Source organism: Gracilinanus agilis, chromosome 1, assembly GCF_016433145.1.
Source record: "Gracilinanus agilis isolate LMUSP501 chromosome 1, AgileGrace, whole genome shotgun sequence".
Classification (NCBI taxonomy): domain Eukaryota; kingdom Metazoa; phylum Chordata; class Mammalia; order Didelphimorphia; family Didelphidae; genus Gracilinanus; species Gracilinanus agilis.
Genome location: NC_058130.1, coordinates 196,032,804 through 196,104,892, shown reverse-complemented (window position 1 = coordinate 196,104,892; position 72,089 = coordinate 196,032,804). Strand labels below are relative to the sequence as shown.

General features: G+C 34.7%; 1 protein-coding gene and 1 non-coding gene across 2 annotated transcripts; one reads left to right on the top strand and one right to left on the bottom strand.

Moving 5' to 3' along the window:
* Window positions 1-34,338: 34,338 nt before the first annotated feature.
* Window positions 34,339-50,392, bottom strand: LOC123249485 (cytochrome P450 1A1-like). The gene is given in 9 exon segments (XM_044678527.1): window positions 34,339-34,640; window positions 37,745-37,831; window positions 39,877-39,997; window positions 40,095-40,184; window positions 40,322-40,445; window positions 41,004-41,843; window positions 42,268-42,283; window positions 45,261-45,437; window positions 50,256-50,392. Coding segments are annotated over 9 exon segments (1,893 nt in total). The 3' UTR covers window position 34,339.
* On the top strand, window positions 42,483-42,589 carry LOC123232625. Its single transcript, XR_006505155.1, has one exon. It is a non-coding gene; the product is annotated as a U6 spliceosomal RNA (small nuclear RNA).
* Window positions 50,393-72,089: the final 21,697 nt, after the last annotated feature.

Sequence of the window (72,089 nt, the reverse complement as noted above, 5' to 3'; positions counted from 1 at the left end):
GAACAAGAATTCTATGATATATATGAGAAATACATTTAAAGCCAGGAGAAGTACAAAGAGTAAAAGTAGTTGGAGCAGAATCTACTATACCTCAACTATAGTAAAAAACAAAAATAGAAGTAGTAATAATTATCTCAAATGAAGGAAACGTAAAAAAAATTGATCTTATCTAAAGAAATAAGGAAGAAAATTACATCTTGATGGAAAAAAAACCATGGATAATGAAACAATATTCATACTAAATGTATATGTACCAAAAGAGAAAGCATCCAGATTTCTAATGAAGTTATATGAGTTATAGGAGGAAATAGATAATAAAGCATTATTAGTGGGGTACCTTATCTTTCCCTGTTCATGAAGTAGATAAATACAATAAAAAAACAAGTTAATAAGGTAAATACAACTTTAGAAAAGTTTGATATCATAAACCTCTGTAGAAAACTAAATGGGATAGAAAGGAATATCATTTTTTTCTCAACACTACCTAGCACCTTCAAAAAATTAATAATTTAAAAAGGAATTAAAACCTCAAAAATCAGAAATATTAAACGAATTCTTTTCAGACCACAGTGAAATAAAAATTATATTCAACAAAAGAAAGCAGAAATGAAAACTAAATATTAATTGGAAACTAAATAATCTTATCCTAGAGAATGAATGGGTCAACAAACGAAATATAGAAATAATCAATAACTTAATTAAATAAAATGGAAATGTGGAGATAACATACCAAAATTCATGAGGATACAGGCAAAGCAGTATTTAGGGGAAAATGTATATCTTCCTCATCAAACAAAGCCAATGCAACCAAGACCAGAAGGGAAACAATGAATTGGAGTTAAATATGTAGAGAACTAACTTGAAATTATAAAAATATTAAAAATTCCTCAATTGATAAATGGCCAAAAATATGAATAGGCAATTCTCAGAGGAAGAAATGAAACTATCTATAGTCATATGAAAAAATGCTCCAAATCACTATCGATTAATACACTGTTGATGGAATTGTGAACTGATACAAAATTTCTAGAGGGTTTTATGGAACCATGCCCAAAAGGCCATGAAACTATCTATGTGTATATATATATATATATATATATATATATATATATATATATATATATATATATATGTATATATATATTTATATTTATATTGACCCAAAAGGAGAAAACTGCATATAATAAAAGAAATATTGTGTGATGAACAGCTGTAAAGGACTAAATAATTGTCAGTAAAGTGAGTTTTCAAGATATTTACCAAGGACTCATGATGAAAAATTCTATCCACAGCCAAAGAAGAAAATGTTGGAGTCTGATTTCAGATCAAACTATGCCTTCTTACATTTTGTTCCTTTCATGGAATTTTTATTGTATGTGTAATATTTGTCTTCTGTCATGGCGTGAGAAATATGGAAATATGAATTTAATGAAAGCACTGGTATAACCTATATCAGAATGTTTACTGCTTTAGGTCAGGGAGAGAGGTAGACCAACTGAATTGTAAAATGTGAGATAACAATTGTCAAATATTGTTTCTACATGTAATTGAAAAAAATTTAAAGAGAAAAAAGACAATAGATAAGTCATTTTACAGTTGATCATTACATATTGTTATTGTCTACAACATTCTCTTTCTCACTTCGTTTGGCATTACTTTATTTAAGTCTTTCCAGGTTTTTTTGTTTTGTTTTGCTTTTTTGTCATTTCTTACCACACAATAGTATTCCTTTTTTGTTTTTAGCACAATAGGGCCAATTATTTGACCTATATAAATATAAAATATTCTTGTAATTTTCAGTAGTCATTTTTATTCCTGGCAACTAAAAAAATGAACCAAATGAAAACAAAAAGTACTAAAAAACTAGGAAAATTGTTTAGTGTAGAGAAGAAAAGGACTGGATTTGAATTCAGCAGTTCATCAAGTTAACTGCCTACATAAATTTAATCATTTATGAAGCATCTACTCTATGGTAAGCACTATGCCAGGCATATAAATACAATAAATGATATAATTCCTACTCCTAAAAGCCTATATTATGTGTCTCAGTTTCTTCTACTTTAAAATGATGGGATTGGTCTAGATTACTTCTAAATTCTCTCTCAGATGTATCTAATTCTATGATCTTGTGAAATTATATTAAAGAGATATTTCAAATTTCTTGTAAGAACAATCATTTATTCATAATCTATTTTAGATGCATATTATCTATTGCAATATGCCAGTTGTTCAGCAAAGTATCCATCAGTTACTTGAAATAAATGAAGGGATTAACCACCAAGAAACATTTAAAAATGAGCAGTCAAACATTGTTTCCTATGAAGCATTCTACAAGGATAAGCCAGAAGACCATGAAAGGTATTTAAATAAATAAGAAATTTCTTATTATAGAACTTAGATTTAATTTAGATTCTTTCAGAATGAACTAGAGTATAAGCAACTCCCAAATTCAGAGTTCCAAAGTTAAGCATCCTTTGAATACTACTTTATTTGAGTTTGAACTTGAAGAATTAAGAATTATAAAATCTAAAAATGGAATCGAGAAATCATTTAACAATATTTGTACCTGAACAAAAATCTCATCTAGAATATATTTGACAAAGGATCATCAGGTCACCTCGAATGAGTATGTGTCCATTATCTCCAATTGTAGTTCATTCCATTTTGAATAGCGCTAATAAAAATGTAGATATTTTTAATTTTCCTCTTTCTAACTAAACATTGTTCCTAACTCTTCCCTCTGGGATCAAATGGAATATATTCAATCTCTCTTCTATTTGACAGCCTTTTTTACACTTGAAATTATAAATATTTTCTCCACCTCTAAGCAAGTATTCTCTTTTTTTTCATTGAGCATAATTAGTTTCCTTTTTTTTTAATTTTTTTAAACCCTTAACTTCTGTGTATTGGCTTCTAGGTGGAGGAGTGGTAAGGGTGGGCAATGGAGGTCAAGTAACTTGCCCAGAGCCACACAGCTGGGAAGTGTCTGAGGCCGGATTTGAACCTAGGACCTCCTGTCTCTAGGCCTGACTCTCAATCCACCGAGCTACCCAGCTGCCCCCTCATAATTAGTTTTTTCAAGCAATCCTCATAGATCATGATCTAGAGCTCCATCTTTATTTTAGTTAACTTCCTTTGGAAGCTATCTAGTCTAAAAATTAGATTTTAAAATACCATCTCAAGATCTGAACATAGTACTCCAGATATTGCCTGACCAGAGCAAATGATCATGGTCCTATGACCACCCAGGTTTTGAAAGGCATGCCTTTCTTCTAAACATTCGTCCAAGTCCAAATTCACCTAACTTCATTGTCATCTATCTTACATCACTACATATTTTCTACAAGTATAAAATGAACTGTCAAATATTTTCTTAACATGTAGGTAAAATTAATCTGTCATCCTTTTGTAGTTTCAGTCTAATAGCTTTTTTTAAATGGATCTAAATGCAGATTGAAACATACTATTCTTCAATTTATTTCCTTCATAAATTTTCTCTAATATAAGAGATAAATTTTCTTTTACAATATGAAAAACATGGAAATAAGGATTATATGATAGCACATATACAACCTATATCATATTACCTGATATCTTGGAGGGAGTGAAGGGGTAGGAAGGAGAAAGACAACATGGATTGCAAAATGTCAGAAAATGATTATAAAAATTGTACTGTTATGTAATCTGGAAAAAGATAAAAATTAAATTGAAAAAAGTAAATTGTCACTACCTGTTGCTGAAAGGATAATGTTTTTTTTGTGATCGTTACTTACTTTTTTAGGCCTGGAAATAAAAAATTATGACCGAAAGAAGTTCGCTGACTATCCTCTTAATAAAACATTCTATAGTCCTGCTAGGAATCATTATCAGGCTCATTGGCCTTTAGCTTAAAGAGTATTTATTGTTCAGTTGTCCAACTGAACCTCTGTGACCTCTTCTGGGGTTTTCTTGGTAAAGATACTGCAGTGGTTTGCTATTTCCTTCTCCAGTTCATTTTACAGATGAGGAACTGAGGAAAACAGGATTAAGTGAAACGGCTACATTTACTTATGTTTCCCTTTTCTGAAACCAGGGATGACATCTTGACATCTTCCAATTGTGCAGCAACTCTCCCATTCCCAGTTTTTCAGAGATGTTTGACAATGGCACTGCAATCCCATTTGCTAATAATTATTATTTCATTCCCCTGATATGTAGTCCTTCTCTGCATCATTAGGCCACTAATCATTTAGAAAGCACTTAATATGTGCCAGGTACTCTGCTAAATGCTGCAGATGTTAAAAAAAAAAAAGGGAGAGAAAAATTTTCCCTACCATGAAGAAGTCCACAATCTGATTTCTATTGATTCTGAAGGTGGACCAAGGGCTTCTATAATTCCTTCCAGATCTTAATTTGTAATTTTATGATCAATGATTATTTTATAGATTTGTGTATATAAATATATATATACATACATTTATTTATTTATTTGTTTGTTTGTTTATTTATTTATTCAATTCTCTGAATTCTAATATTCTCTTTGCTCCATGTCCGAAACAAATAAATCAATAAATAAAAATATTTTTGAACTCATGATCACTTTAAAATGAAACAATGGGTTATTTACTTAAATATTATTCTTAAAAATTAAGAAAATTGGAAGAAGGCGGCTCAGTAGATAGAGAGCAAAGTCTGGAGACAGGTAGAGTTTAAAAAAAGGAATTAAGAAAAAGAAATTCAAAGTATTTTACTTAAAACAAGGTATTACCTGATGCTACACAAATTCTATCTTTCAATATTAATGATTCTGATTTCTAGCTTTTTTTATTGTGAGCTTTTTTTTTTTTAAAAGAAATCCTGTTTTAGAAGAATTCCAAATGAAGCATAATGAAATTGAGAAAATAGCCCTGGATTGCATTAGAAATGGCAAAATCCCTGACCAGATTGTTACAGAGAGTTTTCTATCTTCCCTAACAGGTGAGAGGCATTCTCTTTTTTTCCTTAAACTGTGCTATTTGGTTTATCTCAGTGATGGGCAACGTTTTGAGCTTGGTGTGCCAAAATTCACCAAAAAAATGAGCATAACTTGGGTGGTGTGTCACTTCGAGAAAAAAATCAGAATTTCATTATATTTATAGTTTAAATGACAAAAATGTATAATTATAATATCTAACTGTATTTAATAAACCAAAAACTAATTATTTAACTTATCTGCTTAGTGACAGTTGTTTTGGCCTACAGACCTGTCAGAGAATGTCTACACTACACTACAGCAAATGTTTCTTCCTCTGCATGTGGCCACAGACTTCTCTGCATATGGCCCATAACCTGTATGCAGCCACATGAGGTCGCATGTCATTGAAAATGGCTATACATGTCAGTGCTGACACTCATGTCATAGGTTTATCATCACTGTTTTTTCTCTTGCAAACCAGTTATTGTAAACCACGTAACTTTTCTGTGGATTTAAATACTTCAAGGAACTGTATATAGTTTATATAAAAAGGGGGTATAACCACACAGAGACTTTTGTAAGGCCTCTGAAAATGAAATCATTATTTGTTGGGTTTTTGTTTTTTTTTTTTTCTGTATAAAAATACAGGCTATCTCAAAACTTTCCCTTGATACATGATCTTAGGCATGTGAAGACTCCCTCTGGTGGTGAAGATTGGAACTAATCCAAAAATTTCAATCTTATGTAATTCCCATCCAAGACATCAAAAAATTTCTCTATAGAGGAGCTACTCAATATGCTGGAGATACTCTGGTCTTAAGTTTTGAAACATGGGTGAATTTCATTAATATTATTAGAAAGGAACAGTGAATAAATATTATGCCTTAATCCAATAATAACTCACTTTTGTTAAGTTAAATCATTGGCAATATAACCTGTTTTACTATATATTATTATATAATTATGTATACTATATATAATATTATCATAATATATTATTATTTTTAAATTAAATAATTAAAATTTAGTTTAATTAAAATTTAAAACTTAAGTCAATTAAAATTAATATATTATATATATATGTATATACACAATACACACATATATTTCATGTATATTTTAGGGTATGGCCAGTAACTAGTTTTCAAAATAAGCTTTTAAAATCTAATTGAATTATTAATTAAAGAAAAACTTTTATGGCAGGAGTTTTTAACCTTGGGTCCATAAACTTTTTTTTTAATATTGTGAGTACATTTCAATATAATCCATTTTCTTTGTAATTACATATCTTTTATGTATTTAAAAACATCATTCTGAGAAGGGGTCCATGTAGGCTTCACCAGACTGCCAAAGGGATCCATGACACAAAGAAAGTTAGAAATCTTTCTTTTGTTGACATTCAAATTATAAATCCCTCAAATTTTTCTTCTGGAGCATATAGAGACATTATTACCAATGAAATGAGTGCCAAGAATCAAGTCACACAGGGCTAGTAGGCTGTTTTTTTTCCCCTGAGGCTATCTTTGTATAAATTTACCAAACTGGCATTTGGTTGACATCTTATATGTACACAGGTTTTTTGTCCGGGTTTTTTTCCATGGTATCTCTCCATTAGAAGGTGAGCTCTTTAAAGTTACAGATCATATTGTTTGTATTTCTTTGTATTCCTAGCACTTAGCATAGTACCTGGTACATAGTAAACACTTAAATGTTTGTTGGCTGACATCAAAATGATTTATCAATTCAGGTAAGTCACAGATTTAACCTTTTTATCCTCTTACTGAATTGACTGGTTAATGCTTGAATTCAACATATCAATTCAAATAGATGAGTGGCTTTGACATCTTATAATACTATCCCAGCTATAAAGCAATATGTCAAGACATTTAATTTTAAATTAATCTTTGCAATAACTTTGTAATAAATTCATTTTAATTAGCTCATGTTAAAAAAATCTCCCTGTTTGTAACTTATCTATTTTTTAAACTTAAATTTCTCCAACATGATGAATAATACCTTAATATTTTTGATATGCAAGGTGTCCCAGATTGAAAGTACACTCTGACTTTTTTGATATCTCATAGTTATTATGTCTCCTAAGGAAGTCTCACTAATTTCCAGAAAGTATTTCAGACCCTAGAAAAATCTGTTTTAATAGTTTCATCTATATTAAGTGATAAACTCAAATGAAACATTAATATTTTAATTTCTCAGTTTACTATTGTGTTCATTTGGAACAAATCTTTTAGCAACATAAATCTTAACTATTAATAAATATTTCTGCTTTATATGTTCACAGTCTACAAATCCAATTGCATCCTTAATCCTAAAGGGAATCGTGTTAATTTAGAGAAATCATTCTGTTCAGTCATTTGAAATGTTTAAGAAGAGACTATTCACAACAATAATTTACATATATTGTAGTTTAATACTTTGCTTACATGATCTCATTTGATCTTTGGAACAACCCTGTAAGTAAGGTCACATAATTATTATTATTTCCATTTTACAAATAAAGAAACTGAGAGGTAAAAGTATTTGCTCAGTGCTATAGTTAATAAATAAGTGTTGAAATTAGGAATCTAATCTTGATCTTCTCATTGTAAAACCAGTGCCATTGCCACTATAACACAGTTGACATGACTATTCATAAGCAGAATGATGATGCAATAAAGGATAGAAATGTGTAAGTCATGTCGCCTGCATTCAAAAGCCTTATAGTCTACTGAAAGATAAAAACATAGAGCAATAATAAAAATAATAAAAACAGACAATATATTACTTTGAGACTTGCACAATGCTTTAAATATGTTATATATTTGCCAGTTTTACATATAAAACTACAAAACAATTTAGTATGAACTGAGTGACACAAGTGGTATAAACAAAATTCATTGGAGTTAGTCTGTAAGTTCTTACTATTGGCAACTTGTTTCTTGTTTGTTTTTTTTAACCCTTGTACTTCGGTGTATTGTCTCATAGGTGGAAGATTGGTAAGGGTGGGCAATGGGGGTCAAGTGACTTGCCCAGGGTCACACAGCTGGGAAGTAGCTGAGGCCGGGTTTGAACCTAGGACCTCCTGTCTCTAGGTCTGACTCTCACTCCACTGAGCTACCCAGCTGCCCCGCTTGTTTCTTTTTATAATGTGAAGATAGCTTAGGTGATCTAGAAGACACCTTCCAATTCTAATATGCCATTTGGCTGTGATTTCTAGTTATAAAAATCAGTTAAGGCTGAAAAACAAAAGTGACATTCAAAATGGGATCTGAAGAATAAATGGTGACTTGCTAATTAATTTATGGAATTTGGGAACTAGTACAAAAGGGGATTTCCCTGGGTTAAATCAGGGAAAGGCTGTTTGGGAATCTATTTTCCAAGACAAACTCAGGAATTACATGAACACAATTACAAAATACTTTTCACACAAGTAAAAATAGACTTAAACAAATGGAAAAACATTAGCTGCTCATGGATATGACAAGCTAATATAATAAAAATAACAATCCTACCCAAATTAATTTACCTATTAAACAAAAAAAACATTTTTATAGAATTAGAAAAAATTATAAGAAAGTTGGGATCTTTGTGTTTATCAAACATTATCTTGCTAAGATCATTTACCCCAAGTCTATCCCATTGATCTTCTAGCTCTTAGCCAGTACCTTATTGTTTTGATAATCACTGCTTTATATTGTAGTACAGTTTAAGATCTGGTACTTCTAGGCCTCCATCTTTCACATTTTTTCATTAGTTCCTTTGATATTCTTGATATTTTGTCCTTTCAGATGAACTTTCTTAGAAGATCAATGGGATAGACTTGGGGTAAATGATCTTAGCAAGATAATGTTTGATAAACCCAAAGATCCCAACTTTTGGGTCAAGAACAAACTATTTGACAAAACTGCTTAGAAAATAGGAAAATGATAAGGGAAAAATTAGATTTAGATCAACATCTCACATCCTATACCAAGATAAATGCAAAAGGGGTAAGTGGTTTAAATATAAAAAGGGAAATTATGAGTAAATTAGATAAACATAGAATATTATACCTGTCAGATCCATGGGAAAGGAAATAATTTAAGACCTTGCAAGAGATAGAGAACATTACAAAATGTAAAATGAATAAATTTGATCATATAAAATTAAAAGTTTTTTTACAAACAAAACCAATGCAACCAAAATTAGAAGGAAAGCAAGAAACTAGGGCAGGAAATTTTTATAGCAAAAATCTCTGACAAAGGCCTAATTTTTCAAATTTGTAAGGAATTAAGTCAAATGTACAAGAAATAAAGCCATTCCCCAATTGACAAATGATAAAGGGACATGAATGGAGAGTTTTCAGATTAAGCAATCAAAACTATCAATAATCACATGAAAAAGTGTCCTAAGTCCTTCCTGAACAGAGAAATGCAAATCAAAACAACTCTGAGTTACTACCTCACACCTAGCAGTTTGGCCAATATGACAGTAAAGGAAAATAATTAATGTTGAAGGTTATGAGGCAAAATTGGGATACTAATGCATTGCTGGTGGAGTTGTGAATTGATCTAACCATTCTGGAAAGCAATTTGGAATTATGCCCAAAGGGCTTTAAGAGAATGTATGGGAGGAGGAAGGAAGAGGAGTTGGAAAAATCATGAATAATGTAACCATGGAAAAATATTCTAAATAAATAAATACACTTATTTAAAAAAGAGTATATGCCCTATGATTCAGCAATACCACTATTAGGTTGTACCCCAAAGAGATAATAAGGAAAAATGTTTATATACAAGTATTTATAGCTGTGCTTTTTATAGTGGCCAAAAATTAGAAAATAAGGGGGTATCCCTTGATTAAGAAATGGCTGAAAAAATTGAGGCACATTATGGTCATGGAATACCATTGTGCTGAAAGGGATGATGAACTGCAGGATTTCTACATGAATTGGAAGAAACTCCATGAAATGATGCAGAGTGAAATGATCAGAACTAAGAGACCATTATATACAGAAAGTGAAACATTGTGGAACAATCCAATTTAGCAATGCAATGATCCAGGTCAATCCCGACTTATGAGAAAGATGCTATCCACATTGAAAGAAAGGTCTGTGGGAGTAGAAATGCAGAAGAAAAATATATGGCTCATCACTTCCTTATATGAGTATATGATTTGGGGTTTGGGTTTTAAAAGACTACTCTATTGCAAAAATGAATAATATGAATGTAGGTATAGGAGTGGGGAAGGAAGGATGGAGGGAAAGAAAATGAAACATGGAAATATGGAAAAATATTTTTAATTTTTTAAAAGACTATTAAATAAATAAATTAATCAGGGGTATATATACCTGATTCTTTGGATACTAAGAAAGACCCTGATGGCAGCAGGTGGAAATTAGTATTTTATTCAGTCTATACAAAGAGTACAGAGACAAACAACAAGGAGTTAGGAGGAGTGAAGTCCTACAAAACATTATTATTATGTTTATGTTTATATTAGCCTGTTGCAATAGAAAATATAGAACCAAAAAAAAAACAAGAATAATAAAGCAAGTTTTCAAAAGTATGTTTCAATATGCATTCAATCTCCATTAGTTCTTTCTCTGGAGGTGGATAGCATTTTTCATCATGTCACCTCTTTTACAACTGAGTTTTCCACTTTCTTCCTCTCTATTCCCCATTCTGCTAAGGCATTCTTTTTTCTTACCTGTCTTCTTTACACATTATCCCATCATAATCAACTCACTATTGCTCCCTATTTTTGTCATTTATTTTATTTTTTATTATTTATTTTTATATACAATATAATATACACATAATTTATTATAAGTATGCATCAAATTGTAATAAATATTATTATCCAAGTGAAACATTCACACATTGGTTATATCCAAAGATCTCTATCTCTACTTTTCCCTCCCTTCTGCCTCTCCCCTCCTACCAAAGAAAGCAGGTAATATAGTAATATATATTATCATATAATGCATACAGAGAAAAATTCACAGAGGAAATATAATGAAGAATAAATAGTATTTTGATCTGCATTTTAATTACATTTGTTTCTTCTAATACAGTAGATATCCTTTTTCATTATGAGTTCCCTGAAGTTGTCCTAGATCCTTACCTTGTTGATAATAGTTGTCATTCACAGTTGATTATTATATGTTATTGCTTTTAATATGTACAACATTCTCCAGGTTCTGCAGAGGAAGGAAGTGCTTGCATTCAGCTGCTGGACAGAGGGGGAGGGCATGTGAACATTGTCTCCAGGAGCAGTGGAGAGGGAGAATGGAGCAGTCCCCTCTGGCTCACAGGGCCATGAATGACATGTCTTTGCCAACATGTTTATAAGTGTTTCCTGGTTTTTACATTGTGATCATCTTGTTTGTCCTTTTTTAGGCACAGTAGTATTCAATTACAATCATATGCCACCACAACTTGTTTTCCTTACCATCACCAAAAACAACTTCTGACCAATTGCTATTTATATGCAGGGAAGCCCAACAACCTCCAGGAGTGATAAAACCCCAGCAGACAACCAATATTATTGCTATCCTTTCCCCCAAAACCATTATCCCAACAAACAACTCCTGTAGGGAAGAAACCAATGATGTCTACTAATTGCCAGGTGTAGGGCAAAAAAAATCCCTAAGGAATCCTGAAGGAAAGAGGAGAGGCAATATGTTTGAGTCAACTTAAACTGCCATCATTGCCTTGATGGTGAATATCTCTGTGCCTATGAAATCCCACAAACTTGAATGTATTGACAAGCTTTTTGAATTATTTATTGCTCCAATTTAACAGGGGGATGGAAGAATGGGAAAGAATTGAGCACTTCATCTGCATGAGTGCTCCTTGGAATCATGAGATTAGTTCTTCTCTGGCTTACATCTTCCTCCTTCATTTTGGGCACAGTTAATGTCAGCCTCATCAGCTTCTTGCCCTTTATTCTGTTTTGTTCCCTTTGTCTCTTCTCTTGGCTCTTTACTTAGAGCAAAACTTTAGAGCAAAAAATTCAGTATACTAGATCACTCTAGGTCTTGTTCCTCACCATGCTTTCAAAAATCTTTCATTCAAGAGGAAGGAAAAGTACACTTTCTGGACAACAGTTCACTCTATCTGTCTCTCTGTCTCTTTCTTTCTCCACTCCTATCATCTCTCTCCCCTTCCCTATCACTCTCCACTCCTTTTTCATGCCCTGTCTTACTCTCTTCCTATCCCATTCTCTTTTTCTTCTGTCTCATGATATTGAGGAAGTTACAACCTCTCTAGAGAGCTCTCTAAATCTACAAATTCAGGAGATGGTATCAGTTTCAATTGGCAAAGGAAGTTTCCTAATTCTGGAATTCCCTCTACTAATGTAATCTCGGGTCCAGTCACCATTCTTATCCCATTAAGGTATACATATTACATTGTTTACTGCAACAACTATGATTTCTAATAGAAAATTAATTTCTCTAATTTTTGAAGTTCCATAGACCTTTTCAAGCCAGCTTCTGGAAAGCATTAGAATAGAGTAAAATGAATTATATTGAATCAATCCTAATAAACTAATTATCATGTGTTTTTTTCAGAATAGGAATAATATAAACAAGAAGAAATTCTCATATTCTGGATTAGAGAAGCTACAAAACAGAAGTAAAGAGGACCTAATAAGAGAAGAATTTTTAAAAATAAGTTAGTAATTTGCCTTTTAGGGGAAAAAATTTAAGGTTTCTTTCTCTATATCACAAATGAAACAAAGGCATAATAATACATAAACATTCTGAATATTCACACAAATTGCATATCTTAGTGTGAAAAGGGAATTGCACTCCCTTTGTTTTCTTTAATATAATCAGTTAGAAATTTGAAGATCCTTTAGCATTGATTGTAAGTACAGACAGAGAAAGGAAGTTGAAACCAATGAGACAGGAAATTGATCCCATGGGCACTGCCCCCTTGGGCACTGCCAAACAAATTAAGGAACTATGTTTGGTTCCTGAGATGTGACTGGGGACAACTAATGAGTTGGAGAAAAAAATCTTATAAGGTGAGACCCAGTACAAAGTGGGGGATTAGGATTTGCACTCATTCTCTGGGATTTGGATTCTGGCTCTGGTGGTTCTTGCTGAAAGGACATTTGGATTCCCATTTGGATTCTGGAGGAACTTGGATTCAGATTCTTGTGCTAACTGAAGGCTCTTGCTGAGGAAACTTTTACTTTGGACACTCTTGAAGAAGCAACTCTCATGAACTTCTGGCTGGAGATTGGACCTCTATGGGGGGAGGGGAAGGGTTAGCTGGATTTCATCTGATTGGCACTTATGGTGGTAGCTTAGGCAACCCTCTACCTTCTTCCTACATTTCCCCCTCTTTACTATCTTTACTTTGTTGTAATAAAGCTACTAAAGCTACTAACAGACTCATAATTTAATTTTAATTTAATTGTAATTGTTACAATTTGGCAACCACCATTTTTTAACCATTACATTAGCTTCTAATCAAAGTCTCAAAGGATCTTTGGAATCTGAAATGGAATCTGTTTTTATGTTTCTAATAAAATTGAATAAAATTAATTTTTAATTATAAATGTATTTTTATTTGTTAGTAATTTCTGTTCACTGATATAAAGATGGCAGGGTATTAAGATGAGTTCCAGAGAAAAAATTTTATTCAATATAAAGATAAATTTTTCCAGTCAACTTTCTCTTATTTTCACTTTAAAATGATAGAGTGGCACAAATTGAATTCAACATTTATGAAGTACATACTATATATAAAACATTCTGAGGATCATTGAAAAACATGATTAATAAAATTTTATTTATCCATGACTTTGGGATATGTTTTATGTTGACTATTAAATATGAGTATATCTGATCATTTGAGATATCAAATAGCATGATTTAGGTACATAATGATTATCTAGTTTAAGAAGTCTGAGGAAACTATCAAAATATCAATAACTCACTCTACTGACCACCTATGCAGGAACTTTCACAATATTGTATTGGAATTCTTAGTCTATAGGTAGAGTTAATAAAATTGGAGATATACATCGATCTAGTTTAAAATGCTTTCCCCATTCCAAACTTTCTCGTTACTTTTGAGAGCACATTCACCTTTCATATTACCAATGTTCTCAACCATGGTGTCATTCGTTCTTGACCCTTTGCTTGTACTTAAATCACATAAACAATGTTTCCAGGTCAAGTCATTTCAATCTCCTTATTTCTTTTATCTATGACCTCTCAATATACACAGTCACTTTTCTAGTTTAGACTCTTATAAATTCTCACCAGGTCTACTGCAATAGGATAATTTGTCTCCCTGATTCAGGTATTTCTACTCTAATCCATCCTCCACACAGTTACCAGATATTTCTAAATAATAGACCTGACTATGTCAAACCTATTCATCAAACTCCTGTGGCTCCCTATGATCTCTAGGCTCAGATATATGGAGTCCCCAAAGTCATAATATAGTTTTACCTACCCTAAATATGTATAACTCCACTACCTACTTATATGCTTGTCATGAGGATCAAATGGGATGTGTGTAAAGTACTGTCTGGCACACTGTCAGTCCTACATAAATGGTTGTTGGTTCATCCATTTGTTCCTTCCTTCCTTTTCTTTAGGCTTTAACAAATTTAAAAGCTTGGTACTGAAACATTTAGTAAGCCCTGCTTAAACTTCTTTGGCATTTAAATCTTCACAACCTTGAGCTTTGAGCTTTGCTACCTTTTTAGTATCTCACATATTGCACCCCTCCACACTCTCTGTATTCCACACAGACTGCAGTTGCTCTTCTCACTATATAACCCATTTCTTGTTCCTGGACACAGGCTGCCTCTCATTTCTAGAAAATTCTCCTGCCTCATTTTGACCTCTCAAATTCCAGATGTCTTTAAAGACTTAATTCAAGGTCACCTCCTTCAGGAGGCAATTCTTGGCCCTCCTAGTTGCTAGCATCTTGCCATCTAAGATAATTTTCACCTAAGCTATATGTATCGTGAACTGACTGTACTTTTTTTTTATATGTGCCCGCTCTTCCATTAGAGTGTAAACTCTTTAGGGTAGAGACTGTTTCTGCTTTCTCTTTGTATCCACATCATTCAGCACAGTGCTCAGCATATAGTAACTTCTTAATAAGTCCTTGTTGATTGATTGATTGATTGATGGAATAATAAGTCTTAGCTTTCCACCCCTTCAAATCAGTTTGATTTATTTAAATAATTGGGCATGGAGTTTCTATAATGTGCATGGTACCATGCTAAACTTGGGAATACAACAATGAAAAATTATTAGCTCACATTTATATAGTTCTGGTGTTTAAAAAAACAATATTTTTACAATAATGGTTATATAAATATGATTAATCTCATTTTACTTATGAGAAACTGAGACTAGGAGAGAAAATGTTCATACAACTTAAACATTAAATACAGAATGTCAAATTACCTAGACTGAAAATATATTCTTTTCATGTTTCTTTTTTTTTCCTTTTCTAATTTCCTTCTATCCGTCCTTCCTTTCCAAGGAGCATATGATGTGCACTCAAATAAGTAAGCTATAAGATAAGAAGGTGATAAAAGAAAAAAAAAGATATCTAGGCAGAAGAGAGAGTTTATTTTCAGACCGAAGATCAGGCAAATAAAGACTATAATCATAGAGTAAGAAATTCATATGCCAATACCAGTTTACTCATTACAGATTCAGATTTTATCAAAGGATTGTCATATACTTGTTTGTACCTATGTAAGAAATTGCTATTCATGTTGTCTAAATGTAGTGTGAGGGAGGCATTCATAGATATTTCTGAGATATTGCCTTCCCTTCTCCAAAAGAATATAATTCCTGTCTGAAGAAACAGACGAAAAGCCACATAGCTGGCCACTATTTATGAAGGGAGTACTGGAATAGAATTATATCAATCTTTCCATTTAAATATTGCTGGTGTAGGGGCACAATTTTGGTTCGAAATGAAAACCATCTGCCTGATTGCTAGTCCTTAGCTTACAGCTACTAATTTGATTATTTCCCACAAAATACTAGTTATAAAAAAAAACATCCCAATTAGGAGGTGATGAAGAAACCATTTCTCCAAGCAAATAGCAAAAAGAAATTAGTTAAGTTTTATATACATATATATATACATATAGATATATAGATATATCAGATTATCACAAAAAATGAAGTCTTTAGATGGAAGCAAAATAAGGTCTCAACTCATTGAAAAGGGTAGCAGGCTGGATGTCAGGGACATGTTAAGGAACTGGTTTCTCCTATATAAGGGCAGGTTCCAAAGTCTCTCTCTCTACCAGTCTGATAAGGTCCTAAAGACCTGAAAACACTTGTATCCTCTCTCAGATAATATTCCTCATCCCTAAAGATCACACACCAACTCTTCAAAGGTACTTAAAATTGCATCAACTTTCTATCCACCAGTTCAGAATCATGCATGAATAGTAACATGCACACACACACACACACACACACAAACACACACACACACACACACACACAAACACACTAAGCTGGGGTAGAAATTCATGACAACATCATAGATGTAGAGCTGGAAAGGAGCTTAGAGATAATCTAGTCCAGGCCTCCCATTTGCAAATGCGGAAAGCAAAGCCAAGAGAAATTGACCTGTAACAAGTTAAATGGGAAAAACAGGATTTGAACCTAGATCTTTTTTATCTGAAAGCCAATATTTTCCACTCTATGAGACTAGTTAAAATTAAAGCCCTCATTAAAGTGTTGATATCTGTATTTTAGGGGTAGCTATGTAGTGCAGTAGATAGAGCACTGGTGCTGGTGTCAGGAATAAGCTAAGATTAAATGTGGACTAAGACATTTACTAGCTAACTGTGTTATCCTGGGCAAGTCATTTAACCCTATTTGCCTCAGATTCTCATATGTAAAATGAGCTGGAGAAGGAAATGGTAAATCACTTCAATATCTTTGCCAAGAAAACCTCAAATTGGGTCACGAAGTATCATACATGATTGAATAACAGATTTTTATTTTTAAAAGTCATTCATGAGCCCCATAGCAGAGAAGCACTAGAAATTGACACGTGGCATAGATCTAGGTGCCCACCTTCCTTTCCCTTCCTTTCTTGCCCCAAGACCCATAAGCAGCATATGTCAACAATTCCAGTGTTTCTTGAGGCAGCAAAAAAAAAATTACCTCCCTATGTACTGGGACAGCTGGAGGATTACCTTACATCTAGAACTATTACCTAATTCCTTTATCTTCTTGGGCTTCTCTTTTGTATTTGGCTATACTTCCCTAATTTGTAATTTCATCAGATTCATTTACTTAATGTATATCTCCATGAAGGTCATCAAAAGCCCAATCAAAGATCACAATGCTATCTTATCTGGGTATTGCACATGTTTTCAGTCAACTTGAGTTTTTCTTTTCCAATTCTGTTTCTACTATAGCTGAGAAAACAGTTCTCCAGTCAGCAAACATTGACCTTCTTTCAGATTACACATCCAAAAACTTGCAATATATGTTCATATGGTTTTTTGAGGGCAAGGAGTATGTGGCATGAATGTTACAGAGCCTGCCTCAGTGAAGTCAGTTCATAAATGCATTATACTAGTAGTATGAATTAGTACTGCCCCAGGCATAGGATTTGTCAATCCTAATCTCATGCTCCATCTACCGGCAAAATGCCTGAAGTACATAAGCATTGTAGAAGACAAAGTAGTTCTGAACTGGAAAAGAAATGAGGGAGAAAAAACAGGAGATAGGCAGACAAACAGGCAGAAAGAAATACCAGAAGGAAGGAAGGAAGGAAGGAAGGAAGGAAGGGCTAGAAAGAAGGGAAGGAAGGAAAGGATAAAAAGAAGGGAAGAAAGAAGGAAAGAAAGATATATAGAAAGAAAGATAGACATAAAGAAATTTTAGGAAAGAAACCAATAAGAATAGAAAAAGAAAGACTTTTCAAAATTATAGTTTTGGGTGAATAGATAGGGAAAAGAGAGAAGAGGCCTCTTGTTTTTGTTACTCATAATTTCTAGTTCTATAAATCAATTCCCAGTAGGTGGTGATAAAGCACAATTCAGACATCTTTCTGAAAGGGCCAAGAAATTATAATTTCCTAGATTTAGATATGGGAGGGATCTTAATGATTATATAATCTAGTTTTACACAATTTTTAACACATTTTTACTCATTCAGAAAATGAGGTTCATATTAGTGAGTGAACTTTGTAAGGGCAAATAGGCCAAAGGAATCATAATTTAAATACGAATTCTATTACTAAAATCCAGCTTATTCTTCATCACCACACTTCCCTTGATTTATCAAGATTATTTTCTCTCCATTAGTAGGGCATGGAGACATAGCCTTCTCCACAGTATGTCTGGAATAGTAAACAATGTGTTGGTGTCAGAACTCAAGAAAATCTAGAATCAAATTTCATCTTTGACAAATATTAAATATATGGTTATAGGTCAGACACTTAATCTCTCCGATTTCTAGGATATTCTCTAAGAGTATAAGTTGTCAAAAAGTTACTGACGTGTACTGAGAAAAAGAATTATCTCATATGGGAGTCATCTATCCATTGTCCAGCAGAAAGTAAACTCCAAAGGATCTACTCTCCTGGAAAGGTTTTAAATCAATCAATAAACATTTTTTAAATACTTCGCTAGGCTCTGTGCTAAATGCTGGAGATACAAAAAACAGACAATCCCTGCAGTTTACAGTCTAATGGAAGATGCAAACAAATATATACAAAGCAGGCTTATATCATTGATCAATAGGAAATAACAGAATGCTCTTGAATTAAGAGAGGTTAAAGAAGGTTTATAGTAGAAGGTAAGATATTAATTGGGACTTAAAGGAAGCTAGGGAGATCCATAATAGAAGTGGAAGAGGAATAGCATTCCAGGAATGAGAGACAGAGAAAATCCTGAGATTTTAGAGATGGAGTATCTTGCTCCTGGAATGTCCAAGAGCCAGTGTCACCGGATTACAAATTTACAAAGCAAGGTATAAGGTATAGGAAGACTAGAATGACAGAATGGGGTCAGCTTATGAAGGGTTTTTAAAACCAAAAAGATCGTTTTGTATTTGGTCCTGAGGCAATAGGAAACCATTGGAGTTTATTGGTGGGTTGGTGGAATATCCTGTGTTTTAGGAAAATCACTAAAATATAGACCAAAGTACAATTTAATGGGTTGTCTAAGGAACTTCCCTAGCTAAGTGCAGAGAAGCTCATGAGCAAAAGGTTGTCCACAGGATTCAAGTCTTGCTTTTGACAGAGTTTGTCTCTATGATCCCTAAATTATAGGAATCCTACTAAACCACTCAGTGCCATCAAGAGAAGCTCTAAGATAATTGAGTTGAAAAATAGTAGCTGATCTGTCTTGTATGGAAGAATTTTCTCAAGATTATGACCAAATAAGAGATACTATGAGGCATAAAAGACTATTGTTCTATAAGAAATGAATAGGATGCTTTTAGAAAAATGTGGAATGACTTACATGAACTGAGAAGACTGACATGGAAGTAAAATGAATAGAACCAAGAGAACATTTTCGCACATTGCCTGCAATATTATATGATGATCAACTATGAATAACTTAGTTATTTCAGTAATATAACAATCTAAGACAATTCCAAAGAACTCTATGAAAAATGCCATCCACACCCAGAGAAATAACTGATGGAGTTTGTTTTGCTCTGTTTTATTTTGCAACATGAATAATATGGAAATACGTTTTGCATGACTGGACATGTATAATCTACTTCCAATTGTTTGCTATGTTGGAGGGAGAGAGGGAGAATTTGGGATTCAATTTTTTTTAAAGAATGTTAAAGGAGTCAGCTGGGTAGCTCAGTGGATTGAGAGCCAGGTCTAGAGACGGAAGGTCCTAGATTCAAATCTGACCTCAGACACTTCCCAGCTGTGTGACCCTAGGCAAGTCACTTGACCCCCATTGCCTACCCTTACCACTCTTCTGACTTGGAGCCAATACACATTATTGATGCCAAGATGGAAGGTAAGGGTTTAAAAAAAAAGAATGTTAAAAAAGTTTGCATGTAGCAGAAAAAAAAGTTAAGAATTCCTTATAGGGAAAAAGATACATGCCTGGCCTGGAGGGATGAAATTATATGTAATTTCATATTAATTTTTAAGAGATACTATGGATGGAAAATTCCAAAAAATATTTGTCATCTTTAGAATGTCTAACAATAGATAACTAATTGAGAAACATACAATTTCTGTATGATCTCCTCCTTCAGCAGAAATTCCATGGAGGGCTCAATAATAATTTTTTCTTTAAAAATCAACTGAAAAAAAAATAACTTGAAAAAAAATCAACTGAAATTGAATGAAACTAGAATTCTACTTTTTGCAATTAAAGGGCAATGTTATCTGTAAAGTGTCCATTCTCTTTGTACTGCTCTAATGGGAAGGTGCTTAAACTTCTGTAAAAATTAATAGAGAGAAATTTAGGTGGCACAGTGGATAAAACATCAGTGCCTGGAGTCAGGAAGATTCATCTTCCATAGTTCAAATCTGGCTTCAGACACTTACTAACTGTGAGACCCTAGTAAAGTCATTTAATTCTATTTAGTTAGTTTTTTATCTGTAAGATGAACAGGAGAAGGAAATGGCAAACTAGGGTCATAAAGAATCAGTCATGACTAAAAAATAACTGAACAAATAATGAAGAGAAAGCTACAATTTTTAATAAGTGAGTTACTTCTCTGGTAATGTGATGCATTGTACTACATGGCCTCCTCCAAACCTAAATTCTTTGATCATACTATAGTTCTTTCTGACTAGACAACACACTTCTAATAGAAGTAAGTGTTTAATTTGTAATTCCATTTTGTCCCTCGATAACAATTTTGTGATAAAGAATGATCAAAAGTGAATTATTTTTAAAACTCACCTAAGTATGTTAAACTGTTTGTTTAAACACCTCTGTATGTTAAAATATATTTTCTACCTTAATGCAGATTGTCTTTCTTGCTTGTATTTGTATTCCCATGTTTAACAGAGTGCTTGGAATATAGTAAATACTTAATAAATTGTCTTTCTAATTGTCACCTAATTGTTCTAACTCTCTTCTTCTCTGTGTCTCTCTGTTTCTGTCTGTCTGTCTCACCTTACACACATCTACCTTGGATTATAGATGTAGAATTGGAAGAGATCCCAAAGGCCATCTTATCCAAACCCTTCATCTTACATATAAGGAAACTGAGGCTAGTGCAGGTAAAGTGTCTTGCCCAATGTTACACAGCTAGTAAAATCTCAAGATCTGTTTATCATCTCTGATAATTTGATAAGGACAGCATAGTCGATAAGGAAGTAATGACATGGAAGATCTTTTAGCTCATGCTTCCAGCTTTGTCTCCAGGAGCATGGAGTTTATTATATATATATTTCAAGACTCATTTCACACAAAGAACCCCCCTGAAAGTTCACAGATGCTCAGAAGTTACAAATTATGTCATATCAAAACACAAAAAATCTCATTTAACTTCAGAATAGAACAAGACCAAAGCTGAATTTTGGCTGGCCCATTATCAAAAGCTAAGTCTGGGAATACTTTCTCAGGGACAAATAACCCCCACTGGAAGAGATTTTTTTCTAAATTTTGTCCATTATTGACCTTGACATGTCTAGAAACAAAGTCAGAGTCCAGGCAGCCTTTTGCTTAATTTCTATCTTTACTGTGAGAAATATTGTTAACCTCTTAACTGTTGGTTTGCTAGGAACTTAAAGCTTTTTAATAAGGAAAGGTATGGATCAGAAAAGGAGTCAAAAGAGGAGTCTCAGATTTTTATCTATTTGAGACTGTTTCTTTTATTGGCTTCCCACATATTTCCCTATTTTCTTTAAATTAAAATGATTTATTACACAGTAAAACTTTTAATAATGAAAGAAGTCATCAATTAGTTATAATCATCAGCTATAGCTGCATCTGATAGGATTTACAGATTAAACTGTTTGTTTATGGTTCTCTACAGTAAGTATCAGAGGTGGGATTTAAAACATGGTCCCAGAAACTTAGATCAATATAGGCAGACTACAGAAAAATTCAGTTTCTCTATCAGGTATTGTGCTATGAAGTGGGAAGAGGGAAGCTCATCTTTTTCTTTTTAATACCTAAAAATACAATTTTTCAAAGGCCTAATACTTAAAGGAATAAAAAAGTTACCAATAAGATACTTAAAAACCTTTGCTGGAATATATGATAATTTTAAAAATATCAAGTTCAGTATCCTTCCCTTTTCCATTGAATTAAAAGCTTCCATAGCTCCCCCCAAAAGTATTCTTCCAAAGTAAAGGATGTAAGAAATTTTAGAAGATGTTTTTCCTTAATTCTATTTCATTCTATTACTTAACCTTTTTTGTTTCACTCCTTAAGAGGTTGATAAGTGCATTGTTGGTGAATTCTGGAGTAAGAAGTAAATGTTTCTTCCAATCTAGACTTAATCCCTTACAGCTAAGTAAATCTTCCTTCAGACTGAGTGAGCACTGAAACCACTACAGCTCATTAGTGCTGTATAAGTGAAGTGAAAGTAGACTGTTTACTTTAACTGTTAATTTAGCTTGTCTTTGGGCATTTCTCTCCAAGGGTCTGAACTCAAAATAAAAAGTTTTCTTTTATTTGACCTAGAAAGTTCTTTCTGGGTCTTTCTTAGTTCTTTGTTACTTGGCTTCTTCTCATAGACAGCAGGGAGTTGGGACATAGGTCAAGAAAGACCTGCTGTTTTGAAGTTGTCTGATTTTGAGAGTTCCTTGTGAAATTGTTTTAATGACTTAATGGAATATATCCCTTTATTTGATCCCAAAAACTTAGAGAGGAGAAAATATGTAAGATGGATTCAAGAATTTTCTTTTTGGAGTTTTGTTGTCATGTCAGAGACATGTTTCAGAAGCTCAACAAACTGACATTCTTTTGACTTTTAACTGGGAAAGAATGATAAACATGTGTATTTGGCGAAAGAATTTGCTTTTGATACCAAACATCAATATTCAAAACAGAATACTGAAAAATCAAAAGCAATATGAGGCAGCAACTTTATATAAAGGGTTTATGGACAGAACCTGTTATGTAAAGGATGGCAGCATGGAATCCCTGCAAAATAAAGGGTCAGCCTCACCCAGAATTCCAGGAGACCCCCCCTGGAGAACTTTGGGTGAGGGGACAGTTGAGAGGGGTTAGTCAGTTGCTTCTGGGGGTTAATGTGAGCAGATCACACCACTTATTGCTCCTGACTTGGGGATTCACCTGAGAGGGCCCTTGTGGCTAAGCCATCATGGTTTCTACTCAAGAATTAGCCTGCTTAGTTAGGCAAGTCCTTACCAACATCAATACAACAATTATTTAGTGATTTAGAGATTAGAAATATTCACTATTAGCAAGAGAGCCAGGTTAGCCAAGTGCCCTTCACCCTTCTCCCGTGGGGAGAAGGGCAGCTTCAAACCTAACAGATCAGGGTTACCCTTTTCCTTATCCAAATCCTAATTACCCCCTCTAGCTTTTCCCTTTCCTTCTTAATATAAGCTTTACCTACAATATCTTTGCCTGGGAATTATTTGGGGATACTCACAGCTCATAATTATCACCTAGCTTGAATCCTCTCAGCTGCCAGTTTTAAGAAGATCAGATCCATCTCAGTCCTCAACATTTAGATAACTAGTCTCTACTTATTCCTTTATCAGACTTGTGGGGAATATAAGTTAAAGAAAGGGAACATCATTGGAGTTCAGCTTCAACAGAAACTTACCAGAAGTACCTTAGCCAGTCTCCATATCCCAACTGAAAATCAACTGCTTGAGGGGGGAGGGGTTTGAGAGCCAGGAGTGTCAAACCCCCTCCCTTCTCACTGAAGCCTGTCAGTCAGTGTCTGTGACTTGGTAACTGGCCCTGGCATAATTATCTGCTTCCCCAAAATTTATTTATTTATTCATCAACATAACAAACCTTAGAGGTCAGGTAATCACATTAATACCTAAGGAAGAAACATCCAGGGTCCACCAAAATTCTTCAACTGTTGGGAAACCTTTTTAAGAGAGCCTGTTCCCCTTTTCTCAAGGCTTATTTTAAGGAAGTTTTTGGTTTTATTTTTACCCCTAAAATAGTTGAAATCCATTTATTTTCATTTTTTTACAATTGCTATTAGTTCTGCCTCTTTGGGGTTAAGTAACAGAGGGATTAAGTGAAGGGACTAAGCATTTATTAAGTGCCTACTATATGCCAGCGCCTATGCTAAGTACTTTACAATATTAGCTCATTTACTCCTTACCATAAGTCTTTGGGGTAGATGCTGTTACTATTTTAACAATTGATGAAACTGAGGTAGTCAAAGGCTAAATGACCTGCACAGGGTCATATAGTATGGGAAGCAAATTTCTCTCTCTCCAGTGTCATCTTCTTTTTTAATGTCATCTGTCAGTGACCTGGAAGTCAAAAACCACTTAGTAAATTCAGGTATAGACAAGCCCTCAAAGAAAGGAAGTTAAAGAACCAAGGAAAGAACAAGACTGGAAAATGATTCCATAGGCACTGGCCCCCTAGATGGCCCTGGCAAATTTAGAAACTATAATTGGTTCCTGAGATCTTATGTGTGAGAATTAGTGGGTGGAGAAAAGAACTTATAAAGGGAGATTAGACAGGAAGTTGAGGTTTTTGACATGCTCGTGGAGAAGCTGAGTGAACCCTTGTCAGAGTTTAGCTACAGGTCCATTATGGTGGCCAATAGATTAGAAAACTAAGCATCTTTATTCCTCTCTCCCACTTTTCCCTCTCTTTTCTACTAATACTACTTTGATTTAATAAAAATTATTAAGCTACAAACAGCCTTATAATTTTAGATATTACAATAGTAAGTAATTGGATTTGAACTCATCTTTTCCTGACTCTAGCTCAATACTCTGTCCACTGTGCCACCTAGTTTCTTCTACAACATATATATTCAATATTTTATTCCATATGATAGTGCTTTCAATAAGTTAACTCAGCTTTTATGTCTCCATTAAGGCTTCTTTTCATCATGCTAAACATTCTAAAATCTTTGAAGGAATTCCCATTTGGCATACTTTTGTATCCTTGCATATCTAGACATGTTTCAACTTTTCAATGTTCTTCCTAACACAAGCCCCCCAAAATTAAGCACAATATTCCATTTACTCCTTGGATATGTCAGGTAAAGACGTACTATAACTTCCTCTTTTTGTACACCATAGTTCAATTACCATAGTCAAAGATTATGTCAATATTTTCCCAATTTATGTCAATATTTTAATTAATTTGCAAACTCATTTGTGTGAGTATCACTATCAACAGTACAACTCATATCTGATCTATGTTTCCTCATTGCATGCTACTTCTTTACATATTTTTCCATGAATCCTTTGTAGAGAGGCACCCAAGCAATTGCAGGGCTTTCTTTGGCTCTTTTAATATCTCATGGATATTACGGTAGGATATTTTCTATACATCATTTTCATGACTGGCTTATCTCCATTTTCATTTATACATGCCCTTGATGATGTATTTTACCCTCTTGTTTCATTAAAATATTCTAAAAACATGCTGACTTAAGAACATGTCAACATTTTGGACTCATGTCTTATTATTGATTGAGTTTTATTCATTTTTTAACCTTGCTTTTTTCATATGTAATCTTATTTAGCAACCTTTTCCCAACTTGTATTTGGATAGTTAACTTATTGAATCAATTGTAGGATCTGACAATTTTATCATTCTAAAAATTACATGAGGCCTCTCGATTACAGTTTTAGAGCTGAAAGGGATATCAGTCACTATTTAGTGTGATTACCCCACTCCTGTCTCAGTTTAGAAATGAGAAAATTGAGGCCCAGAGGAATAAAATTCATTTCCCAAGGTAATTAAAGTAGTAAGTTGCAGAACTAAAATTTGAACACAGGTTCTATGACTCCAAATTCAATATTATCTGGCCTCTTTCTATTTTGATTCTGGCATTCAATGCAATCTCTTCTCTGCATCATGTCTTTGACAAATTGAACATTACATATTCCTTTGGCTAAGTCAATGAAGAAAATATTGATAAGAAGTCCAAAGACTTGGAACATAACATATCATTTACAGATATCTCTCTTGTTTGGCATTAATCCATTAACCAATATTCTTTTAATCAGTATGAGAAGACGTTCTTTAGAGGGGTTATTTTAAAGAACTAAGAAGGGGGAAGTTTAGCCTAGAGGAAAGGAGACATGATGGCTGTCATTGAGCAACTGCAGGGTTTGACAATGTGGAAAAGGCATTTCAATTACAGTAGCTCATCTCAGAGGACAGTGGGAGATCAGAGAGACAGGTTTTAGCTTGATTTAAGAAAACCTTACTAGTAATTAGAGCTTTAAAAAAGCAAAAAGAGCTAGCCTAGGAGATAAGGGTCCCCTATTATTACTGGATATCTTTAAACAGAAGCAAAATGACCATTTCTTGAGAATATTATACTGGTACAGGTTAGACTAGGTATCCTATGAGAGTTCTTTTATCTTGGACAATCCATAATTTTATGAAGAGTCATTGCATAACCTGGCAGTAATGATGAACCTTTTAGAGATGAAGTGATGGGCCCCATCCCCACCCTACCTCCCCAGACTGAGTGCTGTGCCACCCTCCCACTACCACATGCTCTGACCTCCCCCTTTACCCCACACAGGGGAGGAAGGAAACCACATCATTGGGCTGCTGGGCAGAGGGGCAGGTGAAGTGAAGAATGTCCTGAGGAAATGTAGAGAGGGATAGGGGAGTGGCCTGAGCTCTCTGCTCCTCTCTAGCTCTGCCACCTGTGAGCTGCCCACCTTAACCCCCTTTGCACTCCCATTGGCTATGGGGCAGAGGGGCAGGGGATGTGAAACAATATTGTCAGTCATGGTGGAGAGGAGGAGGGGAGCAGCTCTGCCTGAGTCCCTCTATCTTTCTAGTAATGAACTGGATGGGGGGTAGGGCAGGAATGTGCCCACAGAGAGTATTCTTTGTGCCATATTTGGTACCTGTGCCATAGGTTTGCCATCACTGACCTAGAAGGTAGAAAAATTGAGGTATTCAGATAAGCTATATAAACCATAGCTAAAAACCAAGCAAGATACTTTGTGTTTGTATAGCTATATTACTTGGTGATTTGTAGTCATTTTTTTTAAACCCTTGTACTTCGGTGTATTGGTTCCTAGGTGGAAGAGTGGTAAGGGTGGGCAATGGGGGTCAAGTGACTTGCCCAGGGTCACACAGCTGGGAAGTGGCTGAGGCCAGGTTTGAACCTAGGACCTCCTGTCTCTAGGCCTGACTCTCACTCCACTGAGCTACCCAGCTGCCCCCTGTAGTCATTTTTAACATGCACATACACATATACATAAGACTAACCAGAGAGGCATATTTAAGTATTGGTGTACCTATTGGCTGGGCTCACATTATCCAATTTTTTGACTTATCAAAAAATTGAGAATATCTCCCCATATATGTATATTTATTTGTTTATAAATTACATGCATGTACTACTGTACTATACAGCAAAGGACAAAAACATACATTTTTAAGGGATGAGATAAAGATAAAATAATATTTGATCCTAAATGGAGACACATGGAGAAGTGAGATGATGGAAAACCATCTGAAGAAAAATCACTTTGGCAGCTATGTGGGACATAGATTTAGAAGAGGGGAATCTGGAGGTAGAGAGATACATTGAAATAGTAATACAGATAAGGGGTGATGCGGGCCTGAATAGTGTGGTGCCTGTTTGAGTAGAAATGTGTAGATAAAACTGAAAAAATTTTAATAAATTTTTATTCTAAAATTAAAATATACAAAAGAATGAACATTTATTTCCTCATACATAGCAAAATGAAAAAAAAAAGAAGTATATATGAAACTGAGGCTTTCTATTACGTAAATCTTATTATACTGGTCAGATTTGGCCAACTAACTGAATTCAAAGATAATAAGAGTGAGCACTTACATACTATTTTACTTACATTATTGCATTTGATCTTCACAAAAGTCTGTAAGGTAACTGCTACTATCTTCGTCTACATTTTACAGATTGCTTCAGATCACATAGCTAGTAGTTAAGTATCTTAGGGCAGGATTTGAATTTAGGTCTTCCCTATTGAAACCCAACATTCAATGCACTGTGCTACCTATCCGAATATAGGGGGAGGAAAATTTAGGATTTTCACTGAAGGTGACATTGAGGTTGGGAAAACCTAAAAAAGACTGAAAGGATGATGGGACCCTTATCAGTAATAAGGAAGTTCAGAAGATAAATGGAGTTGGGAAGTGTAGGGGAGTAATGAAATCTGCTAACCAGATTCAAATGTATCCATGTTGTTTCATGCTATGAAATTTCTATCTGTTCTACCCAAAATGAAAACTTAGTAGATAGGAACCTTATAATATAGGTCACTTCTTCATGTACCTGTTTTTGAGTGTCACCTGTAATGCGCATGGGATGATACAGGCTTCAGATCTGGAAGCATAATTTTCCCAATGGCTTCCTTCACAGTTGTCCTAGGTAGTATTTAGTTTAGGTTATAATTGCTCAGAAACCCTAATACGCAAATCAGAAATGTGGAGATTGGGAGTGTGACTATCAGAGAGAGAATAAAATGGCTGAATATTAGAAGATAAGGGTAGATATATTAAGAATAGACCCCCACTTTGGCTAGCACAATGAAGATTACATTCCATCTGTCTTTTCATTCTTCCACAATTTGATCATCTACCTCTTGTAGTTAGACCATAGGAGGCCGCTGGGCCAGACCAAGACTAGATTCAGATAACAATTAGGAGGTCCATTAATTTCTTTGTTCTGATGTGAAGGAAATTATTTCTTAATTCAAATAAGGCTTCAAGCTATTCACAGATTAAATTTTTGTCTGAGTTTTGATCTTTTGCTTAAAAAATATGATTATTAATCACTTAATAAAGTCAATCAGCAAACACTTATTAAGTGCTAACTAGGTACCAGGTATGGTTCCAAGCATGAGAGGTAGAAAGACCAAAAAAATAAAACATGGTCCCTGCCCTTATATGGAGAAAACTATGTCAAAGAATAAGTAAATACATTTTTCCAAGTTTTTATTCTTCTGATTTGGAATCAATACTAAGTAAGGAAGAAGAGTATTAAGGACTAAGCAATTAAGGCTCAGTGACTTGCCCAGCATCACAGAGCTAGAAAGAATGAGGCTGGATTTGTACCCAGATTCTCCTGACTTCAGGTTGGGCTCTATTCACTATGTTTCCTAGGTTCCCTGTAAATAAAATATTTGTAGTAAATGTGAGTTAATTTAGAGATGGAGAGGAGGGTTGACTGGTAAGGAATTAGGAAATGCCTCATGTAAAAGATAACATCTAAACTGGGTTTTAAAGAAAGCACCTTGGCTTCCTTTCTAAGAGACAAAGATAAGGACACACTTATTTTGGAGCATGAGGAGAGCCTATAGAATGTCACAGAAACAAGAGAGGGAATGTTAAGTTTGAAGAAAAGTCAAGTGAGCCAACTAAATGCCAGAATACATTCAGGGGAGTAATGAGATTCAACTGCTAAGTATAAACTTCAGAGGTCACTAATTAAAAGAAAGTGCCCATACACACAAAGATATTATTAGCAAAAGGTTGGAAATAAAATAGATGCTTATCAATGTCTTTTGCTGTTCAGTCATGTTCGACTCTTTGTGACTCTTATTTAGGTTTTCTCGGCAAAGATACTAGAGTGGTTTGCCATTTCCTTCTCCAGCTCATTTTATAGATGGTAAAACTGAGGTAAACAAGGTTAAGTGACTCATCAAAGGTCACGCAGCTAGTAAGTATCTAAGACCAGATTTAAACATAGAAAGATGAGTCTTTTTTATTCTAGGTCTGGTGCTCTATCCACTGAATAACCTAGTTGTCCTATCCAAAAATGGGGAATTGGCTGAACAAAATAGTGGTACATTAATTAGATATACTTGTACTAAAATAAATGACAAATTTAATGAATAGAGAGAAGCATTGAAAGAATTAAGAGAACTAATGTAAAGTGAAGTAAGCAAAGTCACAAAAGCAATATCTAGAACAATATGTATGAGGAGAAAACAAACAAACAGCAACAAGAATTTTTCAACAATGCTATGAAATTATAATGGCAGAGGTCTGTGGAATATACAGGTGGAAATATAGGCAATGTAAAAAATAAAATATAACAATAAATTTTATTTGAAAAGAGAAATGATTAATAAACCTGGAAAAGTAAGATGAAATCAGATTATGAAGGGCTTTAAATGTCAACAGAGAAGTTGAAGAGAAAAACATGGTCCGACTCATGCTTTAGGAATATTATATTATGACTTAAATGCACATACCCTTTCATTTGATACATATATATGTATATATGTCAAAAATAAAAGTCCCACATATATCAACATATTTCTAAAAATCTTTATGTGATAGCAGAGATAGAATAGATGCCAATTTGTTGGCCAATGGTTAAACGTGTTGTGGCACTTCATGTAAAAGAATTACTTCTTTGTAAGAAATGCATATGAAGAATTGACAAAACCATAGGAAGACTTTTATGAACTGATAAACGCTAAAGAAAGATAACCAGGAGCACTAGTAAACATATTGCCTATAACAAGACAAATGGAAGGAGCCCAAACTGAAATTAAATGCTTTGTAATGACCAAGTTTGGCCACTAGGTAGAGATGGAGACGTACCTCCTTTCCTTTACTGGAGAGCTATGGATGAGTAGGTTTGACATTGTTAATGTTGATTACATTTACTAAACTGATTTTGTATTTCTTTTAAAAAATCTTTGTTAAAAGAGATGGCTCACGGTAGAGTGGGGGTAGGGAAATATATCCAGAAGTGAATATTATACAGAGGCAGACATCAATAAAATTGATACAATATTTAAAAAGGAATATCACATTGGCAACTATGTAGAAAGAGAATTGGAAAGGGGAGACTCTTCAGTTAGGAAGACTAATTAAGAAGTTAATTTAAAATTTATTAAATTAATTTAAAAATGCAAATGAGGTAATGAGGGTCTAAACTAGGAGGATTAACATTATATTGAAGAATGAGTCTGAAAGGATTTAGATAACTCTACACTATTTGAAATTTCTTCTAAGGAAGAAATGTGCGCACACCATTTCCACATGTGTACATGTAGGCATATATTTTCATTTATACAAATGTGTTTCTCTATGAGTGAAATGATTACTCAGTCATCATTATGTATATCAACTATTAAGTTGTACTACTGAATAATAAAACACATCCACAGGTCTGAAGTCATAAGTATAGACTTGAGTACCACAGGAACAGTTGGATTTAATTTTTTTTTTTACCTTTATGCCAAATGACAGAAAACAGCTGATGATTTTATAATTATTAGTCTTTGGTCTTTATAATGACTGGTCTGTCAATTCTCTCTGCTTTGGAATCTTCAGAATACTAAGCTTGAAGTTGAGAAAACCTGGGTTCAAATATAACTTTGGAATTTAAATATATATGTGATTTTGAAGAAATAAGTTATTTTCTCAGAACCTTGGTTTTCTCATCTATAAGAGGAGAATAATAAAAACCTTATTATCTACCTCATAGTAATATTATAAGGTTAAAATAAGGTAAAATGAGGACTAGGATAAAGTGCTTGTTCTGGAATCAAGAAGGCTCATCTTCCCGGGTTCAAATCTGACTTCAGACACTTAATAACTGTGTGACCCTGGGAGAATCACTTAACCTTCTTTGTCTCAATTTCCTCACCTATAAAATGAGCTGGAGAAGGAAATGTCAAGCCACTCCAGTATGTATTATTTGCAAAAAAAACAAAAACAAAAACAAAAATGGGGTTAACTAGAAACAGAAATAATAGAAATGACTTAACAATTACAAATGCATTTATGTATATATATATATATATAAGTTTATAATATACTTGTGCTCACGCACTTGTGTAGAGAATGAAAATACCAGAATCATAAACTCTATTAGTGCCTACATACATATACATACACACACAAATACTTCGTAAATATTTGATTTTTTATTTCCCATATGAATGAAAACAAATTAGATGTGAGTATGTGCATAGTACCATCTTGAGATACAGCTCATAATCTTTTATTACTTCAGCAAGAAATTGATATGCTAAAGGAATAAGCATCATATAAATTTTCTCTATATTTTAATTGAGAAATTTATTCTCATGCATTTCTATTATCGTCCATCTTTATTATTATCTAAAATATATTTAAGACAAAAATATATGTATTTTCTATAACAGAGTAACATTAATTATGCTTAAGATTACTATAAAATGTGAAGTAGTTTATGACAATCCATTTAAAATGAAATTGCTGAAATAACATTTCTCACTTCTAGACAAACAACCAAATTCCCATGGTATTAGAGACATTACATGTTTAGTTTAGAGAGTATTTTACATATGTTAAAAGCTTTGTTATTACTTTACTAGAGAATCTTCACAAGTCCTAACTGAGGGAGGTTACTTTTATTAACAGGAAAAGACTTAAGACATAGAACCCATTAAGACCACTCAGCCCATAGGCATATTAAAGACATAATTTCAGTTAGAACTCCTAGGCTAAATCTTATAATTTGTAAATATCACAAATGAATTGGTTTAAGGGATTTTTTGCCTTCAAAAATTTAAAGCATATTATAGCAAAAACATCTAATTTTAACATCTAGAAGTGGAATTTGTTACAATTTGAAAGAGCCAGCAATTCTAAGTTTCACCTTTTCAAACAAGATAGTCAAAGATAGCCTGTTTCTAGGCTTATCCTTATATCACTGGTCACCTTGTCCAGCCCCTTCATTCCACAGATGAAGAAATTGAATCTTCTGCATTCTAAGTGCCTCGTGCAGTGTAATATGCATAGAGTGGAGCAGGAGTAGGTATGATTTGGACCACATTTCCTAACTCCAGAACTAGTATTTTTTCCCAATACTTCAAGTTGCCTCACTTATGGATGATGGGACACACTTTATGGAAAGCTGTTGTGAACTTGACGATAATCTCACTACCTCTTTTACCAATAAAAAATATACCTTCATGTTAAAAGCAATAACACTAGTTCAGATGAGATGAGCAAATTCTGTGATTCCATTGATATAAAGAACTCCTTGAGTGAGTAAGTTTCTAATTCTACTAAGGCAAGTTTGTTCCTTTCTGACAAGTTTAGAGTCTTTAAATTTTCTGGCCAGTTTAGAGTTAGAATGACTCTTCTAAAGTCATTTAGTCAACATGTGTCAAGAAGAACTCACAGATTCCAAATCCAGGTCTTGAACCAATATGTTTTATATTAAACTACAAATGATAAATTATTCATTATAAAATTATCTTAGGTTGTCAAAGGAGTGCCCAAAGACTCTTATAACATTTCAAATTTTCATTAGGAGAGTACCTGAACTCAAATGTTTCTATGTGTTTTCACCATGGCCTAGGTAACTCAGTCATATGCAAATAAATCTTTGTCTCTTCTATCTCATTGTCTATCTCTTTCTGACTCTCTTGCCCTATTTCTGTCTGTGTCTGTTTCTCTCACCTTCTTTTCACTTCCCTGACTTTCATGCATTATCTTGCTTAATCACAGAGTTACTAAAGTTAATTAGAAGCAGTGAATAAAAGCAATAATGTTAATGATAGATAGTGAAGATGACAAACAATTCTTTATATATTACAAGGTGTTTTACACATATTATCTCATTTGATTCTCATAAAAATCTTGTGAATTGTCTTTCCAAAAATTTCTCATTACATTCTCCAATTAAAAATGCCTTGTTCTCATTTTCTCTGTTTGATGCAACCCTTAAAATCTGAACTCAAGGGGGCAGCTGGGTATCTCAGTGGGTTGAGAGCCAGGTCTAGAGATGGGAGGTCCTAGGTTCAAATCCGGCCTCGGACACTTCCAAGCTGTGTGACCCTGAGCAAGTCACTCAACCCCCATTGCCTAGCCCTTACCACTCTTCTGTCTTGGAGCCAATATACAGTATTGACTCCAAGACGGAAGGTAAAGGTTTAAAAAAAAAGTCTGAACTCAAGACCTCATCTTTTCTAAGAAACCTTCCTGACTATTCAGGACTATTCTGATTTTTACATTTTCTGACTTTTCTTTAACCCTCATCATTTAGCCCAAACATCTAGAAATGAGATTAGTATTTATTTGCATAGTACAGTAATAGGTTTATATGACTATGTCTTAGCTTCCCTATTGAGATTTTAAGCTCCTTGTGGAGCTTTATCTTACACTTTTGGATCTCTCACAATGGTATAGTAAACCCTACATGGAACTGAGAGCAAAGCTCATGGATTGTTTTTTATCTTCAAATTACTTAAGTACATTATATGCAGGGATTTTTCATCAATTTATGTTATAAATTCTTTTAATTCAAGTGAGACACTAAGTTGAGGAGTTCACATGGAAGCGAGGTTCTACAATGAGTTGATAGGGTTTGGTCTTCATGACTAAACCATATACAGGTGTCAAATCTAGCTGGGCTCCTGGGCATTTCTTCAACTTTAGCTGCTGCAGGATACTGGCAATAAAAATAAAAACCTCATTTCGAGCAACTTCTTCTCCCAAGCACTTTCTAATTCCCATTCCAAAAATCAAGACTTTCTCAACCAGATTTTTATTCAGCTCTCCTTTTTCATTTAGAAATCTCTCAGGTTGGAATGAGTCAGGATTTTCCCAAAGAGTTCTACATTAAACAAAAATAAGAAATAAATATAAGGGATATATTTTTAAGATATTTTTTATTTTCCCAATTACATGTAATAACAATTTTGAACATACATTTTCTGAAATTATAAGATCCAAATTGTTTCCCTCTCTCCTTCCCTGTCCCTCTCAGAGATGGTAAGCAATTTGATTTGGGTCATACATGTATTGTCATCCAAAATATTGGTCATTGTCAATGGAATTTTTTAAAAGTGCCTTTCATTGATTACGTAGACATATATTAACTATGTTAAGAGATTCACCAACAAGTATTTATAGGGGAGCAGGAAGATGCAATGAATACAAGACCAAGCCTGAAGTCAGAAAGACCTGAGACTTGAGTTCCAATCCGACTTCAGAGGTTTTCTATTTGTGTAACCATGAACAAATCACTGAACCCTGTTTATTTCAGTGGTCTCATTGGTAAAATTAGCTGGAGAAGGAAATGGCAAACCATTCTAGTATCTTTGCCAAGAAAACGCAAAATGTAGTAATGAACACTCAGAGACAACTGAAATGACTGAACAACTAACTAGCATCTATACAAAGCACTTTTTAATCCTAAAGCAGTGTGTAGTCATTTCCTTTTCCCAAAAATGTATTTTGTCTGAGGTAAGTCAATGCAAATACAAAAATGGATAGCTCATTTACCATAACATGCATAATCATAAGATTAGCTTTCAGAAAGTGTTATTGAAATCATGACATCCAGTGGAAAATAACTAGTTCCCATAGAAAGTAAATAGCAATTCCTTAAACAATGAATAAAAGGGCCAACACAATTTATCTAGTCTTTTTAATTCTGATATTTTTCTCGAAATGTGTTTCAGAAACTTTCAGAAATATGATATAAAAGGACAAGATTATGAAAGGTTCCTTTGTCACAAAAAGCAAGTGGGACATGGATTTCTTTGAACCTATTTAGTTGTTCTTGTGAGTCATTTCAGACTATTCATGAGTTACCTTATTTGAAGTTATCTTGGCAAAGATACTGGAGTTGTTTGCCATTTCCTTCTCCAGCTCTTTTTAAAGATGAGAAAAGTAATGCAAATAGAAGTTCAGTGACTTGCCCAGGACCACATAATTATAAAGTGTCTGAGGTTGGATTTGAACTCCAGTCTTTCTGATGCTAAGTCCAGTACTCTATCCATTGTGCTACATTGTTATTACCCCTATGTTTTGATAGTACAGGGGAAATCCCATCATGCTTTTATAGGACATAAGAGCAATCCTCAATGTGTACTTACAAGATTACCTTGAATGTATCTCTCTTCCTTTTGGCTTTTGTTAGCAAGTATGTTTGTACTATACTATATCAACAGAATCTGGCTTGCTATATATTTCCTACCAGGCCCCTTCATATTATTTAATAGAGCAGAATCATTCTCCCATTGAGGGTCAAATGAAATAATATTTGTACTTGGCAAAACTTAAATTTATATGTAAAAATTTGTGACTGAAATAGACATCAATCCCAACTCAAGGAGACCTCTATTACTTCACAGATTTCCAGTCTTTTGGGCCACTAAAATCTGATCTTTCCTATACTTCATTTCCCTTAGGAAAGGCCTATTATTACCTAGAATGTCTGTTTGGACCTATTATCTAACAGTATCAATTTATCTAAGACTACAACCTCCATAGAATACTTGACCCTGAATTTGTAGGGTTTACGTGGCTACTATATAGTTAAATATTCCTCAAAATCTATGTATTCCCCAAGACCACAAGCAATTATTAAGGACCAACTTGAACTTCTTTGAACAAGAAAATTTATCTCTTGCATTTGAAATGTTCTTCTCTTTCCCCTCTGCCTCAGTTTTCTTGAGTACTCCATTCAAAGCCCACCTTATATAGTAGATCTTTACTAACACCTCCTGATTCCTGTCCATCAAATGATGAATGGCTAAAGAAAGGTATGGTGCTTGAATGTAAATAAAGATTACTGTGTCAAAAAAAACGATGATGTATAGGGAAGATTATGGAAAGCTTTCTATAAATCAAAGCAAAGCAAAGTAGTAGGAGCAGAAAAATAAAATGCATGATGAATACAATGATACAAAATAGAAAATAGAGCAATCCAAATGAAACTGAATCTTGTGCTATTATAATGATCATGCTTAGACCCAAAGAAAAGCCATGAGAAAGCATTTCTTTCCATACTCTGCTTCTTTACAGATGTCAAGGGTTATGGGTATGGAACACTGATTATGTCACACTTCTTTGATATGTTACTTATTTTTGAAGAATTTTTGTTTCTTCTTTTTCATTTTCTGTTATATGGGATGACTTTTTTTTTTAATTTTTTTAAACCCTTAACCTCTGTGCACTGGCTCCTTGGTGGAAGAGTGGTAAGGGTGGGCAATGGGGGTCAAGTGACTTGCCCAAGGTCACACAGCTGGGAAGTGTCTAAGGCCAAATTTGAACCTAGGACCTCCCGTCTCTAGGTCTGGCTCTCAATCCACTGAGCTACCCAGCTGCCCCCATATGGGATGACTTTTGGGAAAGGGAAGTGGGTGATACACTGAGAAATATATGTGAGGTAAAAAAAAGATACCAAAAAATTAATTTTTTTAAAGAGCAGTTCCTAACTTCATAAATACTTAAACATGTCCTTTTCAAAAATTTGGGATGAAGTAAGATAGAATGATTTGTCTTTTTAGCTGAATTAATGTAGACTTTGAGATGTAGGAGTTGGACATCTAATATGTTCTTTTGGGCCCCTGCAAACTAAACAATCTTTCATGATGACACAGTATAACCACATCTGCTGGTTTTTAAACTGTAGCAATGCAAACACAAGTCCAGATTGCCACATACTTCCTACTCTAAAAAAAAGTCCCTAAATTTCTAGTTTGTCTTCCTGTCAAATTGATCATAAGCCTCAGTTTCCTCTTCCATTTCAAAGATCTCTTTTAGTCCTAAATTCCAAGGTCCTATGATCTCTATGATTTCCTCTGATAAATGAACTTCTTTTAAAGACACTAGAGCTAATAAGACTGGAAGGAAGGAAGTTTGGCTGTGGTATTGTTAGATAAGTCTGTGTCCCTTCCACTTTGCAGAAGATTTTTAATAGCTACTTACTCATCATGGTTTACTTGATACATATTAAAAAACACACAGGTTTTCTGAGGAATGAAATATCCATTGAGAGAAGTATCCTTGGTAGCACTAGGAAAATAAAATTTATAAAATGTATTTTAATTGATTATCAAACTTTTTTTTTGCTTTTAAGGTTGAGATACAAGAGAGTTCCAGGTACTTTTATCATAATAATAACATCTCATACTCAGGAAGTTTTAGTCTCTCATGATACCAAATGTCACTCATATCAGTTCTGAAAATCTATGTAAATGAGGCTAAACAGAAGCAAGATTAGTCAAAATACATGAAACATCATGTGTCCCCAAATTGTAGATATAGTCAACAATATAGATTGTAGATATCATGGTCATAGGATTAGAAAATTAAAAATCTTCTAGCCCAATGGTCCTGAACACAAATAGAAATGGATCAGATTATATATTGACTTGGAAAACCACAAATTAACATTACCTGTATTGTATTGTATTTTAACTTATTTTGTTAATCATTTGCCAATTATATATTAATCTGGCTCTCCTCCACTTGAGAGCCAATGGGCAGCAAGTTTGACACCCTTACCCTCTTATTAGAAGAACACTGTTTAGGTAAAAAAAAAAAAAGAGGGTAGAATGTCAAGATACCATTAGTCTAGTCCAAAAAAATGAAAATTAAAAAAAAGGTTACTCATATCTTGACAGGGAAGTGCTGAACTTAAAATGCAGAAAGAGACATATATCATACATGTTCAGACATGGCCAATGTAAGAATTGGTTCTGATAGACTATGCTGCTATATATTAAGGGCTTTATTGTATTTCTTAATTTGTTCAATGGAAGTGATAGGAGGAGGGGCATATTTTTTTTTAAAAAAAGGAAAAATAAAAGAACTGAAAATGATCTCCTATGATCCTTTCTGGTGCTAAATTCTATGATTATAACACTGTCCTCAAGCTATTAGACTATATTCCTCAAAAGACAATGCTATAAAATCAAAGATCATTGGAGCCCTAAGTGAAAATTGTATTGTCTTATAGAGCCCAAGAAGATTGTGACTTGCTGGAGGTCACTTAGATAGCTATCATCTGAGGTGAAATTTGGACCTAGGTCTCCTTACTTGAAAGACAAGTGTCAGTGATAATCAGAGAGGTTAAATTTTGTTCATAGTCTTATAGACTGTGAGAGACATAATCAGGATTTAAACTGGCATCCTCTTGCTCCAAATTAAGCAATCTTACTACCTCGACATGCTAGTTCCCAGAATATAGGATAAGACCCAAATTTTATTTCCAGTTCAGTGTGAGATCTGGCTGTTTAAAAGAATCCGGAAGTGAATACCTTTTTTAATAGATGGAGCCTACCTGCAAACCAGATACTCATATACTGACTTTGTATATTTGAAAGGGATGTCCAGCTCTAGTTTCCATTCTTCCTAGTATTATATAGCACCTCTCCCCTCAAAAACATTGCTGTGAGAAGGCATTTCAGTAATTCAACTAATTCCCCTTCCCAAATAGCAACTCTTGAGGTGTTTCAGCAGTGGGCTAAATCCCCATTTGCACAAAACACAATAAAACAAACCAACAAAAGATACTTCTACACAAAACAGAAGCATAAAAGTATTTAATGAGAATTTTCTAAAAAATGTATATATAATTACAAAACTGTCAATACATCAAAAATCACTTCCATAAATTGAGATGTAATTCTTAATAGCAACCTTAAAGACAACAATGCTCAAATATTCCTTAAAATAGGGTGATATTTGATTATCTATATACCTTGACATAAGGTTATATAAGGCTTTCAGATTTAAATTAGAGACACACACACACACACACACACACACACACACAGAGAGAGAGAGAGGGAGAGAGAGAGAGAGAGAGAGAGAGAGAGAGAGAGAGAGAGAGAGAGAGAGACCAGAGACAGATTGAATTAGTTTTGAGGACTATTCCTCCAAAATCCCTTTGCTCAACCTGAAATATTTACTGTAGTTTTTAAAATGAAAATAGGTCAGCATTTAAACAGATTTTAAAACATTTACATTTTTCAAGACCTCAGATTAAGGAATTGAAATAAATCCCCATTGTTTTCATTTAAAGGTCACATAAAGAGATGGAGCCACATGCTTACCAGTGAGGAATAGTGAATGGAACAAATGTGGTATGCCTGAAGAGTTCATTTATAAAAGCTTCTGTGTAGGGTAAATTCTTTCTGTCTTTAAATCTGGGTGGTTTAAGGCCAATAATTCCATCTGCAGAAAGTAAATGCTTAGCTTAATGAGGATGATGATAGGCTGTGGAATATTACATAACTAGATTGCATTTTTTATTCCTATAACATGATATTACCAATCTCTTCATGGATTTTTGCTTGTATTTCTGGGTAGTAAATCAAGTAGAGAAAGCTCCAATTTAGAAATCCTGATACTGTTTCAAATCCTGTAAAAAATGGTGAAATGTGCTCCTTAGAGAAGTAATAGATTAACAAATTCACTCTCATCAATGGGCAACATAAAGAAATTTAAAGCATTTTAAATTATCCCTTCCAATTTAGGGTTATAGACAATGGTACGTACCAGCTCCAAAGATGTCACTCACAGTGCTTATGATTTCATTATCACTTAAGGTAGAGGTCTTTGTTGTGGCACTTTTGTCATGACATATACTAAGCAGAGCATCAGTAATATCTCTGAGATGATTCTGAGAAAATGAAAATTTGAACACATTATTCCACCCCCAAACTTATCCCTGCCACCATCCTCATCAACATTTGTTTATTAAACCCTAAACTCCCTCAGCTTATTCTTATGACTTCCTTCCTTATTCCACCTGAGCCAAAAAGTGACATGATCATACTCTAGAACTTCTTATAATTACATGTAAGTACTGTAGGCATCCTTTTTACCAAAAGGAAGGGTATTCAAAACAAAAATTTTCAGAGTTTACATAAGGCCCAACCTGTTGCCTCTTGAAAGACCTAAGATGGGGGGAGAAAAGGATCCACCTGCCTGATCAGATCTATGTAGGATTTGAATACACCTGTAAAAGTCACCTCTGATCAGGTATCTGTAACCTCTGACAACAATCTACATCTTTAGGAACCAGGCCAATTTCATCTTGTTGACCCTGAAGTGGAAACAAAACCAAAAAAATTCTACTGCACCCTAGGCGACAGGTGAAATAACACTCTCTTTCACATGTACTGTAAGCCTCTTTTCATTACAAATCCCCTTGGCTTATAGTAATCAAAATTCCTACCTTATCATACGTGGTAATATGATCTTGTACATGCTGTTCAATAAAGTGATTTAATTGACGATAAAACTCACGGGGAGCATTTATAATACGCAGTGGGAGGTAGCGAAAACATGGGATGAAATCAGCTGGGTTAGCTGCACTGGAAGCTTTCAGGAATTCTTCATTTGTTTTAATTACTCTGAGAAACTCTTTATCAAAGTGGTCGTACCTCTTGCCAAAGCATAAGGCACAGACAACATTAGCAACGGCACAAGTGATGGGACTTTTAGGATCAAAGCTGCCTTGTTTCAAAGACAGTTTTGAGAAAACTTTTACCAGTTCAGAAGCTTCTTCAGTGACGTGTTCCTCCAGGACACAAGAACAGGTAGATGATTTGGCTTCTGCTTTGGAAAAGGATCTTAAGGCATTCATGGCAATTTTTTTATGGAGCTTCCAACTCTCTCCATAGTTCACTGAAAATGAAAGACTTTTGCCCTCAGCAAAGAAAGAAAATGTATGCATGTGGGGCCGGCCAGCAAAATTCTCTCCATCTTTGAGCAATCCTTTCTTCACCATTTCTGCCCCATTCACCACAACCACAGGGACCATTCCCAGTTTGATAAGAAACACATCACCATATTTCTTCCTCATTTCCATAAATGTAAGATAAGGATGATCTCCAAGTTGAAGAAGATTCCCTATGATAGGGAATGGCCATGGGCCTGGAGGAGACATATGCTTTTTGTTTCTGTTTCCTAGTGCTTTTATAAAAACAAAAACTATCATCAATACTAAAAAAGAAATGGCCACCTCTTTGGAAATGTTTTCTATAACAAACATCATTTTCAGAAATTAAAGCACCTGAAATGGAAAAGAAGTATGTGTTATTGGAAATCTCCTTTATCTGACAATTCTATGGATAGATTAAAAGATTTTTATTTCTCAAGACTTTAAAAAAAATTACAGACTCTATGTTTTACTCACAAATGAATCCTTTACTGATATATGAATAACAACAACAACAAATTAACTTTAGGTGCTTAGGAACACTCTCTCTCCATAAAACTTACACTGACCCCATTTTACTACCATCACCATCCACCTTTCTAGGATTCTTTTCTCATTATTCTGGTTATTTGATTTTAATCCAGTCACATTCCCTAGACCCTCTTTCAACAAAAATAAAAATAAAATAAATATATCCATGTTTGGGCCATATCTTTACCATTAATTGATACAGCTACAAAATCATAGGAATTCGAATTCTGAATGTGTTACCTACTACCTGGATGATCTTGGAAAGATCATTTCATTTATATTGTCTTAAGTTCCTTAGTTTCTGTAAAAGGAAGGGCTGGTTTAAGTGATCTCTAGGGTCCATTGCATATGCTTTTGGGAGATATAGTGGTTTCAGAGAAGAAAAAATAAATCAATAATGCAAGAGAGAGATAATTACAAAAAAAATAGACAACGCTGATTGCTTAAAAATGAAAGGTTTCTGTGCTTGCTTCGGCAGCACATATACTAAAATTGGAACGATACAGAGAAGATTAGCATGGCCCCTGCACAAGGATGACACGCAAATTCGTGAAGCGTTCCATATTTTTTGTGAAAGACATACACAGAAAAAGGAAATAAAATGGAAAACGGTGTCTTTGAAAAAAAAAATGAAAGGTTTCTTCAAAGACTAAATTAGTGTACCTGGATTAAGAACAGAAGTGATTGAATGAGGGAAAAAATCCTTTATATCAGATTTCTCCAATAAGGACTTAGTAACCAAGATACAAAAATAGTTTTCAAATGTATAAATGTATAACTTATATAACATGTAAGTATGTGTATAAATAAATATATATATGATTAATAGTCATTCTTCAAGTAGTCTAAGAATATGAATGAAAGGTTCTCAAAAGAAAATTGTACAGTATTCAAAAGCCCATAAAATAATGTTCCAAATCACTAATAATAAGAAAAACACAAATCAAAACAAATTTGAGGGTTCATCTCATATCCTGAAAAGTGGCAAATATGAAAAAAGGGCAACAATCAGTGATGAAGGCATTATGTGATAATAGTCACACTAATACATTGTTGGTAGAGCTGTGAATTGGTTCAACCATTTTGAAAAGCAATATGGAACTATGCAAAGTCAATAAATTTTCTATACCGTTTGACCTAGAGACTCTGTCATTGGGCCTATATACCCCAAAGAAGTCATTGATAAGAAGAAAGTCCTCGAAGACAGCAAAATATTTAAAGCAATATTTTTGTGATAGCAAAGAATTAGAAACGGATTAGACATTCATTGCCTTGGGAATGATTAAACAACATGTAGCATATGAAGGTAATGGAATTTACCATGTGGTAAGAAATGATTACTGTGATAAATGCATAAAAATATATAAGATCTGCATGAACTAAAACAGAATGAAGTAAAGCCTAGAACAATATACAAATGACTATAACAATGAAATAGAAATAATCACACACCAAGAAAACAAGTGAGTGTAACAAAATTATGAAGATCAAGAATAACTTAAATGAAGAGATATGAGAAGACCCAATCCAACCAACACTGGAGGTGAGAAATTTAATAGTGTCACACATGTTTTCTGATTTTTTTTTTCAGTGTATTGATTAGTTGTGCTGATTTTTTTTTCCTTTCTTTTCTTTTGTCTCTAAAAAATACTGCTTTTCATATGCAATGATTTTCTAAGGGATAAGAGATTAACACCATAGAAAACCATGATGATGTAAAAAATAAAAGCTCAATAAAACCTTACAAATAAGCAAATATCTGTTGGCCTCAGAGCCTTATATGCTTTTGGTTAAGGGGGATATAAGAGCTTAGTGGAAAGAAGACTCAAAAAGATCTATATTTAAGCTCTATTTCTGATATGCACTAATTAAATCTTGTGCAACTAGCCTATCATTTATCCTTTCAGTAGTCATAGCAGCTTCCTAAGACTCAAAGTTGGGAAAAAGTTAATCTGTACTGATTACATAGCCTACAAAGATGAGACTATGGTTCCAGGACTTACCCCTCCAAAAAAAAAAAAAGCTAAGAAAGATGTTATTCTTTAGTATCAAATTAAGTTTCGTTATTAAATCGAGCAATGATTTTCATAATACTTTTCCTACATAAATAAGTCAATATTTTAAAAATGAATCAAGCCTGAAAGCTAAGTGGTTGTCTAGTCTATATTTTGCAGAATAATGGCTTCATAATTCACTAGCTAATATTTTCCCATTTATTTCCTGTTTCATTTTTCTTTAACTTTGCAAATTTAATAACATTATCTTTTCCTTACCTATATGGTTCCTTATTGTTCTCAGTGGCTAAAATTTCACCTGAAGATGGGTTAAACACACAAACACACATACACACACACACACACACACACACACAGAGTAATTGTTCACTGAAGTAATTACACTTACAAAGCAAAATAGCAAATTAGTTAGTAGACATGAAAAAATAAACACTGGAAGTTATATTTTATATTTGTGCTTCACATCTTCACATTCTCTCTATATATTATTTGCTAAGCTGTCTCAGGATTTTTTCTTTAATGCAATGAATCTACATGATTGTAGAACAAGAGGGCACATACTATATTCTTTCTGCCCACAAATGTTACTTTCCTTAGGTGCTCCCAGGCCCTCTATCACAAACAAACTTACTGGCAACTTTCCCAGCTCTGAAAAAATCCTAAAGGAACATTCTGTTTCTGTTTTTCCTGCTGTTTGTTGGAAAAGGGGAATGAGGAAGCAGTGTATAGAACTGGTTGCTTTGTACAATCAGAATACACAGCTAGAATGGGACCATCTAGTTCTAACCTCTGATTTTACAGAGGAGGAAATCAAGTCTGAGGGAAGAAAAATGACTATTTGGCCAAGATCACCCAGTTACTAAGTAGCAGAGGCAGTTCCTTTGACTTAAAATCCCTGTGCCTTTCCCATGTACTCCAAGTATCTCCTTAAATGAAAAGTCTACTAATAATACCAGGGTCTGGGCTCCTGGGCTAACTAATGAGTGTGTTTGAAAGAAAAAGACCCTGTAGATTTTTGAGACCACTAAAAACAGCCCTACCTCATTCTGCTGGTTACTCCATTCTACAATGCAATTCTCTAGGTCTCCACTTTTTTCCTCGGAATTCAGAACTGTCTCTTCCTGAGAATATGGTTCCAGCATGAGAAAGTGGGAACTGGGGAAAGAACCTAGAAAATGTAACTGGACCTAACTCAACAACTCTGATCCTAGGATTTGAAACTTACTTGCAACAAAAGCCCCCAGCCCTGTCCCGTTTCTTCCTTCCTGATTTCGGCGGTCCAACGAGGAAGAACCTAAGGAGTACCCGGAAACCTGGCGAGGAAACGTCAGAGAACTGGCTAACTTTGGGTTCGGCCAAGGTCTGGGAGAAAAGCCCCCTAGGACTGAGAGCGAGGGAGGAGCTAAGCCAGGGGTAAAGAGAGGCGGGACAGCAAAGTAAGAGAAAAAATTAATTACTGGAGGAGTTCAAGGGTAGGGAATGTTGGCAAGGACTCAGAACTGGGAAGAAGGGGAAAAATAAGGAGAAAGACTGAAGAAGAGGAGCCAATGAGCTGGAGGGTGGGGACATCCGAGGAGGGCCAGAAGTGGAAGAGAGGTCATTCTACATAGCGATGGAGAGTGTAATGCCAAGTGGAGTAAGAAAGGGGATAGGAAAGAAAGAGCGAGGAAAAGAGAATGAGAAACAAATCCAGCTGGGAGAGAAAGGAAGGGAACAGCATCAAAGAAAGTAAAAGTTAGGAGAATGTCTGGGAAGGGAGAAGAAAGAGGAAACTGAGCTGCACTTAAAAAGTGGCATGAAATACCAAGTTTATGACTATATTTGGCTTTAGTGGCTTCTGTTGCCTTAAAAGTAAAATACAAATTCCTCCATTTGACATTTAAGGCCCTTCACAGTCCACCTTCAACCTCCTTCCAGAGGAACTACACCTAAATCCTGTCTGGAACACTCATTCTTATGTCTTTTAAAAGTTCTTCTTTATTTTGCATACAAGCTGTGAGTACATCCTCCTCTCCATCTACCACCACCTAGTAAGCTCTTTGAGGGCAAAAACTCTTACTTTTGCATTTGTCTTCAAAGCAACTAACACAGTCTAGTACATAGGAGACATCTAAATCAATGTTAGAAAACTTTTTTTTTCCCCAGAAGTAATTTCTTTTTTCAAATACCCTTTTTTGATCTCTGGACATTATACAGTCAGTTATCCTATAACTAAATGCAGAAAAATGGACAAAAGTTAACACTAAGAGATGAGTGGCTCAGAGGATTCAGAATGGAAAGGGAACCAAACCATCATGTAATCCCAGCCCCCTCATTTTAGAGAGAAGAAAATATAGGTCCAAAGGTGGAAAGCTGTTTACCCAAGGTCAAAGCTAATGAGTGTCCATGAGTCAACTTAAGGACATCAGAGTCCAAATTCAGGGTCCCTTCTCCTCTATCACAGCTGCCTTTTATTCACAATTTACCTTTGTTGGGCAAAATCTATTTTGTAAAAATACTCAGGAATCAAGAGACAAAACTATACTAACATAATCCTTCCAGTTATCTTATGATTTAGACAACAGGATTTCAAGATGATTGTTCCTTAGATTCCATTTCATCTGAATCCTTTTACAGATAAAGAAACATAGACCCAGAAATATGCAGTTACTTGCCTGGGGAGGCAGTATGGTATAGCACGAATAATATTAGGGTGTGGAATCAGAAAATCTTTCTGTCCAAATCCTGCCTTGGGCACTTTTAGATATGTGACCATGGACAAATCACTTCAACTTCTACTCTTATTTTTCTAATCAAAAAATGTGGACAGAAGTCTATATCTTAAAAAGTTATGAGACAAATGATATAGCACAAGCAAAATATTTTACAAACTTTAAAATGATAGGAAAAGATTAGTTTTTATTCTTGCTTATTATTGCTGAAAAGGACATGTCCCAAAGTTTTATCTTATGATCTGAAATCAAAGGATTTTTTGTGCTTTACATAGAAGGAGAAAGATCATGGCTATATTTATATACTCTTACTTCTTATAATTTACCTACTTAAGATCTTTTCTGTAAATTTTATACATTAATCTCATTTACCATAGGAATAAGAAACCAAATCTACATATCTTACTTAAATATAAGAACAGTGCTTTCAAACAAGTAGTTGTTTATTACCAGTATAAATCTAAACATAATTAGAAAATCTGTAATCTCATATACACACACACCCACAAGAATTTACAACTCCAGAGAGAAAACTCTTCCTTGGATTCTCTATTCAAATAATGAGTTTTGAATAGACAATGATTTAGTCAAAGCCAAAAGCTCCCATAGCCATCAATAAAGCACATTGTTGTTTCTTTAAGAAACATGTGAGTTCTTAAGATGTACTGGGTCTTCTATCCAAAAAGTCACATGCCAAGATTTTCCAATATTCAAAATAGGAGGTAGAAACAGATGATATTAAATTATACTCATGTTAAGGGGGAAAATCAATTTTATACATATAGGATGATAATTATTTTAATTGGCTTATTTTTCCAAGGGATAGAGGATAGGACATCGTTCCTAATATCCTCTTTTGAACTCCTCTTTTATCTTTGGAGAACCACCTCAGATTATGTCTGTTATCTCTATATGCCTTGAAATAACTAGATAATTCAAAGTCTTTCTGAGCTTTACTTTATTTTTCTATGATCTGTCATTATAATTTTGATTTTTGTAAACTAAAATTATCAACTCACTTTCTTATGCATAATATTACCTAAAAAGTTCATGCCTAAGGGAAATTTGGGAAATCTGTTCCAAAAAAAAAATCTGTTTACTGCACTAAATTTTAAAAGTTAAATTTAGTTTGCAAAGTGATTGAAAAACATAAAGCAGGAGTTCTTAATTTGGGGTATACCAATTTTTCTCTAAAAAATTGGTAATTGCATTTCAATACAATTGGTTTTCTTTAAAATGGTATGTGTTTTATTTTACACATTTAAAAATAATATTCCAAAAAGGAGTCCACTGGTTTTATCTCTTGGCCAAATGGTAAATGCTTGCCATTGAGAAAGAGGGCTATAATTTTAGTGCTACAAGGGACCTTGGAGGGCAGCTTACTGCTTTAGTTATTACTGGTTTTTTTAAATCAATCAATCAATTATTAGTTATTATTGGTTTAATTAATTAATGGTTTGGATTTATGTACCACTTTAATTCTAATTTTAAAAAATCCTTTTGGGGTTGGTCATTTTTAAGTTTTATTACTTTTCACTTTTTAATCTCTTAAGTTCATAGTTCATAGCCTTAGATGACAAATGCTTGATGATTAATAGAACTTGTATGTGTGATGATAAGTATAATGAATTTTCATTTTTCATGAACACTTTCTGTAGTAACATATGAATTACTACATATTTGAATATGTAATAATCATAATTTCTACAACATAAAATTATAATAATTGTGTTTATGTTTCTGCAATTGAGTGTTTGGAAGACATGCTGAAATTCACTTTTGTCACTGACTCATTCTTATTTTCACTCTTTTGACTCCTTCAAAACCAATAGGGGCAGCTGGGTAGCTCAGTGGAGTGAGAGTCAGGCCTAGAGACAGGAGGTCCTAGGTTCAAACCTGACCTCAGCCACTTCCCAGCTGTGTGACCCTGGGCAAGTCACTTGATCCCCATTGCCTACCCTTACCACTCTTCCACCTTCGAGACAATACACCGAAGTACAAGGGTTTAAAAAAAAAAACCAATAGTTATATGAATTTCAAAAAGACCACACTTGACCACATTATGTGTGCATGATGATGGCTTCTCTTATTTGTTCTAGTCTTTTTTTAAAAAGGGGTATGAGGAGGGCTATGGTTGTCACACTACAAATTATTAAGTATATAGGTAGGATTCTGTATGCCAAACAGAGATGCAGATTTTATCTCATTAGATCAGGGAATGATCTAGTCCAGCTCAATTTATAATCACACAACTAAACCAGAGTCATAACCATCACTGTGGGTGCTTTAAAAAATCCATTTGAGTATGTCGGTAGGACAGTTCCCTCAGCTGGGGAGAGACAGAGAATTAGGTCAATATGGAAGGAGAGGTCATACCATGGTTTAAAGGGAATAGATCCAAACAAGGCACAGAGAAGGTAGGGTGCAACTTGGGGAAGGGCAGGAGGGAAAAGACAAGTAACATAAGCTTTCTATTTTAACTTTTTATTCTTACTTTATAGGTAGGAGTACAAGTGCTATCTGTACCCTCCAAATTTCAGCATCCTGAGGCAAAATTTATGTTGTTTCCATCCAAATTATGTCTGACCTAGACTTTTTCTATGCCTGTATCTAAACCACTTTTTTAAAATGAGCTTAAAAACAGTTGCAGATCAGTACTTGATTTACAGTTTTTCCCCATTATTCCTTTCTGAAATGACTGAAATGATTAAGGATTGTAAGATCTAAATTAATATCAATAATTCCAAGTATTATATTTTGTAAGATTTATTAGTAATCTACTGAAGAAGAAAAAAAATTGAAGTACAAAGCTTAAGTATGACCATGTGGATAAACTTTCCTACCAAACTCTCCCCCCAGCCTCCACAGCCACATTCTGGGAAGAAGAGAGAGAGGGGCGGAATTACACCAAAATATATTCTCCCCATGTTACACATAGCTTAAGGTAAGGATGCAAATGGGATTCTAGGCAAGATAGTTCTGGGGAACAAATTCTAATTACGAAGGATCAAGGTTCTATGATTCTGGATAAAGATTTTGCTATTGACTGATCATCTTCATCCAGCTCCATATAGCCTTCTTAGACTTAACAAATAGAGAAGAGCTAATAGAATCCTATTTTGCTTTTCCAAAAGGATGTGACAACTGAAAAGCGGCAATGAGAAATAAAATTCAAGTCAAGTCATTTTAAGTTAATTAACCTCAGCCTGAATGGAGTTTTTGCATTGGTTTTAACCAAGATTAGGACTCTTCACCCAAAAAATTATACTACAAAGAACAGGTTGCAAAAAGCACTATAAGGATTAAAAGGAATGTGGACCAAGAGTAATGCACATGTAAGTTACAAAGAAGCACCAATTTATACATGTTGACCTTATATGTTGCAAAGAAACATCAGAAGGCTCGCCTATGCACCACCTCCCCAACCATTCACCCTAATACACTAGTTTTATTTCACACAAAAGCCCCTACAGCCTCCTCACCCTGGAACATCCCACTAATTCCCCTACTTGCACCGTTCCTGCTCCTTTCTTCCACTGATGAGTTCCTCCAGAACTTCCATTTTGGGGACTGGATCAGAACAGTCCACACTGATCTCCTGGATCAGACTTTTGGCTTTCTGGACTTCTACATCATACTTCCCCATTGTAATCTCCCCCACCTATGCACGTGTACACACACACACACACACACACACACACACACACACACACACACACACACCCTTTTCCAAATCTTATTTGTGAATTGTCTTTCCCCAAATGGAATGCAAGCTGTTTGAAGGCAGAGACTATCTTTCTTTTGACTTGTTTTTCTATCCCCAAAACTTGGCATGGCACTGCAAACACAGTAAATGCTTAGTAGATGTTTGAAATACTCAGTGCCCAACTGCCCACACACAAAAACACACATATAAGTAAAATAGGAGGCTTCTTTAACATTTTATTCTTACCTTACCCTTGCCATGCCCCCCAAATATGATTTCTCACATAACCTGATACATAGTGTAGTGCAGAGATTTTGCATGCAATATTACTCTAGGCAATCCTGTCGATTACCCTGAATGGAATCTTGCCAATGGCATGTGCTGTGCCAGGGGCCAACCAGCAGTTGGTCTGTGACTATATAAGGCCCTACAAACCCAACCTCGGGGTTCTGTTTTCCCTTGACCTCACCCAGACAACTTGCTATCCCTGAACTTTCCCCTTGGGGCCCCTGATTGGGAAGAGTGGAAGGGAGGAGGATCGTGGGTAGGAACTTAGGTAGTGTAGTCTAGTGGTTAGGATCATCTCTAAAGCAATTCAACAACATCATCAGTGTACCTAGCTGATCAATAACACCAACCAGAGTCTCGTCATCTCTGGCTGGGGGCCGGATGCCCTCAGGCTGTCAAGACCCTTAGGTCTTTGCCAGCACCTGCCAGTTGCCCCTAGCAACAGCTTAGCAAACCTAAGCTCTCTTACCTTAGTTTTCCCTTTCCAGTTCAAATAAATCCCTTAGCTTTAATCTGTGAATTCCTGTGATTATTCTAACACCTTCAAGGCTAAGGAGACTAAGGGGAGGGCAGAGTTTTGAGAAGTGAGGGGTTACTGTGAAGTGAAAGCTAAGCCTCCATTGTTGCCAGGAAGTTAAGCCATGGTTTTCTGCTGGGCTCTGCTCTCACCCAATAGGGAGTCAGTTACCTCAGCAGGGAGGGGCCATCAACCCAACATCTTAAAGGAGCCTGCAGGTAGCAGTGAAGACTCACTGGGCAGTTAAGTTGAGGCTGCTCCCCTCTGATAACATCAACTCCAATCTCCAGCCAGTTAAATTACTGGGTCCTAGGCCCCTGGTAACCCCCTCATTACCATCTCCTCCTTGTCCCCTTACTACATTATTTTGTATTTACCAAGTTAAGCAGAGCATACAAATATCTGAAGGCAACTTAATTTAGGTTAAATGAAAAAAGAAAACTAAGTCTTAAGAAGAACGACTTGACATTCAAACTAAAACAGTTAAAGCCAACTGAATTATGAGATGCTGCAGCTGCTAAATGATCACACAGGGTGTTGAGTACTTTTGAGAGTTTGCCCAAGAATAATTCCAAACTCTTCTCAAGTAACATATTATTTTTAATGAGCTTCCTTTGGATTCATCCAATTCTAGATTCAGAAAAACATACCCTCCTCTATTCTGTTGGCATTGCCAATGAACCTGGAGCCTCATCATGAAGAGTTTTGTTTTTTGTCTTACATTTGGTTCATTGGTCATCTTCAGTGTTATGCAATGTGTAGATATATATAAAATCTGGCTCCTCTTAATTGAGGTTGAGACAGACCAACTGTTATGAACTTTGCAGAGTGCTGTGCTCTGAGCCTCAGTTTGCTTTTCTCTCAAGTGGAAACATTATTTACAATATTAAGTTTAATACAACATTAAACTTAATATTATTATGAGAGGCAGCACAGTATAGTGGATATAAAATTTTTCATGGGATCAAGCCAACCTAAATTCAAATCCCATCTCTGACAATGACTGTTTTTTTTTAAAACTGGCAAGACTTCTTAGTGCCCCAGGCACTAAAATCAGATTTTTATCTACATTGGTAGGGGGGGTAGGGTTCTTCGTTGGAATTTCCCTATAGTGATGAAATCATGCATCTAATTTTTAAAATATATAATTATTCTTATTTAATATATAACAAATATTTACTATGTACAATACTAAGCACAAGGATATAGAGATGATAGTGTATAGTCTATGTCCTTAAGCATATAGTTTAGTAAATAAACATAATCTCTATATGACTGTTTTTTGGAATATTTTATAATTTGTGCCACCAATTTGGAATACTAACAAAGCATGATATTCTTAATTATCAGCAAGTATTGATATAGGAATAGTATGTGAAATTTCTCTGGTAGAAGAAATCCATAGAAGGAAAATCCCTCTACGTCTTCTCTGCAATTTACAGATAGTTTTAAATTCTTAGAAGAGTGAAACCTCTGAAGTCAATACATTATGATCATTCATTTTGAATACTCCAATTGGACTTAAAATAATGACCATATTTTACATAATTCTAACTTCAAATACTTCGAATGTGAATAAATACAACTACTTGGGGGGATTCATGATTAGTACTAGTCTTTGAGAGTTGCCCAGAGCACTAAAAAGTTAAAAGACTTTCTCAAAGTCATAGACACATATTAGGGCAGTTTTCTATAGTTTATGTCATGCTGCCTCTCTTATTTCCCATCTTATAATTTTATACTGGTTCTAAGGCAGAAGAGTGGTAAGGGATAAGTAATGAGTGTCATGTGCTTGTCCAGGGTCACACACCTAGGGAGGTCAATTGTCAGATTTGGATGCAGGAGCACTGATTTCCAGACTTGGCTGATTACACAGCTGCCTCCACTTTCTTACTATTTCTGTTTTCTATTAATGTGACACATTATTCTGGACTTGAGGTCAGGAAGACCCGAGTTCAACTTGGAGTTCAACTCAGATACTTACTAGTTATGTGATGGGCAAGTCAACCGCTGTCTGCCTCAGATTTCTTATTTGTAAAAGTGGTAAAAATAATAGTATCCACTTCCCAGGGTTGTTAAGAGGATAAAATCAAACTATGTGTAAAGTGCTTTACACACCTTAATGTAGCATAAAATTCTAAAATAATAATAATAATAATATCTTGACTACTTTGATAGATCAGTTATCTTATAGATATGGGTATGTCCTCTAATACACACTGCTATTTATCCAGGCTTTCTAACATGTGGGAGATTTTTTTTTATTAAACCTATGAAAGCAGATTTATCTAATATGATAGTCTTTTTCTTTATCTTCTAGTGTTTCATGGTACTCAAGACATCTATGTTTTATCTCTTAATCTTCTAATGAGATAAGCTTATCAACTGATCAGTCATATTCTTAATCCTTAATGATTAGAGTTAGTATCTGGATGAAGTGCCAGGCCTGGAGTCAGAAAGACTCATCTTCCTGTGTTCAAATTTTGCCTCAGATATTTATTGGCTATGTGATCCTGGGAAAATTATCTAACCTTGCTGGCCTCAGTTTCCTCATGTGTAAAATGAGCTGGAAAATGAAATGGCAAACCTCCAATATCTTTGCCAAGAAAACCCCAAATAGGTCACAAAAAGTCCTCCACAACTGAAAAATGACTGAACTGAATTCTTAATGATTCCTTTTAATGACTTCATCCTGTTGTTAAAATCAAATAGAAAAGAAATCATTTAAGGATTCCTGCAGGCCACCTACGTATTGGCTGTTTTAAAATGTAACATTTCTATATTTTATTGCATGTTTAAGTATTTCCCAATTACTTTTTAATCAGGTTCCATTTGAAAATCAATCAGGTTATGGGCCATATCCTGCTTATTTGACAATTCTGTTCCAGAATATATTTATTACTGAACTTTAATTTTTCAAATACAAACTATTTTCAATAAATCATCTTCATGTTGTGGTATTATAGAAGATTTTTGTGTTTTGAGTCAACTGAACTAAGTTCAAATCCTAGCTCTGCCACTTTATGCCTATAAGACCTTGGACAAGACCCTTACTCAGTCTCTCAATTTGGGTTTGGAATCAGAAAACCTGTTTGTAAAGCCTTGTGCTGCCATTTACTACCTATAAGGCCTTGTATTCCAGGCATGTAGGATGGCCAATGAAAAGGCACAGAGATGGAAGATGGAGTGTCATCTGTAAAAAGCAGAAAGCAGGTCAATTAATCACACAGGGCAGGAAGCCTAGTAATATCTAATGATTCTGGAAAGATAGGTTGGAACAAGGTTTTATAGGGCTTTTAAAGATAAAAAGAGTTTATATTCTATCCTCAAAGCAACAGGAAGAAAGTAGAAGGGATTGAGCAGGGACATCTCATAGTTGGATTTGTGTTGAAGAAAAATTACTTTGGCAACAATGTAGAAGGTGGAATAGAATGGAGAGAGTCTTGATACAGGGAGACTACATAGAAGATGTTGTAATAATAACAATAATTAATAATTATGATGAGAACCAGAAATACTATTGTTGGATCTGTTTCCCAAAAAGACCAGGGGAAAAGGAAAAGGATTATGTTTCAAAATATTTACAGCAGCAGTCTTTGTGGTGGTAAAGAACTGGAAATTGAAGGCATGCCCATCAATTGGAGAGAGACTGAAAAATTGTCCTACATGATTGTGATGGAATACTACTGCACCATAAAAAAGATGAGTAGGCTATGTAAAGGTTAAATTTAGTGGTTAAATTTTTCTGTTTCTAAACTTTTTCTGTGTCATCTGCTGGCCTTCAAGTGTCATCTACTGCTTTCACAAAACTTCCAAAAATTCCCACTTAATTTCTTTTGCTGACCCAGGATATATCAAAACTACAATGGGGAAAGTCAGGATGTGGAAGAGATACCTGTATATATGTGTATATGTGTGTTAGCATGTATGTATACATGCATACAAGCTTCCATACAACATATATGCATGTGAGTGAGTCATGTCATATATATGCAGACCTGGATGCATAAATAAGTACCCAAATACCTCCATTATAAGGAATAACAAGTTCTATCACCTTTTTTCTCCTTTCTACACCAGTGTACTCATTTTACTCTTCTCACCATCATATCTTTACACCATCAGAACAAAACCAATTTGAGGAGCCCAGGTCCTGTTTTTTAATTATTTAACCCACTCAGTACTCTTTGAAGACCTTAAAGTTTTAAAAGAACACTCATTATTGACTTCTAACCCAATCAGAATGTTAGCATTGTGATGTTATACACATAATTGCTCAAATGTATCTTTCTATATTTCTCTAGTCTCTTGCTTTTCTGTTTCAAAGTCCTCATTCAATTCTGGATTTCTCAACAGAAATACTTGAAATTTCTCCACTAAAGAAGGGCTCCTTTTCCCGCCTACTTCTCTAGGTAAAATATTCATTGTCGCAAGCCTACTTCTTTCTTTTAGAATATTTAAATCAGAAATATCTTCTTGTCTATAGTAAAAGTTGCCAGATCTTATATGATCTTGACTGTAGCTTCTTTACACTTCAACTGTGACTCATCCTAAGCTTGTTGCATTCTTTTATTTATTAGGGAAGCTCTGAATATTGGCTAAAATTAATGGTGCTTTTCCTTTTGAGGTTCCTTTTAGGATGTGACTAATGGAGCCTTCGTATCTTTACTTGGCCTTCTGACTTTGATACAGTATGCAGGCCTCAGTTTTTGTTTTTTGTTGGGTTTTTTTTTGCCCTCGTTTTCAGGATATTCAACTATTTTTGAATTATCTCTCCTTGACATGCTTCCAGATTCAGTTGTTTGTAAGGTTCCTTACTTTTTTCTTTTTCTTTTTAGTGTTTTGATTTTTATTTTCTAATATATCTCACTCTCTCATGAAGTTATTGGTTTCTGTTTGATCTATTCCAGTTATGGAAGAATCCAATAACTGGGTAAAACTTCCCACTTTTTTCCATTTATTATCCTAATTCTTTCCTACAGAGATTTCATTTCATCTTTTCCTCACTTCATTTTTACTATGCTTTCATTTTGTCCTCGGGAAAAATCTACTTTTTCTTCAAGTCTTTTCTTGTCATTGTCTCAGCTTTGGGATCTTTCTTTTTTTTTAATATTTGTCAGTCTTCTTTGATTTAATCATCTCTCCAATTTTAGTTCATAAATTGGGAATTCATACCAGGACCAGGCTCTACCTGATGTTGATATTTTTAGATTCACTTAAGTTCTTATGCTTACTCCTGGGGTTAAACTTCCTCAGGGAACTTTAACAGCAATGGATCTTCAAGTCATCCTATGGCAATTTAGGAGAGGATGTTACTGGTGACCTGATCTGGGCTACATTGCAAGTGATTACTACTATTGTCACACTTGTCATTGCTGCTCCTCCAGAGTTTGAAGGGTTCCTCTGTTTTTGCTACTTCCAGATATAGAATTCTGAAAGATGCATATATCTCTGTCCTCTCTCTGGTTAGTCTGGTAAGTGATGGGTTTGTTTGTCTGTGCTATTGCTGACTGCTTGAAGAGGTTTGTTCCTGGTATCTTTGTACTATGTATCCTGACTTAGCTCAGGTAGCAATTTTCTTAAGTCCAGACTTCTCACATCTCACGCTATGATACAGTTACACTGGCCTGCTTAAGGTCTTTCACTCATGACACTCTTTCTTCTATCTCTGTGTTTTTGTACAGCCCATTTTCCTTGACTGTAATGCTTTCCCTTCTCATCCCAGACTTTTGACTTCCCTTACTTCATTCAATATTTATTTCAAATCTTGTCTTCTTCAGGCTGCCTTTCCCCATCCTTTTAGGTGCTAGTGCTTTGCCCTCTGAGATTACTTTCATTTCCTCTATATTTCTTATATGTGCCCTTACAAGAATGTGAGTTCTTTGAGTGGAAGGGCTATTTTCGCCTTTTTTTCAATCCCCAGCATTTAGGACCATGTTGAAATTTAGTAAATAATTAATAAATGATTATTGACTGTTATGCTGCCTGATTATAATATAAATGTAAATTATCATAATAGCAATGTTCCTGGATAAAAAGCAGACACATAATAAATAAATAGTGTAGGTCTTTAAAAGAAAAGTAAAATGTAGCACTTTTTAATTATCTGGAAAATTCCATCAATATGGTCCTCCACTATGATAATGAATAGAGAAAAAAATTTACTCTGTGCTTTACAAGGGTTTTTTCTTCAGCAAAATAAAGAAGATTACTCTTTAATATCTATATTTTACTTTGCTCATCTATCTAGCAGGAAATAATTAACAAAAGTATTTCCTCCAGAAGTATTGTCTACATGTTTTACATGAGTCCTGGGAAATATAACAATTTTTCAGCTCTAACAATTGTCGGATGTCATAATTTTCCAAAGCAAAAATAAATGTATTATGAGTTATATCTTCATAGAAGCATAGTTGTGTTGTAAGTAAGCAAGGTGTGTTTTCCCCACCTGCTGGAACATGGACCAGAATTATTGATACAGGACATTAGGAAATGAGCATTTGGCTTTACTGTTTCATGATCTCTCTGTAAATTAATTTCCCCAAAGCACAAACTCAGTCTGATCAATTTTACATTATCAAAGGGAAAATAACTGAGCATTATACACCTCAGAAATAAGTGGTATTAATGAGTTTTCCTTTAATATCCCTTTCCTGTAGAGTAATGTGTGAATCACAAATCAAACTACATAGTTATTGCTTTATCCTGCAGATTATTAGTTTAATATACTTCAGTACACCTCTTAGCTAATAAATGAGGCCCTCAGGAAGAAAAAAAATCTGTTATTTGGTAAGGTTGTATTATCATTGTACTTTATTCTCTAATAGATTCAATAACAGTCTATAAAGTCAAAACTCTTTAGGAAAAGGAAAATAAACTCAGAATTTGGGAAAAAGCAACTATTATTGCTCTTTTAATATATTGTAAAATATCATTCATCCAGAATAGATAGGGAATATGATGTTTCAGACATCCTTTTCAGTTCAATTGATTGAATATGCTAGTTAAGTGAACATTGAAATAAAATATATCAAATTATGAAATAGAATGAGATTAACATTGCAGTTATATTGGAAATAAATTATTATAGGCATTCAACAATGGAATAAACTTCTTTTCACAAAGGAGGGAACTTGATCATCAGCGGAATTGTTTAAGCAGAGGCTAGATAACCATTTATCATAGAGGTAAGAGGAAGGACTTCTGTGTGGTGAAGGAAGTTGGATTAGGCTATAGATGACCTCTAAGATCTCTTCTAATCCTAAAATTCTATGATCCAGTGATAAGCATCATTTGTGTATATGTGATTAAGAGAACATTTCAAGTTTCTGTCCTCTTCATCCTTCCCCAAATTGCTTTCCATTTATTTTGCCTATATTTATATATGTGTATATATACACATATATCAACACTCATTTATATATACACATTTACAAATGTGTATATATGCATATATTCACATATATCAACACTCATTTATATATACACATATATAAATATAGGCAAAATAAATGGAAGGTAATAATACATATACACATGTATTGTTTCCTCTATTAAATATAAACTCTTTGAGGGCAACAACTGTTTCATCTCTGTCTTTGAATTCCCTAGTGCTTAGCACAGTACTTAGAACTAGAATGAGTGCTTAATAAATAACTTACTGAATTATTTATTGGTCTAATGATGCTTTGGGATCATTCATAAAACCTTGAATAGTATTCTCCAATAATTATGGTATTTATTAATAAACATGTATTCCTTAATGATCAATTATGAACATCAATGAGTTTTCTTATATTATAGGTAGGGATAGTGTTGTGAATAAAAATTAATATTAGAGGCTTATTACTAGATTTATAAGGACTCATTAGTAAAGAAAAACAAAGAGAGAAAAAGATCTTAGCCTTTCTAACTTCCGGTAAAAATCAGGTCCCAACTCCCAGCTCATGGCAATTTCTATACAACACTGCTTGCCAGAGATTGCAAGATGAGATAAGCATTCAGAAAGACAGTAAGCACAGAGACTGTTAGTTCAAAGGCAAGTTAAGTTTCAAGCCCAATTCATTGATTTCTGCTCTCTCTATTGTATTGGTATAGGCACTTAGAGATATAAATTTTCCCCTGAGTACTGCTTTGACTGTATCTCATAGGTATTGGTGTGATGTCTCCTCATTGTATTTTCTTTAATGAAGTCTATAATTGTTTCTATGATTTCTTCCTTGACCCACCTGTTTTGAAGAATTAGATTATTTAGTTTCCAATGAATTTTAAATTTGCCTTTCCATGGACCCTTATTAATAATAATTTTTACCCCATTGTGATTTGAAAAAGTGGCATTTATTATTTATTATTTCTGCTTTTCTGCATTTGTTTGCAATATTTCTATGCCGTAGTAGTACATGGTTGATCTTTGTATATGTAACATGAACTGCTGAAAAGAAGGTATCTTCTTTTTTATCCCTGTTCAGTTTTCTCCATAAGAATTACTTAATAAATGCTTTTTTCAGTCATGCACTCATTCATTCATTAAATCATAGATCCACGCAAGCATATTTTCTAAAATCAAACATATATTGTCTTTTACATTTATTTAGCTCCTATCCTATTTTTAAAATAGTACTTATATGTATCAAACATGAACCCTTTGAGCTTCATTTAATACTAAGCCTTTTTTTTTTAATTAAGGTACAAACATTAATCAATCTTGGTGCTATTTTCAACATAAGAAAGTTTTGCCCAAGAGTAGTAGTTCTATAAGGTTTCTGGCTCTAATGATTATTTCAAGATAGCATGAATAGTGGTTGTTATTAAAAGACCTAAAAAAATAACTAAGAAAATTTCAAAACCCTGTAATTCCTATGCTAATTTTTGCAACAATTACTATGTAAATGGAAACAAAGTGATAATCAATGAACACTGGGGTAACAATTAATAACAAATCATCTTTGGTGTCTTGCCCATGTCTGTTCTCAAATGTAAATGCAAAGTATACAAATAGAAATAGAAAGCATATATGAGTAGCCTTAATTTTTTAAAACTCAAATTACATAAAGTCATAATGTTTTGCTGAAATCTTTAAAAAATCCAAATCTTACGCCTTAATTCATGATGGTTGACTTAATTATGGACTGATGAAAATGAATGTATCTCTCTGATAATGAGATGATTTCAATATTATGATTTTAGTGGAACTTCAAGTCAAATGAAAATCTAGAAAAATTCATTACATTACTTAGGGAATAACTTAGTAACATAAGAATTGTGACAGTTATGACACAAGTATTTATTATAGTTGTCAGCATTCATTTAAAAAATATACTTATGATTAACTATCTTCTGAAATTCAGTGGTGACCCACAGTTTACACATCAGTTTCAAACCCTTTCAGAACTAAAACATTTAAGCATAAAACCTTTTATTTCTTACTAATGTCACTCATGCTCTAGAAGAGGGTCCTCTTCCCCAATGGGCCCTTTCTCTGAAATCACATAGACTAAGTTCATTTTAGAAGGGATATGACCCCTAAAAAAGCATTATCCCATCTTATTGACTTCTCAGCATATTATGTTTCCACTGCAGGAGTGAAATCTATAACAAAATAATATATGAACTTTTATTATCTCCTGTTGCTTCTACTCAAAGTTTTCTAAAGAAAAAGATTTGATAGTAATCATTGGCATAAAATTTTACTAAGGTCAAAATATGTTTGTTACCTCATCAGATATTTTTAGGATAAAGGGTATATAAGAGATGCATATTTTCAGATCTAACTCTAATTTAGGACTGTTATGCTATTCAAGGAGTTACTTCTATTATTGACAGTGGGCCTAGGCCATACTGGTTATAATGTTTGTTGAATTTAATTGAAAGAACTACTGAGATGGTGTAAGAAATAAGGGCGCTTTTACATTCTCCTGAAATTACATTGGGTAGGAGCTTTTCATTATGTATAAAAGGCTATAAGTGTGAAGATAGATAACATTTCTTTTTTAATATTACAAAGTAAGTGAATTGTTCCAAAATTAAATCTTCAACAAAAGAGTGTAAGGAAACATCTCCAATTTAATTTGTTCTTTGTTTTTTCTTTTTTTAAATAAAACATAAATCTCTATACCCTCAGAACTCTGACAAAAAAAAGCAACTGAAAACTCAGTAAAAGAGCACGACCTTTCTCCTTGTGTTGTGTTGGTACAGAACGTAACAAGCAGTGAGCTGTAAGTGTGAAGAACTGGGTTCTAATTTCCATCCGAGCTACTATAGATCTGACTTTGGACTAGTTGTTTCTCTTTTGGGCTGTCTTTAAATATTTATATTTCAAATGAGAGTTTTTAGATGAATGAAACTGGTTCTAAATGCTCTTCTTTTTTTGATGATTTTATGATTTTTTATTCATTTGGATGAGATGATTTCCCAATAGTTTTGGTGTCCAAGTAGACTCAAGTACAAAATAAAAGAGCAGCTTAGGCCCTTCATATCTTTCTAGCCTGTTTTTATTCCATCAGTGCATTCTGTAGGCCAGTCATACTAATCTACTTGCCATTCCCCATACAATTTTGCTTTGTCTTTTAGCTTCCTGCCTTCCTATTGTCTTTATTCCATTCCTGGAGATTTCCCCCTCCCCTCCTAAATGTCTAAGAATCCTTGGCTTCCTTCCTGATTTATCCTAAACACTACCTTCTGCAGGATGCCTTTCCCATTCCCTCTAGGTACTTGAGCCTCCCCACCTAAAATCATCTCCTATCCACTCTTTATGTGTGTGGTAGCTATTTTTATAAAATTTGTATCTCCCCATTAAAATGTAAGTTCCTTGATGGCAAGGAATGGTTGGAGCAGTATGTTAGTGTTCCCATTTTTCCACATCCCCCCAACATTTGCCATTTTGCCCTTTTGTCATTTTAGACAATTTGATGGGTGTGGGATATGTCAAAATTGTTTTAGTCTGCATTTCTCTAATCAATAGTGATTTAGAGCACTTTTCTCATATACCTATTGTTGTCATAAAATCAGGGAAAACAGGAAATGCCAGGCAGAGACAGAGAGAAAGGATTCTAGAACTCTGGGGTCAGTAACTTTCTGGTGTCAGTTCCTGGACTTACTCTCTCTGGAGGTAGTGGCTCTCTTTGGAAACCCTATCTGAGTGGATTATCCATCAAGCTTTTCACCAGCCAGGAAGAGGTTGAGTTTAGTAAGTTACACTGGTATACGGTGTAGCCAAATCCTTACTCTCCTTTCTTTTGGATTTTATAATGCTGAGACTCTACTGGATTTCTGCAAGACCCTGAGGGACAACAGTCGTGAGATCTCCCTCCTGACCAAGTGGACCTGTGTACTTTCCAACTTTCCCTTAGTCTTAAATACAACCAAAGGGGAGAGCGGTTCTGGTTAGGACATAGTACAGTTAGCTGGGTAAATTGATGTAGAGATCAGTGTAGAAACCTGTTGGACCTTGGTGGGAGGAATTTAGTTTTACCCCAGTTAGATCATCCCAATCCCTTCACTTACCTGTCCCAGTTTATAATAAAACCCTGTTTGACATCTTTTTGTTACCTTGTCAGTCTCTCCCTGAATCCTTTCCCAGATCTAAAGGATTTTGAATTACTGGCCCAAAGGACTATTATATCAAGAATCTAGAAATCATCTAACCCTTCTTAACCACTATACCACCAACCTAATAATTTTTATTTAGTTACATATTTCACTATATATGGCTTTAATTTCTTCATCTAAAAATTATCCATTTGTATCTTCTGCCCATTTATGAATTGGAGGATGACTTTTATTCCTATAAATTTGATAAAATTCTCTTTATATATATATATATATATGTATATATNAACCTGTTGGACCTTGGTGGGAGGAATTTAGTTTTACCCCAGTTAGATCATCCCAATCCCTTCACTTACCTGTCCCAGTTTATAATAAAACCCTGTTTGACATCTTTTTGTTACCTTGTCAGTCTCTCCCTGAATCCTTTCCCAGATCTAAAGGATTTTGAATTACTGGCCCAAAGGACTATTATATCAAGAATCTAGAAATCATCTAACCCTTCTTAACCACTATACCACCAACCTAATAATTTTTATTTAGTTACATATTTCACTATATATGGCTTTAATTTCTTCATCTAAAAATTATCCATTTGTATCTTCTGCCCATTTATGAATTGGAGGATGACTTTTATTCCTATAAATTTGATAAAATTCTCTTTATATATATATATATATATATATATATATATATATATATATATATATTTAGCTGAGACGTTCATTTTAAGGGCTATCTATAAAAATTCCATCCACCTCCAATTTTTTGCTTTCCTTCTAATCTTGGCAATATTTGTTTTATTTGTATAAAAAGTTTTCAATTTTATGCAAATTAAATATCAGGGGAACCTCCAACCCAGTCCAAACCTGAAAGATTCTCCACAGTGGGTGAACATAGGGGTCACAGAGTCATGTGTCTTGGTCTCCCAGAGAGTCATGGAGGCCAGGGGAGGCCAGGGGATATGATGTATAGGGCCAAATGAAGGATCTTGAAGGATCTTGTGTAGAAGGGATTTGGAGAAAGCTTGAAAAGCCAGCAAATGAAGCTCATAGCTGCTCTCTTTCTAAAGAATGGTGTGGAGAGATCTGATCCTGACCTTACTTTAAGTTAGAAAAGTACTCAAAATTATTCCTGTTACATCTCACAATGATGTCCATCTCTTATGGATTCCTTTCCTGTCCATAAATCCAGTAGGTGATATGTTCTCTATTCTTCTAATCTACTTATGATAAATATCTCCTTCAATACTTTGATCAGAGACATGATCTTTTAAGAATTCATTGAAGTCAAGGGCAACTAGATGGCTCAGTGAATAGAAAATCAGGCTTAGAGTTGGGAAGACCTGGGTTCAAATCTGGCCTCAGATACTTCCTAACTTTGTGACCCTGGGCAAATCACTTAACTCCAATTGCCAAGCCCTTGCCACTCAGTATAAATTCTAAAAAGGTAAAGATTCCTTTAAAAATGAATTCACTGGGAGACTTCCAGTTAAGATGGCGGGAGAGTAAGGAGCAGCCGCTCAATCTCTCCTAACCAAAGCATACAGGACTCCTCAAAGGGACATAAAAACGAATCCAGATGAACGAAGGAACCCCACAATGGGGCGCAGCATTGAAGGTACACGGAACCGGGGCATTTCCACACTGTGAAGGGGTGAAACAGCTCTCACTAAAACACGAGAGGAAGAAGCCCCTCCACCACTCCCCACACCATGCACAGCACCAAGGCCAACACACAAGAGTGAAAGTGGGATTGGGGCAACCAGGGAGTCACTGGCAGCTCCAGGGCTTGTATCTGAGAGCTGCAGGATGTAGGACCCAAAGGGGCTAAAGAACGTGCACGGACTTTCCCAAGCGTCTGCGTGGGTAAAGACATTGCCCTGGGCGTGGACAAAGATCTCTAGTGCACAGACTTTCCCAAGAGTCTGCACGAGTGAAGACATTGCCCTAGGCGAAGACAAAGATCTCAAGCGCAGGCTTGGACCTCGAGTGGGGACCCGGTGCAGACGGGAGCGTGGCTGTGGAAGCAGCCCCTGAGACTGCTGAAGGAGCCTCGGGCAGAGGGGCAGACCAGGGACAACCAGGAGGTTTGACCCCGAGGACAAGGAGACCAAAGCCCTCTGAAGCTTAGAAAGTGCAGGCAGACCCTGAGTGTGAAGACAAAGCTGAAAATGGGCGGACCTAGCAATGGCAAGCTGAGAACCCCAGAAGAAAAAGATTATCAAGAAAAACTCTGGAACTCTCCACAACTTTTACACAGAGAAAATCCAGACAACAGTGGAGGACAAACAAGTATCCAAACCTTCCCAAAACAATGAAAACTGGTCACAAGCTATTGAAGAGTTCAAAAATGAGATGTTGAGGAAGATGGAAGAAATCTGGCAAGAAAATAACAGTTTAAAAGGCAGAATTTCACAATTGGAAAGTGAGGCAAGTCAACTGAAGACCAGAAATGACCAGATTGAAAAGGAAAACCAGTCCCTAAAGGCTAGAATTGAGCAATTAGAAGCCAATGATCTCTCAAGACAACAAGAACAAATAAAACAAAGTCAAAAGATAAAATAGAAGGAAACATGAAATATCTCAATGAGAAAGTGACAGACAAAGAAAAGCAGTCGAGAAGAGACAATTTTAGCATCATTGGTCTTCCAGAAAAAGCAGAAATTAATAGAAACCTCGACTCCATACTTACAGAAATAATCCAGCAAAATTGCCCTGAAGTCCTACAACAAGAGGGCAATATAGACATTGAAAGGATTCATAGAACACCTGCGACATTTGATCCAGAAAAGAAAACACCCAGAAATATAATTGCCAATTTCAAGGGCTTTCAAGTAAAAGAAAAAAATATTACAAGAAGCCAGAAAGAGACAATTCAAATATCAAGGAGCACCAATCAGGATCACACAGGATCTGGCAGCCTCCACACTAAAAGACCACAAGGCTTGGAATACAATATTCAGAAAGGCAAGAGAGAAGGGTCTTCAGCCACGGATCAACTACCCATCGAAACTGACTATATACTTCCAGGGGAAAGTATGGGCATTCAACAAAATTGAAGATTTCCAAGTTTTTGCACAAAAGAGACCAGGACTAAATGGAAAGTTTGATACCCAACCACAAAAATCAAGAGAAACATGAAAAGGTAAATAAGAAACAGAGGGAAAAGAAAGAAAACTCATAATTTTTTAAATCTGACTCTTTAAGGGCTTAAATAAGATCTAATTATCTATATTACTATGTGGAGAAATACTATATATAATTCTCTGTAGTGAACTCTATTCACTATTATAATATTCACTATTATAGCAACCAGAAGAATAATTCATAGGGAGAGGACAGGATACTAAATGGTCTAAGATGACATAGGGGGTAGGAAAGGGGGGAGGGAATAGTAGGGGACACCAAGAGAAATCTGAGTAAATAAGAAAAATAGGACATTACATTACACACAAAGAGGGCATGGGAAGGGAAGGAGATAAATACTATTATAAGAAGGAGAAGAAGAGAGCATTAAGAGGGAATAATCAAACCTTACTCTCAGTGTAATTAACCCGGAGAGGGAAGAGTAGCTTTATTATCCATTGGGATAAAAAACTCTATCTAACCCTACTGAGAAAGTCAGAAGGGACAAACCAAAGGGAGCAGGGGAGTGGGGAGGTCAAAAAAGGGAGGGAAGAAGAAGGGGGAGGGAATTTATTAGGCCTTCAAAAACAAAAAGAGGGGAATAACAAGGGAGGGGGCAGAAAGAGAAGTCAATCAAGGGAGGGGATAAGGGATACCAGCTCAAAGCAAACCACTGGTTTCAAAGGAAATAGTGTAAGAAGAAGGGGTGGGTCTAGGGGAGGAAACAAAAATGTCAGTGAATGCAAAACTGATAATTATAACTCTGAAATTGAATAGGATGAACTTGCTCATAAAACGGAAGCAAATAGCAGAGTGGATCAGAAACCAAAATCCTACCATATTTTGTCGACAAGAAACACATATGAGGCGGGTAGACATACCCAAGTTTAAGGTTAAAGGCTTGAGCAAAATCTTTTGGGCATCGAATGAGAAAAAGAAGGCAGGAAAGGCTATTATGATTTCTGACAAAGCCAAAGTAAAAATAGATATGATTATAAAAGACAGGGAAGGACATTATATCCTGGTTAAAGGCAGTATAAACAATAAGGAAATAACACTGCTCAATATATATGCACCAAGTGGTAGAGCATCCAAATTCATAAAGGAGAAACTGGCAGAGCTCAAGAAGGAAATAGTAAAACCATAATAGTGGGAGATCTAAATATTCCTCTTTCAGATCTAGATAAATCAAACTAAAAAATAAATAAGAAAGAGGTAAGAGAGATGAATGAAGTCCTAGAAAAATTAGATTTAATTGATATGTGGAGAAAAATAAATAGGGACAAAAAGGAATACACCTTCTTTTCAGCTGCACATGGTACATTCACAAAGATTGTTCACATAATAGGGCATAGCATCAATGCAAACAAATGCAAAAGAGCAGATATAATAAATGTAACCTTCTCAGATCATAATGCAATAAAAATAACAATTAGTAAGAGTACCTGGACAGGAAAATCAAAAACCAATTGGAAATTAAACAATATGATTCTCCAAAACCAATTTGTCAAAGAATAAATCATAGAAACAATCAACAATTTCATTGAAGAGAATGACAATGATGAGACATCCTACCAAACTCTGTGGGATGCAGCCAAGGCTGTACTCAGGGGGAAATTTATATCCTTGAGTGCATATATTAACAAATTAGGGAACGCAGAGATTAACGAATTGGGCGTGCAACTCAAAAAATTAGAAAGCGAGCAAATTAAAACCCCCCAGATGAAAACTAAATTAGAAATACTAAAAATTAAGGGAGAAATTAATAAAATCAAAAGAACTATTGAATTAATAAATAAGATTAGAAGCTGGTATTTTGAAAAAACAGATAAAATAGACAAAGTACTGGTCAATCTAATAAGAAAAAGGAAAGAAGAAAACCAAACTGACAGTATTAAAGATGAAAAGGGAGACGTCACCTCTAATGAAGGGGAAATTAAGGCAATCATTAAAAACTATTTCACCCAATTATATGGCAACAAATATAACAATTTAGGAGATATGGATGAATATTTACAAAAATATAAATTGCCTAGATTAACAGCAGAAGAAATAGAATACCAAAATAATCCCATATTAGAAATAGAAATTGAATAAGCCATCAAAGAACTCCCTAAGAAAAAATCACCAGGATATGATGGATTCACAAGTGAATTCTATCAGACATTCAAAGAGCAACTAATCCCAATACTATACAAATTATTTGATATGATAAGCAAAGAAGGAGTCCTACCAAATTCCTTTTATGACACAAATATGGTACTGATTCCAAAGCCAGATAGACCAAAAACAGAGAAAGAAAACTAGAGACCAATCTCCCTAATGAACATAGATGCAAAAATCTTAAATAGAATAATAGCAAAGAGACTCCAGCAAGTAATTAAGATGATCATCCACCATGATCAGGTGGGATTTATACCAGGAATGCAAGGATGGTTCAACATTAGGAAAACCATCCAAATAATTGACCATATCAACAGTCTAACAAACAAAACAAACAAACAAACAAAAATCACATGATTATCTCAATAGATGCTGAAAAAGCCTTTGACATTCCTATTGAAAACATTGAAAAGTATAGGAATAGAAGGACCTTTCCTAAAAATAATAAACAGTATATACCTAAAGCCATCAACAAGCATTATATGCAATGGGGATAAATTAGAAGCCTTCCCAATAAGATCAGGAGTAAAACAAGGATGCCCATTATCACCTCTATTATTCAACATAGTACTAGAAACACTAGCAATAGCAATTAGAGAAGAAAAAGAAATTGAAAGTATCAAAATAGGCAATGAGGAGACTAAGCTATCACTCTTTGCAGATGATATGATGTTCTACTTAAAAAATCCTAGAGAATCAACTAAGAAGTTGGTAGAAATAATCAACAACTTTAGCAAAGTTGCAGGATACAAAATAAATGCACATAAATCATCAGCATTTCTATATATTTCCAACACATCACAGCAGCAAGAGGTAGAAAGAGAAATACCATTTAAAATCACCCTAGACAATATAAAATACTTGGGAATCTATCTACCAAAACAAACACAGCAATTATACGAAAACAACTACAAAATGCTTTCCAAACAAATAAAACTGGATCTCAACAATTGGAAAGCCATTAATTGTTCATGGGTAGGAAGAGCTAACATAATAAAAATGACCATTCTACCCAAATTAATTTATCTATTTAGTACCATACCTATCAAACAACCAAAAAACTTCTTTACTGAATTAGAAAAAACTATAACAAACTTCAAATGGAATAACAAAAGATCAAGAATATCAAGGGAAATAATGGAAAAAAATGTGAAGGAAGGGGGCCTAGCAGTACCACATATTAAACTATACTATAAAGCAGCAGTCATTAAAACAATATGGTGCTGGCTAAGAGATAGAAGGGAGGATCAGTGGAATAGACTTGGGGTTAATGACATCAGCAAGACAGTGTATGATAAACCCAGAGCCCAACTTTTGGGACATGAATCCACTATTTGACAAAAACTGCTGGGAAATTTGAAAAACAATATGGGAGAGATTAGGTTTAGATCAACATCTCACACCCTACACCAAGATAAATTCAGAATGGGTGAATGACTTGAATATAAAGAGGGAAACTATAAATAAGTTAAGGGAACACAAAATAGTATGTATACCTGTCAGATCTCTGGGAAAGGAAAGATTTTAAAACTAAGCAAGAATTAGAGAAAATTACAAAAAGTAAATTAAATGGTTTTGATTATATTAAGCTAAAAAGCTTTTGTACAAACAAAAACAATGTAGTCAAAATCAAAAGGGAAACAACAAATTGGGAAAAAATCTTTATAACAAAAAACTCTGACAGGGGTCTAATTACTCAAATATACAAGGAGTTAAATCAATTGTATAAAAAATCAAGCCATTCCCCAATTGAAAAATGGGCAAGAGGCATGAATAGGCAATTTTCAGATAAAGAAATCAAAAGTATCAATAAGCACATGAGAAAGTGTTCTAAATCTCTAATAATTAGAGAAATGCAAATCAAAACAACTCTGGGGTACCACCTCACACCTAGCAGATTCGCTAAAATGAAAGAAGGGGAGAGTGATGAATGCTGGAGGGGATGTGGCAAAATTGGGACATTAATGCATTGCTGGTGGAGTTGTGAACTGATCCAACCATTCTGGCTGGCAATTTGGAACTATGCTCAAAGGGCTATAAAAGAATGCCTGCCCTTTGATCCAGCCATACCATTGTTGGGTTTGTACCCCAAAGAGATCATAGATAAACAGACTTGTACAAAAATATTTGTAGCTGCGCTTTTTGTGGTGGCAAAGAACTGGAAAAGGAGGGTATGTCCTTCATTTGGGGAATGGCTAAACAAATTATGGTATATGCTGGTGATGGAATACTATTGCGCTCAAAGGAATAATAAACTGGAGGAATTCCATGTGAACTGGAAAGACCTCCAGGAACTGATGCAGAGCGAAAGGAGCAGAGCCAGAAGAACATTGTACACAGAAACTGATATACTATGGTAAAATCAAATGTAATGGACCTCTGTACCAGCAGAAAGCAATGACACAAGACAGCTCTGAGGGATTCATGGTAAAGAACGCTACCCACATTCAGAGGAAGAACTACAGGGGAGAAAACATATAAGAAAAACAAATGCTTGAATGCATGGGCTGAGGAGGACATGATTGGGGATGTGGACTCGAAACTACCACACCAAAGCAAATATCAACAATTTGGAAATAGGTCTTGAACAAAGACACATGTTAAAACCAGTGGAAATGTGCGTCGGCTATGGGTGGGGGGACAGTGTGGGGTGAAGGGGAAAGTAGGAACTTGAATCATGTAACCATGTTAAAAATGAATATTAATAAATGATTTTCAAAAAATAAAATAAAATGAAATGAAATAAAATGAAAAGTTAAAAAAAATGAATTCACTGGAGTCAATTTTTATTTCTACTAGTTAAATCACCATACCCCACCTATTCTTTTTTTTTTTTTTTGACATCTTCCACATCATTTCAATATCTGCTACTGTGACTTTATGATTTTATCTTTTCTGGACTAGACTGCCTAAACAGATTCTTTTAAATTTTTTTTAATGTTTTTAAATCCCTACCTTCTGTCTTAGAACCGACATATTGGTTCCAAAGTGGAAAGGCTAGGCAATGAAGGTTAAGTGACTTGCCCAGGATCACACAGCTAGGAAGTGTCTGAGGCCAGATTTGAACCTAGGATTCCCTATCTTTAGGCCTGGCTCTCAATCCACTGAGCCACCCAACTGCCCCTCCCTAAAATAGATTCTTAACTGTTTCCTTCGACTTCAGTATTTTCATTATTCAATCTGTGCATTGTTGCCATATTAATCTATCTAAAGTATTTTAAGTTTTACTTTTGTACTAGGTCTGTTATTTCATCCTTCTAGAGAAGTAATGGTGAACCTTTTAGAGACCACATGTCATGACCCCTCTCCCAGAACATGTGCTATGTTCTGCCCTCCATAATGTACTAGGTATACTCTACCTCCCCCTTACCCCATACAGAGTAGGGAGAAAGCTCTCCCATCGGGCTGCTGGGTAGAGGGACAGATGAAGTGAGGAATGTCTTCAATAAGTATAGAGAGGGGGAGGGGAGTGGCCCGAGTGTGTGCTCCCATTGGGCTGCTAGGCAGGGTGATATGAAAAAATGATGTGAGACACATGGTGGAGAAGGGGAGGGGAGCAGCTTCACCGGAGTCCCTCTATCTTTCTAGTAATGAATTCTGGGGGATGGCAGCACACATGCCCACAGAGAATACCCTAGGTGCTATCTTTGGCATGTGTGCCATAGGTTTGCCATCACTGCTCTAGAGAATACCTGGCGTGGAAATTGCCTCCATTGAATTCAAATCAGTCATACTTTTGTAACTTAGTCTTGGGAAGTTGCCTAGGGCACTAAATGGTTAATTAAAAAAATCTGGGTTCAATCTTGATATATATATCAAGATTGAACCCAGATTTTTTTAATTACAAAGTTGGTTCTCTTTCTGTTACACTATTTAGTTCCCATCATGTCATTTACCATTTGAAAAACATTTACTAGCTCCTCATTACCTAGAAGATGCAATCCAAATTATTTAGCCTGGAATTCCACAATCTGGTCTCAAGCTATTTTTATAACTT